Here is a 72089-nt window from a genome sequence, read left to right on the forward strand (position 1 = left end):
AATAAGCGATATACCCAGGACCGGCGCAAGGCTATTTCCCACCCCAGGCAAGTCTTAACTTCAGCGCCCCATTGGTCAATAAGTAAACAATAAAAAGGGGAATTTTTCCGCTTTTAGTAACTCAAATTGCTATTGATTAAATGTCTTTTCCATAGTAAATATCAGTTCAAACTTAAACGCAAGTCAAAACTTACACAATGCTCTTTTATTAAAAAAATTACTTTTGATTCGATATCAACTCCGCCATAACGAACGCGGAAGCATAATGCCTCTAATGAAGCTCGGTGGATTGGAGCTGCTAGCGTGGCATGGGTGGTATAGTAAGTACTTTTGGACTAGGGCCCAAGATCGTGTCTGGTACCCGATAGCTTGTTGAAAGGCCTGAGATATTTTATACATCTCATTGTGGCACTCCAACTGGCGAAGGGTTCTTTTTTTTATGAAACATTGGTCTACACCTAATTTTTCCTCGAGATGTCTTTTATTAGAGGTCCGATATTGCGCTTGTTACCGGGCTCAGTTTGTCTTTTCAACCGCTCTTGACACTAACAATTACAATGTGACACAATGTGGTTAAAATTATCGGTCACATGAATGCAATAATCTGTCTTAACTGATTTGCATGTGCAACCATCATTTTTCCACTTAAAGTTTTGTTAGACAACTGTCATTATCTAGTCTACAAACCTTTGTATTATACTTTCCAATGCATCGATTACTTTGCATGGCTGCTGAAAAAAGATAGATATGTGTAAGTTTGTTGAATGGTGGACGAGTTCATAAACCACAAGCCATGTGATGGAATTTCACTAATCGGAAAGAATGAACTTTTCTGTTAAATGCTTCCTTTAGCCTGCAGTCACGTACGACTAACACATTTGCAGGCGGTTACGATTTCTCAAAAACAGACTCTGTTTACTTGAGCGTGTGCATCCTAAAGCGAATTTTATGCCGCCCATGCTAATCAGCCTATAGCTTGTGGATAATGCAGCATTTACTAAAGGTTGAGTATGCAGATGCATCATGGAGGAACAAACTGAGTTTTTTGAGTTAAAAATAGTTGAATAGTTGGATATAGAATGCTTGAAACGTTATTTTTTGTTGAAGCTAATTAACTTTTACTCTACAAAGGGAAATGTGATGAATGTTTACCTAGAAACTTCACACCAAACGAAATCAAGGCTAAAAAATGTTGCACAAAAAAAGTTTTGAGAAAACTGTGAAATGTTTTGTAGCAATTTTCTTTGTTTGGAAATGGAGAGAGCAGAGAAGAATTATATCTTGTCAAACGGCGTTCTAACTTGCCAGAAAGTTCATGAAAGCGGGGACATTTATCATAGTTTGAGATGTCGCTCACTGCAAGTTCAGGTTTGCTTTTTAGGCTTGCAAGTATATCGGACGGCTGACTTGACCTTAGCCTGAACACGTGGTCCTCGTAGTCAGAGTAGATGTTTTGCCAGACCAGAGAAGAAAACAAAGCAAACGAACTAGTTATTTTTGTTGATACCGGTACTTTTACATTTTTGCAGTTTCAGTTTCAAAACTTTGAAACAACAGCCTTCCTTTAATTGGCTCTGGTGACAAAAGCAATAGAATTAAAAAAATGAATAAAAATGAAATAGAAATTGATAAAAATGAAGAAGCATCTCGTGCAAATTTTCTAAAAGCCACACATTTGTGAACCTTAGATTTTGTTTGTTCACTTTTGCTGTAGGACAAGCAACTCTGCGGTCACTGACATTGATCAAAGTAGAAGAACTGAAACCTGTGTTGTTGGATATTTGTTACGTTTGATAAGTTATTCTTTGAAAAATACGACGCATTTGCATTCACTTTAAACTTTAGGGTTCGTATGCTTTGCGCTTTTTTAGACTAGAAAACAATAAAAACATCGCTAAGAATGTTGCGCAGTAACAAAATATTTCAAAAATTTGAAGCCATGTTGGATCATGACAAAGGTTGTTTTTCTTTGCGTAAAGTACCAAGACATCAACATCGTGGCATGATGCAAATAAAAAAAACTGCAGCGCTGAAGAACCTCTGCAGCTACAGAGCAGGCTGAACAGCTAAGTAAACCATAGAATGATTATAGTCATATTCTCAAATGCTCGATTTGATTTCCTTGGTGAAAAAAATGCTCTCAAGCCACTTCCAAATTTTGTTTGATTGCATTGGTTGCAACTCAAATCGTTCATGTGAGAGCACTCAAAGGAACACAATCACCATGTCACTGTTTTTCTGCAGCCGATTTTATGCAGTAGCAAGAAGTGACAGAGATATTTCTGCCAATTGTTGTAGATCAATTCGCGGCATGTGAACAATCAAAGATTCGATTGTTTAGTTTGTTTTCCAATTATTTTTGTTTATTGGAAAATATTTTTCTTAATATCAATATTTTTTTGTTTATCATGACCTTTACATTGTTTCAGACATACCGATAGGTATCAAGGTGGTTCTTGTCGTATGTGCCCCTGAGCGCTGCAACGAACGCTTGACGTTGGTTCAAACCCCGAACAAAGAAGGAAAAACAATCCGGTCTAGTTGCTTACAGCCTGCAAGAATAACCAAAGGTATGCACAAAAACACGACATTACACCACTACACTATGCTAATCCACAAAATGCTGGCCATATTTTGTCAATTGAGAACTGTTAGTTAACATAAATGTTTTGTGTATAGATTGTTTCTTTGGATTTTTGCCAAAACACAACCATCAATAATAATTTCTATAACTATTTTCGTTTTCAATTCTTTCTGTTGTTATGCTAATTGTTCTTTTCCACCATATCATTGTTTGCAATCCAAAGTTAAAGTGCAATGGCAAAGTATTGTTAGTGGTGGTTAATCTTTAACCACGATCATTGCAATCCAACTTGTTTCAGACAATCGATCACCGCATATAAAAGATCGCGTCGTCCTTCGAGAACTACAGATCGCGGTCGCATCGAGCGCGGTAGAGACTCCTTTAAAAATCGCTTCAGTTCACGTACAACAATTGGAAGAGTCCTCGCTTCAGAAAGACGATCAAAACGCTTTCACAATGAAGAAAGCTTTTTCTCAGTCATTGGTAGAGGCGAGAAGTGGTGTGCTTTCTAATGGGGATACAGTACCAGAGACAGTAGGCGAAGTGATCACAAATGGAATACACTCAAACAAGCAAGAGACCTTCCTTAACGCAAAGTAAGTGAAAATCGACCAAATGTGATCAGCTTCCAATGTTTTAGAAACGCTTAATCGGTACAACTACGAATCAAGCAACAATAACTGCGCTTTGTAGAATAGTGGTTTAATATTATGTATTAAGCCGCATAAATTATAAACTTGCTATTTTGTCTTGTTTTATTTTGATTCGTTTAGCTTTTCATAGAAATGCAAACTTCCGAGATAAAGCAATAAACAAACTTCTAAAGAAGCGTGCAAGTTCATGGTCATATGGCGCTTCAAAGATATATTTTCATTTAACGACACCCAGTAGCCTACATACGGCTGTTTAAACTTAATAGGGCCACGCAACTTAACTATAAGCAGAATCTTCAAATCGCTAACTTCTTTGACCGAGGCCTAGAACAGAGGTTTAAAATCTTTACAAGCATGCAAAGTTTTCTTTTTCAATTAAGTAAAAGCAATATTACAAAAAGACAGCAACAGTTATCGACGATGGTTTTCTACTTCGGATAAATATGTTTTTAATTTGAAATTGTTTAAATCTTTGAAGCACTAGTAAGATACAAAAATTTGAGTTTTAATCACGTGGTTTCTGGCTACCCTGTCCGGATCCAAAGATGGGATTTGATACATCACCGCTGTCACAATGGCTTTGAAATTGTCTATTCTAAACTTCTACAGTCGTTCTAGACCAGTGTTTCTCAACCTTTTGTGGTTCATGACCTCTTTTAGGTGTTTAATACAGCCTGCGACCCCCTTCCTGCTATGTTTTCTAAAAATACATTTCAATAACATTTAATTTCAAAGAATTGGTGAATGTCACAACTTTTAATGCGACGGTTGACTCTGCAACTGCTTGGCCAACTTCGAAATTAGTGGTTGAGTGCTTGATAACGCCAATCTCATATCATCTTCAACTTTCCTTCGATTTCTTGCCTTCGTTTTGAAATGGACAAAAACTGAGAAAGCACTTTCGCAGAGGCATGTTGTGGTAAATGGAAATAATATTCGAAAGGCTAGTTCAGATAGTTGTGGGTATGATTTACGCATAGCACACCAGAACTGAGAGAGTGGCATTTCATGAAAAACGTCACATGCGGAAGAATCATTTTCAAGATCATAAAATTGGTCTTGTGATTCATCTAAAATATCAGAAACATCCAAAGCAGTAGAAAACGGATTTCGTACAAACGCGGTATCTCTTTCTTTAAGCTCAGAGAAATATCGTTCTACTTAAACAAACGATGATAGATTGGCCTACAACCGAGCTACGCGTTCTCTTTCGTAACGGTGCAACCAATTAGCAACTTGCTACCACTGAAAACTAATGTGATGCTGCAAAGATTTTTTTATTTTTCCGGAAATTTTTGCAATTTTTAAATTTTTTTATGAATATCTTTGCGACCCCCTTGAAATGACCTTCGCGACCCCCAGGTTGAGAAACGTTGTTCTAGACTCCAGCTAGAACGACTTTAGAACGCTCTAGAATCTAGAACGTCGAAATTTTAATTTGGAACTTTTTATTCTGCAACCAGAATTCTGTTGAGGGATTTAGTTAATAAAACAGAATTAGATAACACAAACGTAAAGGGCGTTTCGGAAGTTTTAAGTCAGTGACGGGATGGGCTAAAAAATTAAATTATTTTATGTCAAGACAAAGCGACTTGTTCAAATTTCAAAAACCGCAAACAAAGTGTTGATCATTTAATCTTGTACTGTCCATGACTTGTGGTTTACATCACAGTGCAACAATGCGGAAATATGTTTAAAGATTGGTTCAAAGTCACAAGATGAAGGCATGAAGCCGCCACGCGAAACTGTTCCTATCTGTATTAATAATGTATTTTTATTAAGATGTAATTAGCAATTAGCTACTGATGACTTGATGATATTTTTATTTTATTCAAACATATTTTTTGAATCTGGAAAAAAAGCTTGTCTAAAACTCACTGGATCGACGGCTGACGAGTAATGTGTAAGCCCAAAAGCGGCATATATTATAGATTGAGGAGTCTCCAGCTGCTTGAAAGCAAAGGAAAGATTTGGCTTTGTTTGAAATATAAAGTTACATCAGAGAACTTGTGGCGTCCACTAAAGTATGACATGAATGTTTATAGGAAACAGCCAACTCCGTTGAAAAACTTCGCTTCTTTAAAGAACTGGGAAACGTCAAAACAAACGAGAGATACTCTGCACTTGCAAGCCTGTCCGGTAGGTAACATGCTTATTTGAATATACGCAGTACTTTGTGCATATAACTAGTTCCGTCACATGCTTATATGCCTTGCATTGCTGTTCTAAGTGAGACTTGTTACTGCCCAATCGATCGATATAAAGAAAAAACTAAATCATACCCGCAAAAATGTAAACCAAACATAATAGCCTATAATAACTTAGACGGCGCAGACAAGAACATGTTCATTATTAGCCGTTTCAAGATTTTAAATTAATATTAAGTTATTGATTTTATGACAATACTAAAGTGAAATTAACTGGTCGGTGTAGGTCTACTCCATGCAGTTTGCTAGCTTCTAAAACCTGAACAAGTAGCTTTAAACAACCGTGGTTAATATTTTCTAGGTCAACACGTGTACTCCGAAACACTGCAATGGAAGTGTCATGAACCCAGCCAACATGGTGGTGGATCCAAGAACCTTCTCGAGAACAGAGGAAGAGAAGTTGGATCTGGCCAAGAACTTTATCAGTCAATACTTCAGCTCAACACAAAGGTCAGTTTAGAGTTTTTATTTTTATTATGTAGCCTGTAACGCTCCACTGAACAACAACGCGACCACTGGCTATTTATGAACATGTTTGTGCAGTGTACTATCACGAATTTGACAATAAAATGTCGATTTAGGTTGCCAGTCTTCAGTTGTTGTGACCTAACATGCATTCTTTAGTTTGTTACAAATAGACACCCAGCGATGGAAAGAGATTGATTGCTTTGTCATACAAATATGTCAAAATTTTTGTGAAATTTTTCGGTCAACCACGCTTCACGGAATATTTTGGCAACAAAAACTAACCAATTACTCAACATGATGTATTTAATGTTTCTATTTTGCGGCTGACTATCGATCGATTCAGGCGTATAGTTAGCCTACTACGCAACAGTAATTGTTGTTGTGAATCGTGACCACTCTAGTGTGATAACAGAATGTTCTGGTCCGAAGGTTTGTGATCAGCAGGATTTTCTCAAAGCGGGGGTACCATTGGAAACTTTTTTCAAATAGAAACGAAAACGAATTGAACGCCCATTTGCCAATAATAACCAATACGTCATATTGTGTAAGATCAGCCTACCATACTCAACTTGCATTGACGATAGCTTTTTAGTTTGCAAGTGTGCACTAACTAATTTACTCAGATAGATTTTGTATTAAAAACAAAGAAATGTGATATAACACTCTTGACGTTGCATATGATGTTTTACGTACACGACGTAGTTAGCTTACTCAACCCAATAAATCACTCGTATTGAGGTGGCGTACGCAGGTTTTTCTTACAGGGAGAGTGAAGCGTTCCATATAATTTAACATTTTTTTTAATAAAAGTAGCCTAATGCTACTGTATAGTCTATGCAAAGTTAAAGGGTGCCAAGGCTATCTGTTGGTGAGATATAAAATCTCACAGTCTTTACGTATATCACTGTACTTTTAGATTGAATCATTAGATACGTGGAAATGAAAAGCATGATAGTAGGCCTAAACGGATAAATAAACACTGTAATAGTTTGATTAGCAGGCAATGCCTTAAAATTAAAGCATAAATCGCATCTCTCTGTGAGAGTTTAAATATCGAATGCAATTTTTCACGGTGCTTTAACCAAAAATTATCGCTTTCTGAATATAGCCTATAGGCCAACGAAAATGTAGGCCTACCTTACAGGGCGCGTGAGCACTATCTCACCCCTCACCCTCCGAAATTTACAAGTAGGTCTCTACTTTTTAGCAAAGATGCTTAAAATGTTTTTCATACCATAAGTTGTGAATTCGAATAAAAGAAATCAGAATGACTCCACAATAACCCAGTGTTTGTTTGATGTGAAACCATTTTAATGCTAAAACAATGCTGAAAACACCTTCGTTTTCAAAGTAACTGGAAAACTATAATGCCCTACTATGAGGTATCACGCATGAAATGCTGTAAAAAAAGCAAAAACAAACTTCGTTCATCAAGAACACGTCGGCTGCATTGGAGAGCGGTGAAAGCGTTCGACACTTATCGAGATCACGTCGCCGTGTTTCCGGTAAATCACTTGGTTGAGATCTTGGAATATTGTGATGCTCATCATGTAAGACACAAGCATCATTTTCACTTAATTTACCAATGTATCAACATTCGAAAACATTCGCGCCTTGAGTGATTGGGCAAGTCTGGTAAAGGTGGTAGAAAAATGATAGCCCAAACCAAACATCTGACTGTTTCTTTACCGAAAGTACGTTGAAATTGTTTTGTGTTGTTTATGTTTTTAATAAAAAATGAAGATATTTTGCACGTGGTACAACTTTGTGGTTGTGCACATGTGCAATGCTAATGAAAGAAATCTATGAAAACTTGAAACATATGATACGTTTTCATAAACTTCAAAAATTTTGAAGTTATTTCATTACTGCTGACTTTACGTACAGGATATGGATTTGTTGCTGTTTCCTGTGTAAATGGGTCACTTATTCAACATTCATGTATTATAAAGGTTTAGTAGATAGTTTGCTTTATTGAACCACAGACAAACAAAACAAAGCAACTTTGGAGGTTTAACATGTTTTATTACAAAGAAATAGAACATAATTAAAAAAACTCAACCATTTTCGACACGTACGTGTGTCCTCATCAGGAATTACTTAAATCTGCAATATATCTTATTTTTCTTTGTAATAAAACATGTTAAACCCGCTAAAGTTGTTTTGTTTTGTTTGTCTATGATTCATCTATTATGCAAAACAAATTTGGCCAGCTAAAACAATTTTAAGTCTGCCTGGAAAAATCTGCCTATAGTCAAACGTTGCAATCCAAGTACAACCTTTCAGCTAGCATGGCCCAGTACAGGCACACCGGTCAAACGTGGCCGCTAGGCAGAGGCAGATCCACGGGAAGATCCAGAAAGCAATTTTAGAGGTGGGGGGGGGGCAACTTCAACAAAAACAATGAAGTGTAGGACTACGTTAATCCGACCTTGCCAATACATCTCGAATAAAGTTACGTTTCTGTGTTTTAGGGGGCGATGGCTTCAATCGCTCCCTCTGGATCTACCACTGCGCTCGGAGATTTATTTGACCTCTACAAAAAGGCACAAAACACAAAGTGCAATAAAATTTATTGCATTTCCTGTTTTTGTCGTTGTACTACTTTTGTATTTATTATTCACGACTCAAAAAATTGTTTTTACTTGTTTGTCTTTCTATTTGAGCTGCAGCTCCGTTCAGCGCAACTTGTGAGTTGTAGCTCGATCCTTTGTAAGTTTTCTCTAAACAGTTTTGCAAGACACCCAAATTTTCACACATTTGGTTTTTAAAAGTGAAGTGGCCAGGGTTCGTCAGAAAAAGATTGGAAGGATCTAGGTCTACCAGTCGATTCCTCCTACATCTGTGGTTACACTAATTGTGTAAAGAGGTTTTGTCTTGCGGGTTTATTGTTTTAGATTAAGGCTTTCATTAACTGACGCGAGGTTGGCATCAACATATTTGCTGATTGCAAAACTGGCCGTACGGTCTCGGGAGACCTGCAGCCGGAAAAAAAGTTTATTTTACTTTCTACATTGCTGAACGTTCTGTTACAAAAAGCTCTGCTGCTATTGTAGCACTATTACATGTTATCAGAGGTGTGTTGCTTTCATTGATTGATTGATTTGTGATATTCGTGTAAGCATCCATGGCGGTATCATGAGCCAGCCCATCAAAGGCTTCAAATCGTTTTTTCAGCTTCCAAGCATCAAGATAAAACAAACCAGATTTTCCGAGCTTTTGTGGAGTTAGTTTTTTATTTAAACTTGTTTCGACTTCAACTCATGCATTGTAAAATTTTACTGCAGTGTTCAAACAAGACCACTTCGTATTAACGTAAAATTGTTTGTTTCTCGGCAGCCGATTGTAGCAACAGTTGACAGCGATAGACACCGTGTTTCGCCCATGAGGTTGAGTGCATCAGTATCGCACCGTATTCTTGCCACAAGGGCAGGTTTTTTTTTAAGGTTTGGTTTGGGTGACCGCTAAGTAGTTTTAAGAGACCGCAAGTGTTTCATTTGAATACCAAAAAATAGCCATATTTGCTTAAGACATAGCGAGAAACAATCATTACTTTTCTACTGTAGTTGCAAGTCCAAATTTTGGGAAACCGTTAGAGAAATTTAACACCTTAAAAAAACACTGCACAAGGGTATTGTTTGTTTGTTTGCTTAGATTTCCTTTCAACTACTAATGTAAAATAAAAAAATGAGTCAAACTAAACAGTATATAAATTAGACATCGACCAATATCGTTACCACATACTCGAACTATTTCAATGAAACAAAACCACATTTTACTTTGTATGAAACTTCACGACAGTGGATCTGTTCATAAACTTGAGTCGAAACGAAACAATCATTTGAAATGTTTCTGTTCCTGATATCCGAATTGACATTTTCGCTTTTCTTGATTCTGTAGATGCGACTCCGAACCTCACAAGCTCCGCTTGATGGAGGTGGAGCAATCGATCAGGAGGACAGGAACATACGTGTTGACAGAATCCGAATTAATATTTGGAGCCAAAACCGCGTGGAGGAATGCACCGAGATGCATCGGCCGGATACAGTGGAACAAACTTCACGTACTGGAACAAACCAGATGTTTATAGATTTTGTAATGCGTGAAACCGACTGGTGTAGGTCTGTGGTGCTCGCGCATAAACAATCGGACATGTTTCATGACGATGTGATCCAATGGCGGACACAGCTGCTGTAGGTCTGATACTTAGGAAACTTTCGAATTTACATAGCCTATTAGTGTTTTAAAACAACCTTTGGACGTAGCTACTGTTTGACTAAATTCGGTATCAAGATCCCTCTCAAATCAAGCGTTGCTGTTGATGATCATGGTGAATGAATGATTTCAATGTTATTCATCGAGTATTTTGATTCCACTGCAGGTTCATGACTTTCGACACGTGACCAAAACGTCAGAGATGTTCGAAGCAATCTGCAGCCACTTACTTTACGCGACGAATAAAGGAAACATCAGGTGAGATTATGATTCAAGAACAATAATTGAGGTTATTTACTTCATTATATGACGTAGTCAAACGGACAATCTTGAGAGAGAAAAACAGTTTGGCAAAGTTTTGTTATTTTAAATTAGTCTTCAACGCATCTTTACGAGATCACGACAAAACCTTGACAAGGCAGTTGCTCTTTGCCCAATGCCACGGTTACTCTCAACTTCCACAGTTCCCATCACATAAAAGCCTCTTCCACTGCACTTTCAACAAGCAATAAATTGCCTGAAAGCAAACTGTAAAATATAATTTGCTGTTGCAACAAATCATGGAGAACATCCCTCTGGGTGTAGTATAGTTATGTAATGGCTCTTTTGAAATTTACCCTCCAAATAATTATTTCCTATTCAATTTACACTTCTACTAAATGTCCATTTTTTTCATAATTGCTTTACGTTTTGCAATAATAAACGGCTTGGATTTGTTTTATCGTGTTTCCTATTTCATGAAGCAACTACTACTTCAAATTTGAATTTACTTGTAATTCATTCGTAGCCTACTTGTATTAATCGTAATTCATGCGTGAAGCATTCGATTCTATGATATTATTGATAAATCTTGATAAGTCATTTGTAAGTTGGTATTGATAAGTCAATTATCGTTACGTTATTTGGGAGAGAGTTTCAGTTGAAAATTCTTGACAGGCTACTGCTACCCTATTGTTGCTGCCACATTAAAAATGCTGGGCGCTTTCAATCAAAATCAAACAGCATGAATTTTGGCTTTGTAGCTACCATTTTACCAACATTTTACTTTGTACCAATACGATAAATTTAAACAAAATAAGTATGAAGCATTAAAATAAAGAAATGTAAAATACGGTTGTGTTACGTAGTTTTGCACGTTTATGGTGCAGCAAAGTGAACTCAGTGCTGTGTTGTTTGTCGTATCCAGGCTTACGCCCGGTGGTTGAAGATTTAGGTTAAATGGACGGGAAGGCAAGGAAGCCAATCTTCGTGTCCACCTTCAGGCAGGCCTTTAAGTGTCCCTACCAAAGACACGGCCACATGCTCTTGAGCGGTGTCGAACAGGTGCCCTATCGAACGTCGTTCCAAGGTTCTCACCACTCGGCAATGCAGCCGACAACTCAGTGCTAAAACTCTACCACAAAATGATATCTTTCTCGGACATTGAACAAATTAATTGAAAAACCTGGTGAGGTATACACCGCTACACCGACAGCTTGGTATGCACATCAGTACAACCACAGCTTTCATTCAACATTGTATGATTATATTTTTGATTATATTACGTAATAATCGATATTTGAAGACTTTCATTTCAACGGCCTCTGAAAAGTCATATTGTTGTTGTTGGTATCATTTGATGGTGACATTGACAGTAGCCTATATATCAAAGTTTCTTGGTTGCCAGAAGCGTCATGTCCAGGCGATTCCGCAAAAATGTTGAACTCATTGAAGCAGTTGATGTTTGTACCTGATATAATATATTGCAACATGTCATGCTCGTTGTGCAAACAGAATTGATGTTTGTGCTTATGCTGGCTTGTTACCTGCCCATTGGGATTTAGCCCGCCTACCGTGTGCATTAGGAGTGTCCGAAATTGTAATCCATCTACGCTTTATGAAGTCACGAAGTTGACGGCAGAGTAGACAGAAAAGTATTGGACTTTAGCTCACCATTAATATCCCAAAGCAAATTGTACAAACTAAGTCAACCGCTTACTTCAAATTGACAGCGATGATGTTCCTTGATTGTTATGACATGTCTACCACAGCTTTCTTGCTTTTTTAATTACATTCATGTAGCAAGAAAACAGATTGATTTGTTTACTGCATTGCAAGCTTCCCTAATCAAAGTCGCTCGCATCTCTTGGGTGTGTACCACTTGTACCACTTTTGAAGCCAAAGATAATTAAATTTAGCAAAATCAATGGTTTCAAAAAAAAATAATTTATGTATTCTTATAATATAGTTTATATTTATCTGGGCCGCTGTTACATGGCAGTTGAGATTTTTAGAACGTTATTCTTCTCTTTTTTTTGTTTTGTTTGTTTGTTTATCTTTATCCTGCATTGCGGGAAAGCGGACTTGAGCGCTATGCATCGGTGTACGCCTTCCGACATACACCTGACCCACGCTGCAGCCGACGGCAATGTCTGTTTCCGGTTGTCTACTCTACTTATGACTTAAATTTGGTACTACCCATTAATCGAAATCGATCACTGGGTAGAGGCAATTATCGTAAAGTTTCTTGCCCAGAGAAACAACAGCAAGTGTGGGTGGCTGGAGTCGAACATGCAGGTTCTCGACTGCGAGCCCAACGCGCTAACTACTCGGCCACTGCTGCTGCGTGATCACGATGGTTGCTATGATGATGATGTTCGCCCTTCGTTTCCGAAGATGGCCATTGATCATGACTTGCGCTATAAACCACAACTGCCACCCAATAAACCACCACGCCATAAACCAGTAATAAATTTAATCGCATATTCACACACACTACAAAAATGTCTATGAAAAGAATTCACGAGATGGTATAACATACTTCAGGTGGAAAAATAGTTTGATTTGTTGACATGTTATAGATGGGCCTAAGGTAGGCTACTTTACACACAATCCATCAACTAGATGGAAAAATGCTGTTATCGTAACTTAGTAAAATTCCTCAGCTACTACAGACTTAACACTCGTTGCACAAACTTCGTGTAAATCTTATTGTTATTACAAGACCATATTACATAACAATAAGGCTCGACTATAACTTTCAAGACAAAGAATCACATTCAGTTGGTAGATGTGGATTCGTTACCTCGATTGGGTCACAACAAGCCGCCGGGGGTATGATACTACGTATTGGGCAATGGATTTATATTTGGCAATGGATTTAAGGTAGTAAAGTATTTGGCGACAATAAAACAGTTTGCTCTGTGAAGCGCTAAGAGCAACGTAAACATCAGCGACTTCTAAGTACTGTATCAAGTAGAAGCAGCGTATTAATGCAATTTGAAAAATCGTTTTTTCAACCTCAGATCATGCATCACCTTTTTTCCACCAAGAAACAACTTGCAAACGGAATTTCGTGTCTGGAACGCGCAACTTATCCGCTATGCTGGCTACGAACAAAAAGACGGGACAATAGTTGGAGATCCAGCAAACGCTGAGTTCACAAAGGTTGGAGTTAATAAGTTGAACTGTCGGATAAGATTCCTTCATATGTTTGAACAACAAGTTTATTTTATTGTCATGAAATTGTTTAAATCAATGCTTTGAAGTCGCTCATCGCCGGTGTTTTGAACAATCCAGGCTAGCAGACAATGTTTTTAAGCAAAAAAGTGGTATTTGAATTTAAAAAAAACGTTGAGAAAAAAAATTTTAAGAGATTTTCAATGAAGTGGTAGTTTACATTAATAAATTTATTTTCGTTTTGCTACGAAATGATGGCATGACACATCTAGTCAAATGATTCAACCGTGACCGGCTAATGTCAGACTTCTACACTAAGCATCGATTTCTCGTGATTTATCTGCTGCCGACATTTTTAATGAGTTTGTGGGAAATACTTCTTGTTTTGTCTTTTTTAAATTAAAAGTTTGTTGTTTCTGGTTTGCAAGTGTGGGCAAGACTTGAATTATTTATCAAAGACAAGATGCATAATTAATAACGACAAAATTTTGAATATTTTGTTGACATTCACACAGATTCGAAATGGTCCGAGCCCAGAGGCTCATAATAATGAATTTGTCAAACATTAAGTACCAGATTTGCAACAATTTCCTTTTTTAATAATGATCAACGAAAGTGCATGAGTTGTGTTTATTTTATTACACCGTGTAGAAAATAATCTACAACGTTACGGTTAGAATCCCATTTTGTGAATGGAAGTGAACGACTAAAACTATTATTCGCCCTTTTGCGCTGATGGGGTCCAGTTTCAACAGCGGAATGACAACAATGTATGAAGGGTATTTGGTACAAGCGCCATTGCCGCGACACTGCTTTGCAGCATCGTTAGTGGAAGTGTTTTTGGGCATTGCGCAACGTTTTGTTGGTTACATTTTAGTTTAACTGTTGCAAAAAGGAAGTGTAGAGACCTAAATATTTGTATTTTGTGGTCGACTGGTTAAAAATGCCAATTTGTCGTGTACGTCATGTCTTAGAGCGGCAAGTGGTGCATAGTAAACGATTTGATAAAAAAGCACACCTCTGCTTAACAATTTTGGCGTATAAAAACGACGATGCCGCTGCAACTGCTTGAATTTCGTGTCTGTCGTCATATTTTTAACGAGAAATCATACTTTACATTAACAAAGTATTATTGAAATAAATCATCAATTACTTATGAAAATTCTACGATTTAAAATTTCAGTATTCTGCAGTTTATTGCACAAAAATAACAATCTTGCAACACCAGAGGAATTTGTGCGCTATTTGCAGTAATACATAAATTGAATGGTGCAATGACAGGCTTGCGGTCCATCCTGACTTCTAAATGGAAGTTAAAATTTGAAATTGATAGTTTGTACGCAAATAAGTTGTGATATGATAAACTTTTTCTTTATTTCAAATTGTCACTTTATTTCGACGTATTTAGCGTTTTTCAAACGCCTGGTATGCAACTAAGACGTTAGTAGGCTATATCTTTTCATGCTACGAAAAACTGAACCATTGAAAAAAAAAGTTTTATTGGCTTTAGTAAGTCCTGCTTGTGTATTTAAATTAACGCAATTCAATTAGTCACATGGAACGTAGAACAATAATTATTATTTCTCCCCTTATTTTGAACAACCCAGTTTCTCCGCTAAATTTAGCTGAACCTGAATGAGATCAATGTAATTTTTGTTGATTTGACAGTTTTTCTTTCTTAAGATAACAACATTTTGTTCGTTATGTATCAATCCTTTGTAGATTCATCTTAATGAGGGATGATACTATTCGCGTTGAACATTAATCTTTTCTTGATTTGTAGTTATGTCAAAGTTTGGGGTGGAAAGGAAAAGAAGGAATGTTTGATTTGCTTCCTCTTGTACTTCAAGTCAACGGAGAAGATCCAGAATTGTACGAGCTGCCTGCGGATCTAGCCCTTGAGGTTAAGCTGAGGCATCCCAGGTATTTTTATGACGAAAATCTGGTTTCTGTTAAAATTGTGAGCTTATATTTTTCAACTAGAAAAATCAGCCCGTTGTTGAAGAGTATACTAATATTGTTATGTTAAATATAAAAATCGAATCACTTTCTATCACTCCAAGAAACGTAACAATAAAGGCCTTTGTGGAAGCCATCAAGATAATTTGTTTGTCAGCGTGCTCTTGTAGAACAAGAGTGACAATTAGTACAGTTTAATGCAAACAATAAAACTACATTACGCCCAGCAAAACATTACTGATCGCTGTACGCTGTTTCATGTAGAAAAACGTGCTGTGTGTATATGTGTGTTTATATAAACTACTTCAAACGTTGGCCACGGAACGTTGTGGTGTTTTCGGAAAAGCTCGTCCTGACAGCTTTCTCGCTTTGTCATGACACTATTGCAACACGTCGATGCCGTTCATGCTTTTGGAGAAATGCAAGAGACTGAACGCGACCCCTTCTGGGCATCGAGCGTTATCCTTCCATATTCGCTCAGCAGGCTAAGTCTGCTCCCCACAATTGCTAAGAGAGCATATTTAAAACATGAACTTTATCAAAAATTTTACCACGAGGTTGAGGGAGCACTTAGATTTTAATAATTAAACAAAAACTGTTATTATGTCATTATTGCATTTTTTAGCTTTTTATGGTTGCATAATTTAGCTCTTCATAAAAACTCTCCATAACAACTTTGATCATTCTTTCAAGTTAATAAATCAGCTCATTATTTGTAAAAAAATAGAATCTTTTGTCAAAGACATAAATTTCACCTGACGGCATCCAATAGTGAGCTTCGTACTGCAATGAGTAACATTTATTTGCTATCACCTGCTCAAGGGTTTTATTTTAGACCGTTCGCCGCACAGAAATACACAAATGACGGAAAAGCGTCGACATTGTATTTCATCGATGTATTTTAATGTTGTTTATTCCATCAATTGGTCTTCCATCTGCACAATCCGATAGAGTGTGCTGTTCTGGCTGAGTACAGTAGGTATTGATAAACCAATCTCATCTCTTTTCTCTAAGTTTGTACCGTTGTGGTTTGCTGAATCATTGGCCTCACTGGAAAGTGTTGAAATAACTTTTATTGTGTAAACGTCAGAAGTAGCACAGTTCGCAGGGCATTGAATGATATCAACACTTGTCAAGTGTTTGTTCGTCTTTTCATTAAAACCACACCTTGAATTCTTGAGCAAATAGCTATTGATGACCTTTCATCTTGATTAATGAAGCTTTTTATTGCAATATTTATCATTGTTTGCCACGAGTCCCCAGCATGGGCAATGGGCATTGACACTTGACTTTGGTCTGACATGTCTCCAGGAGAGTTCGAGTGTTTTGCTTAGCAGATTAAAGTCCTCCAATCCAAATTAACTTAGCACAACAAACACGGGTTTGGTGTGAAAGTGACAAACTTTCAATACTCAACTTTGACACAAGTAAATAATTTACTTTTCGTGGGCTCTCCTCACATTTGGTTGTTTGATTGGTTTAGGTTTATGGAGTTTGTTTGAAAGATCCTTTAGTTAAATATTCTTTGAAAACAGTTTATATGTTGTCGTAATCAAATTACAGTGGAAACAAAATCTAATTTAAACTTTGAAAATGTATGGTTGCAATTGAAAACATTAAGAATGGATAAGTAAGAAAATAAGTTGCTGTTGTTTGATATATCTTGAAGATGTAAATTATTTAATGTTCGTTCATAATATTGTTAATGTTTGTAGTAGTTGACACAGCTGGCTATATGTGACAGGTTTGATCGAGTTAATTCGAAATAAACATTTGTAGCCTAACTCATAGACTCTTGAAAATCTTGCACTATGAACTGATATAGTTTCATTGTTACGGAGTGACGTAACCTACGAGGGAAAACGTCATCCTTAAATCGTACATAACTTAACCCAGTTATTGATTGAATCCTATAGAAGGGATCCAAGAAGCAAAGAGGTAAATGAGTGAAATGTAAAAATATCAGTAATATTGTCTGAGACAAGCAAATTTCCATTCATTCTATTGCGGTCACCTTTCCGCTAAGAATTCTTGTATAACCGCAGAAACGATTGCCTCTGCTTTTATTGCAAACTTCCCAATGGCAATCTACCAATAAACAACAGCTGGTATCGTATTAATCAGTCTTGCCACAGAATCAAATAAGTATAGGTCAGAACAGGGCTTCAACAATTAAAAATCTAAGTTATCAATTACTCAGTACAATACCTGACGAAGAAGTATCCTTTCACAACGTACAATCCTATCTAATAAGGTGGCATAACTTCCGTTGATGTAGGCTACGTAGCAGCAGCTGTAAAAAACAAAAACATGACGCATGTTGTGACATCTCATTAATAACTTTGTTTCATGCTTTCACAGTGTAGAAAACTTGCCACACAATTTTTCTCATATTTGTTTTCAACGTATAAAGTCTGAATAATTTTTAACACTCCATCAACCTATGGATACAATACCTTTATGGTAAACCCTGCACGTAGATTGCAACTTACGATGTAAATCATATTTTTGTCGTATCCAGGCTTTCGCCAGATAGTTGAAGATTTAGACTAAGTGGATTGGAAGGCAAGGAAGTCAATCTTCGTGTCCACCTTCAGGCGCCCCTTTATGTGTCGTTTCAAAGACACAGCCACATGCACTTAAGTGATGTTGGACTAGGGATCTTACCAAGACAATAGTAGCACAATTTTAATTTCCCTGCAGATGCAACGATGGATGGGGTATAAGGCTAATCGATGGGGCTATCAAAACACATTAATCTGTCCAAATTGCAAAAAAAGCAGGCAAACTGTTGATCATTTGATGTTAGACTGTCCATGGACTGCACTACCCGGTGGTTTCAACACAGTTTACCAATGCGAAAATATATTTGAAAACTGGCTAAAAGACAACGAGCTTCAAGTGTGAAAACGTCAAATGAAACTACTACTAATACTAATGTCCCTGCAGATGAAGATTACGCAGGGTATAAACTCCTCACGCTTGGGCTATGCTTCATTATGAAATACAATTTTAATCGTGTTCTATTCAGGTATGAATGGTTTGAAGAGCTGGGCTTAAAGTGGTACGCCGTTCCAGCCGTTAGCAATATGCTTGTGGACATCGGTGGTGTGCAGTTTCCCGGATGTCCCTTTAATGGATGGTTTATGGGCACAGAGATAGGAAGAGATCTTTGTGACACCTCCCGCTACAACGTATTAGAAGTAAGCTCCTCTTAACAATATTAACAAAATATTTTAGCCTCTGTCGTTTGCGACGCCTTATCAATTAAATCAATATTTTTACCAGAAAACAATCCAATAAATGCGAGATTAACGTCATGTGTCGACTAACTCAGATTTCTTTCGAAGACTAAAGAAATGAATTCGATGCATCATAAAATTTTGTTGAAAACTTGAAGACAGATGCACTGAACGCGGCTATGATGACAGCTGGCGTGTTTTAAAGCAACAAGTATAATTTGTTAAAAACTAGATTACAGTGTTTCCCAACCCGAGTCCGCGAACTCAAATGAGTCCGCGGAAGGCTCTGGGTGAGTCCGCAAGCACATCAACTAAGATCATATATGTAAGCAATGTGTGTTTCAATGCAGCTCTGTTGTAACTCAACGGAATTGTTTGTTTAATTGCGCATATTCGCAAACTGGGCTTTTATTTCATTCGAACATCCGTTGGCTGTCACGAGGAAAAGTGTTAGAGTGAGAGTGGCTAGCCTTCGCAATGAAATCGGTGCTTTTTTAAAAGAGCAGAATCATAAACTTGCCAAGCGATTCAACGACAACGAGTGGATTGCCAAATTGCTGTTCTTATCTGATTTTTTTCAGCCATTTAAACCAGCTGAACACTACTATGCAGGGAAGAAATAAAATCTTTGTGGATGTATCGGAAGACATTGTCGCATTTAAAGGTAAAATGAAACTGTGCATGCATGGAATGAAAAGTGGGAAGATAGCTGCTTTTCCTGCTTTAAACGCATTTTTGGAAGAAGAAGAATTTGATTTGAAGAGGATCGGTGGAATCTTTCTTGAGCACCTTACTTCATTTATGTTCGAGCTAGACAGATATATTCCTTCCCACAATTTCAACAAAGACTTTAAGTGGGTGCGAAATTTCTTCGAGGTTTCAGCACTACTGGTTCATCCGGAAATAGATTGCATTGGTGAACAACTGGTTGTGCTGCAAAGTCGACAGCAGTGGAAAGAGAAATACAAAAATGTTTCTCTGACTCAATTTTGGGCCAACGTCCAAGGTCCAAGTAGCCTAATGGAAACCAATCCATCTGAACTCTGTTTGCAGGCAACAAGAGCTTCTTTGCCCTTTCCTACAAAATATCTTTGCGAACTTGTTTTTTTAGCACTAGCTATGATTAAAACTAAGTACCGCAACCAACTACAACCAGAAGACGACATCAGATGTGCCTTAACGACCATCAACCCCAATTTCCATGAACTGGTGAAGCAAGTTCAGGGACAAGGTTTCCATTGAAATTTGAGAATGTGAGCAATAAACAAATTTCGCTTTTTGTTTGTTTGTTTATCTTTATCCTGCATTGCGGGAAAGCGGACTTGAGCGCTATGCATCGGTGTACGTCTTCCGACGTACACCTGACCCACGCTGCAGCCGACTGCAATGTCTGTTTCCGGTTGTCCACTCTGCTAATGACTTAAATTTGGTACTACCCATTACTCGAAATCGATCACTGGGTAGAGGCAATTATCGTAAAGTTTCTTGCCCAGAGAAACAACAGCAGTGCGGGTGGCTGGAATCGAACACGCAGGCTCTCGACTGCGAGCCCAACGCGCTAACCACTCGGCCACTGGTGCCGACATGTGCCGACATGGTGCCGACGCTAAAACAAGTTCTTTTGTGATTGCTGTAACATGAGTCCGCAAAAGTTTGGGCTGTTGCAAAAATAGTCCGTGAATTGAAAAGGTTGGGAAACACTGAGCTAAAATAATAACTTGACATTAAAAACTTAAAATAGAAGTGCACAAATATTCTGCCAACAAACCACACCTCACGTGAACAGGCGTTTATCATTGTAATGCAATCAGCTCACGCTTCTGTCAAACCTCATATGCTTTTTTACTTTGAGACATGATTTATGTTCTAACAGACTGTAGCACTTCTTAGATACTTAACCAAACCAACCAACAATTCTGTATCCTTGCTACATCAGATTGATGTTTTAACCCAGGGGCCGGCAACCTACGCTTGTAGGCCAGATCCGGCCCGTAGCGCTTTTACAAATTATACTATAATATGGCCTGCCTATTGGTATGTGATTTTACAATCGAATGAGAGAGCAAGTACTTTTCATTAATCATTTTAGTAGGCCCACGTCTTTGATTTGCAGCGTTTCTGATTTAGTAAATAAGGATTTCAACATAAAGCGCCATTATGACACAAAAAGTAGCCCACTAATTTTTCCAAGTTTATGAGTTAAACAAGGAAAGACAAATTTAATCTTCTCAAAAATAGCTCAAAACAGTGAAGTTTTATATTTCAAAGAAAAACCAATGAATCGGACAAAAAAAACAACTTTTACTAGCTATAAGCTACAGGTAGTACAATTAACCAGAGACCGTTTATTAGTGGCGGATTTGCGAGAATATGATGGATGTTACTGAAACCATATTTCTAAAAATTCAAAAAATAAAAAAGAATCAAAAGCTGTAACCCGACGAATGGAAAAAATGTCAGAGAGCGTGGAATTAAGCTCAAAAGATTCTTGAAGATCTACAGTTCTTCTCAATGGCGGTAGATGAGAGCACCGCCACGACAGATGCAGCTTAGCTGGCAACATTTGTATGTCGAGTAAACGTTTTAATGTTATTAAAAAAAATGTTTTGCTGATTCCTATCAAGAGAACTACGATAGGAGCCGATACCTTGAGGGCATTAATGTCAACGCCTTTAAGTCATAAATCTGAGTCTGTCGAAACTGATGTTAGTAGGCTATGGCCCGCCAAGACCTTGGAAATTTGGTTTTGGCCCGCAATTAGAAAAAGGTTGCCGACCCCTGATTACCACATATACGCTGGCCATCATTTGATCAAGAATTTATTGATATGCTTACTTACAGTAATCGTTACACTTTAGTTTGTTTGATTAATAGCAGTCATGCTGAGCTGGAGTTTTATATTGTTTACAACGCCTGTTCAAATTTGCCCAGTATGTTATATTTTAAGAGCATCTTTTTGTTTTCTGGCTTCCTTGCTGTGATTGTTGGATCGATGCTTTTTGCAGAATCTAACTTTTCTCCCAATCGTCTTCAATAAAAACGAGATTGTTTCTCAACCATAGAAGCCATGACGATCGTAAATGTATTTCCTATGAACAAACTTATGAGATTTGAAAGAGCTTGTATTACTCTCAGAGCATAATATTACTTGCTTTCTCAGAAACACGTTCAGTATAAATTTAATGGTTTCAAATCCCCAGTTTACACAAAAGATGCTAATTTTATTTTTTAGAATTGCTTTGTACATTAAACAAAAACTTATCTTTTGTTTGTCAAGCAAACATGAAGACACTGATTTCATGTAATTTAGTTCAAGTTGAGATACAATTTGACTCAGATCTAATAATAAAAGATCTTCTCAATGCGTTGAAACTAAGAAATAATGCACGTTCAAAGGACTCGGCTTTCTGGCTCCATGCTTTGGTTATTTCAACTCCCAACAAAACTACAATATATTTTACCGACTTAACTACTTTTCCAACCTTGAATATGTTCATTATATTCGATCGGTACTTAAGCCGGTGTCTACAGTAGGCTACCACGAAAAATCACCAGCATTGGCGGTTGCATAGAGTGGTACAAAAGTTTGCTACGTTGAATAAATCTTACAATTAAAATAACCTGGTCATAAACTCTCAAAAAATACCTTATGTTTTGCAATTAGTGTTTTTTGACTTTGTTGCACACTTATTATTAAAAAAATCAGATGGTATCTTTAAAAAATGTAGGCTACAGTTAAGTAATAATAAATTATATTGAGGCGAGTGATTTTTATAAAACTGCATAGCGTGAATCTCCTGCTTAAAAACAACGTGATAGAGAAACATCAACACAACATTTTTTTTGAGTAACACAAGCGCGTTTAGCGCGTTTCGCAGCGTGAATGACCATATCACCAGCCAGCTAATCTGCATTTTCACATATATTTGACGTCTGCAGACGATAAATCAATGTAAAGGAAGGCTGACTTGCGGGCTGAGTTTTATAAGGTTGTCCGGACGTGATTTCACGCGATTGTGTTAGCCTGGTCTGCTACAACATGAAGCGACGCGATGTGTTGCTATCGAATGTGGAAGTTTAAATGGTAATACTTATGTAAAAAAAAACATTCAAAATATTTTCTCTATACAATTTTAATCCTTTTTAAATAACCAAGATTGAAAACGTTTGTTATAATGTTTGACGCTTGCATTTTAGCCCATAGCCAAGAAAATGGAACTCAATACATCGAATACCTCTTCCCTGTGGAAGGACAAAGCTTTGCTGGAGATGAATATTGCTGTTTTACACAGCTACCAGGTTCGTGATGCTAGTTTTAGGTCCGTCCTGTCAATGGCTGCTTCCTCAATGATCCATTGATCCAATCGCCTCATAGACGTTTCGGTTTATTGTAAATTGTGCCGTTAAGCGGACACCATTGCAAGCAACTAATCACATAATTCCCAAAATCACTTTTCAAAACTGAGTGCTAGGCAGTGGGTATACTGATTATGTTACGGATAAAATTTTGGTTGTGATACAAGGTACTGATGGTAGTGAAGCGGCGTGGAGACTGGAGATACTCTTTGCCTCATTTACGTCAATGACAACGAAACAACGGACTGCCATATTGCTCTCTAATTGTGAAAATACAAACTGTGTTGACTCAGTTAATCTTTAGAAGCACTTTGATGTGAATAATTCTAACGAGTTTACACGTCAAGAAACGTCACTAATTACGGTGTCTTCGGTTCAGTCGGACAGAGTGACGATAATGGATCATCACGTGGCGACTGAATCCTTTATGAAGCACTTGGAAAACGAAAACAAGTTACGAGGGGGGTGTCCCGGAGATTGGGTTTGGCTGACTCCTCCAATATCCGGAAGTGCCACCCCGATTTTTCACCAAGAAATACTCAACTACATTCTTAACCCGACTTGTTTCTACCAGGTGACTACAAGCGATTTCATTAATAGCGTTGTCTACTCTCTGTCTGTCTCTGTTAATCTATTTTCAGTTGTGGCACACTTGCAAAATTTGAATTCAGCTACGGCAGGCCCAACTCTTTGAAAAGGATCTACATTCAAAATGATTAAATTGTAGTCGTCTAAAGTTTCTATTTATGAACTCAGTAGTGGGATAAAGGCGAATTAGAAATCGTATTTCCGCAGTGAGGGTAGAGCAAAGCCTACACAGCTGACTTTATAAATTCTAGTTGCACACTTAAAGATTAAGTTGCATCACATGAAACGTGCCAACGAGACCCTCGGCATCCAAATCAAGACACCTTTTAGATAAACGCATTTTCTCTAAAAATACACGGTGGTTTTTTAAGTTCCCGTAGCCCTTAGAAAAAGGCTACGGGCCCATAAAATCAGCCCAAGCCTTGGTCCGAAAGTAATTCCTGAATCCTCCTGTAAACGCCACTGCCCGTACATCTGCAACACTCCCCTAAGGAGTTGCGAATAATTGTGGTATCACCTACAGAAGTTACAAAATGTTACCAAGCTGTACTCCCAATAGAAAAAACAGTAGTGATATCTGTTAGTATTTTAAGTATGGTAAAGTTTCTTCGATAAAACCTTTTGTCCTATTACAAACAAATACACGTAAAACTTTTCGTAAGGTCAAAGAGGACTCAGAATAACAAGAGCAGTTACTTGTGGAGGATTTGTTGTCTTCGTTTCATGCGTATTTTGATTAGGTCACCAAGCTGCATCTATTCTAAGAGAAAGTGACATAATGTTAAATTGGTGTGGTGTAAGTACACATATAAATATTCACTTGAATGGCTTGTTTCGTTTAATTCATTAACACATTCATCTGTTCCATCATAAAACTAATAAGGTTTCCATGATGAATAAAGAAATGAACACTTGACAAGCCCATTATACTTTCCAACATCATAATAATGAGTAGGCTAATTTTTGCTTGTGTTTGCTGTCTCTTTTGAACTACTTCAATACACACAAAGGTTTGGCCTTTGATTTGCCAAAGTTAGAAGTAGTTATAAAGTTCACTCGGCTGAAATTACAGCGTCAAAGATTGTGTCAGATAAATTAATTACAGCGTCAAAGATTGTGTCAGATAAATTAATCTACTGAATATTTGTACATTGCTCAATAAAAACTGTGTCATGGTTTATTTGCCGTAAGGTGCGCAATCTTTGGAGTAAAAACGTTCGTATTATTTCAGCCCGACCCTTGGAAGTATCACGTGTGGAAAGACGCTGATCCAATGTCTCAAGGAAGGCAAAAGAAAATAAGCTTCAAGGATCTTGCCAAGTTAGTATAAAATGTGAAGGTTTGAATTGCGCTGACGAGCTAAACTTCTGTTGTTTGTTTGTACTTTGCTTCAACAGCAATCGGTAAAATCATCCCTGGTAAACATTCTCTCTGGTGAAATCCTCCCAATAAAAACAACAACAAGCAGTGATCTTTTATAAAATAAATAATCATGTGTCCGGTGTTCAGTACTAGACCTTTTTCAGATGAAATTTGTAACTTTTTTACCTGAACGTGCAGGCTAAACTCTTAAATGGTGAAACAATTATGAAATAGCCGACAGTTCAAAAATCACCTGGTGAAACCGTTAATAAGAAATAACAAAAGAAAACGAGATAAATTGTAAATTATAGAGTCAAAAGTTTCAATCGCTTCAGCCGGGATATTTAGATGTTAGGTGTGCGAAACTGCCTGCTTTGAGGAGCCTATGGTGCATTATGAAATAGTGTTGCCAGATGTTTTTTGTCCTAAACTTTACTCTTGACCAGTTCAAAAATGAATCAATGCTTTCCACTTAACTCTAACCAAAAAGTTTCATTTCACCAACCAACATTTTCAGCTATAAAAATTTCAAATTAATCCAATGAAATTCTTCATTAAACATTTTAACAGGAAGACATCAGTTCACTTTTGGGCTGACTAATAATAGAATTTTGGGCTGAAAAAACATTTATAACATTTTTTCAGCACGCATACTCTGAGCATGGTAGTAGCTTAATTGTCATCTTGTATACTGCTAGAAATCATTGTTTTTATTCAAAACTTGCCTGAGTTAGACCTAATTATTTGCCTTAATTACTCCTATAGGCAATCACTCAAAAAGATCTTCATATTAGGACTTTGCGTTGTCTTCGAACATTCTTGCCCAACGGTTTGATTTCTTGTATGCTTGTTTGTATGTCACGTTTGAGTTGCAAGCACAGGAATTTACAAATCAAAATTTCTATTTAAAGTCATAAATTTCCATCATTTAGTCCAAAAATTTGGTTGCTCTTCTGATGAAAGTCGTATAAAAATTACTAGCCAAATTACTGTATGAAAAGCAATTGCTTTCTGCCAAAGAAAAAACGACAGGTGTTTATCTATAAAACGTGTCAAAAGACTACTTTATTTCCAGGTCCATCTTGCTTACCAAGGTTATAATGAACAAAGTGATGGAGAAACGAATCAAGGCAACAATCTTGTACGCCACAGAAACAGGAAAATCCCAGGCCTACGCTGAGCACTTGCAAGAAATCTTTAATCACGCCTTTGATGCTAAGGCAGGTTTCATAGAAAAATAACAGCAAACGTGATAACAAATATGTCATGTAGCAATGAGTGTAACTTTTAATCACTCCCTTTGTATCTTACACGGGTCACTTTGATCATCATTAAGCTCCACCAGTGCCGTAGCGTGATTCATTTGATTGGGGGGCACTCCAAAAGCACAAATATTTAACTTAATATGAAAGCTTAGCCACAGGTAATTTTTGATCCATCTACAACATTCGTGACCCGTGAACATTCGTAACATTGAAAAGCTCACTGAAAAGCTGAGTTGGTGAGTTGAAGTAAAGCGAGTGTGCCCGCTATACGTAAACCCCGTAGTCTCTACTGTACTAAGAATTAGATTAGCCCCCAGTGAAAAATAGACCAGTTAGCCTATTCAAGCAGGTGTTGCTTGGGTAGATGCAATCCCTGGATCGATATTGGCCTAGTTTTGCTTCATGCAGCCAAACTAATCAAGTAGGTATAAAGCTAAAAAAATTTCTATACTAGCTTGATTTTTTTACTTGAATTCCGTCACAAAAAATTTCTTGGCTGTAGGTAATTGCTGTTACTATCAGAACAAAAAATCATGTCTTTCTTAACCTTGATGCAAACAAAATAATTAGGTTTAATTATTTACGCTGATGAGTGATAAAAAATAATAACTCATGCAAAAAAGCCATGATGACTATAAAACGATTATAAAGTTTAGATATCCTCCTCAGTGAATGCGGTTGACGCGTTTGTACTACCGAGGATGAAAATTTTAGCAATGCAGAAGCGCATAAAAATGCTTTTTTCCGTAAAATTAGTTAAGTCTGCAGTTTGCACTAAGCAAAACAGCAATTCCTTGCTTAGCTGGCTACTAACGATCCAAACTCAAAAACACGTCATTTTTGGTAAGTCTGCGGGATAAAAAAAAAAAACCTCAAAAAGGGTACCATGAACTTTTGAACGCGGATGTCACAATTCCATCATATCAAGCCCCCTGAGATTAAGACCTACAAATAACTTTCGTATGTGCTGTATAGTGTGGTTAATCAAAAATGAGCGGATGTATGGCCAATTGATGCCAGCTGTTAATAACAATTGTCAAAGGATTATTTAATGTTGAGCTTTACTTTCTAAATCTTTAAGGTCGTTATGCTTTGAAGTGTTTATGATAATCTCATAATCTAAATGTGTCAAGTGATATTTAAATGATTTTTCATCAGGAAGTTATTGTCACTGATCTTTTTACACAAAAAGAAAATGGGCTGAGTTCCTTACAAACGGGCAGTATTTTTAATTGTAATATCCCAAGAAAAAAGTGTTGCAAAATAAAATTTCCATACTCAAAGAGCATGACTGACGAAGCAAAAATTGAAGTGAACGAGCGTTGGATGAGAAAACATAATAGCTTACCACATTGAACCTGAGAGCTTTTAACCTGCCATCCAGTTAGAGCGATCTTGATAGTTTTCGCTCTTGCTAATAATAATAAAATTGTAAAAACCATCAAAACGCAATAACGTTACAACACCATCCTCAGCTCTCAAAGTATTGTGCAATAACGTTACAACACCATCTTCAGCTCACAAAGTATTGTGCAATAACGTTACAACACCATCCTCAGCTCTCAAAGTATTGTGCAATAACGTTACAACACCATCCTCAGCTCTCAAAGTATTGTGCAATAACGTTACAACACCATCCTCAGCTCTCAAAGTATTGTGCAAAATGCCTCCCTCGACCACAGTTTGTACCATTTCCTCAAACGCAAACTGATAGAGATTTCTCACAATACAAACAAATGCCAGTTCAGGAGGTCAGCTACGCCTACAGTCAAAGTGCAAAGCACAATAAAAAAACACTGATGTAGGCCTGATTGGCAAGCTTATCGCACATGCTGTATACTGTATAGTCCTGTTACTCAACGCAACAAACAGTTTACCAGGCTCATTTTTTTAATCATAAATCGATTTCGCTATCACAGCATCGTCAGTATGATCATGTCAAGAGCAAAAATAATAATAAAAATCTTCAAAGGTTTCAAGTTTAGGTATTGTGGCAATGAATGCGCCACTATGGAAACAATTAAACAAATTATAAAATCGATGACTACGTAATTAGTAATGAAGAAACGTAACATGCAAAATCAAATAGAATAAAAAACAATTATAATAATCTTTGATCATCAATTGTCGCACATAGAGTAGACTGCTGCAATTTATACGCCTAACCCTGCGTGTCGCTAGTTTATTCTTAAAAACTAATTAGAGGTCAATTCATAGAGCTTTTGCAGAAGCAAAGTTAAATTTATATTCTTTAGAAGAAAAAAAGTTTAAGAGTTTAAAAACAAAATCACTTTCAATGGACAAGATCGATGACTCGCCCAACCTGTTTCCCCACAAAAAAAGCTTAAGTAGATTTGATCGACTTAACGTAGGAAAATATCATCTTGTGGCTTGCAACAAAAACATTCTGAGGTGAAGCTTCAGGACAAACCATTCACATTGCTAATCATATAAATAATTTCGTTACACATTACACCGCACCTTCACCCCTATAGCACTATCAGCTTCGAAACGTGATCAGCCTACTGCTGCTCCAGACTACTCCAATAAACCGACAGTAAAATAGTAATTTCTACAAAGAACTTGGACAGTTAGGGTCATCTACATACGTTTCTAAATTTGCTCATATTTTTGTCATTGCTTCTGTATCGTAACAATGCAATTGGAATAAAAAAATGAATGTTTTATTTGATAAACTAATTTACGCCTAATAAACTAATTAATTAGAATCACGCATATCATTCCATTACATTCTTGCTTTTGTGGTCAAACAGGAAACTTCTACCTCCCACTCCCCTTATCACAAATTTCAAAATGCTTTGTTGGTTTCCACTTGAAGTAAATTTAACCTGCAGTTTGAAACTAACACAATATTGATGTGGGGACAAAAGGAAATATAGCCGAGTTGGAAACCGGTTGTATAAGGACGAGTTCTACACAATCAGTTTAGCAATCGGGCACCAGAAACTGAAGAAGCAGATAGTTTTGAGTTCCTAGAGCACTGTAGACAAATTCATGAAGTTTAAGTTAGCTATATAGTCTGCATTTGTTGTTTTTATGTTTTTTTATTTCCCAAGTTCAATTTTTTCTTGATTTGTTTTTTACCTTTCAGATTGTATGCATGGAAGATTACGATATTTGGAAACTAGAGTTTGAAACCATTGTTTTGGTTGTAACAAGCACATTCGGCAACGGAGATCCTCCAGAGAACGGCGAGGTAAATCTTTCGAAATTAGGTTAATTTGAAAAAGTACCCATTAGGCTAGCTGCGATTTGAAATATACATTTACTTTTTTTCATCTGTTTTACAGATCAGAAACGTTTTTAAAACTTAAAAAACACTTTTAAATACCGATTGAAGCTCAGGGTGTTATGTAACAATTTTTTGTTTGAAATGACATCATTAATTCATCATCTATTGGGCAGGCCTGCCTCTTTGGTCCATAAAAAGTTACATATTGATCTCAAAGTATTCTGAAGATATTGAAAAAAATGAACACGATAATTTTAATCTTTTGTAAAGTGATGTTTGCTTCGATTGAGATCTGTTTCCCCGTGTAATGTAACTTTCATACAAATCATAGTTGTGGATTAAATGGTTGTATGCTTGCAATGAGCACAATTAATAATAGAAACCTTATAACATCTTTTTTACCACATCAGCTAAGTTGTCTTTACTTGCAAGATGTCTTCATTGCTGACTTTTTGTTTTAGGAATTTGCGTCAAACTTGCAAAAACTTTCCAAAGATGAAGAGTAAGTTGTTACAACTTTTTGAATTATTGTTTGTACCAAATGATGTTTACTTTTATTTTTTGAAAGCCCAATGATTCTCAAAATTGGATATCTATTTTGCTGGAGCAAAATTTTTGGGAACTGGCATGTCGCCTAGTTTTATCTGGCATTCTTGGTGAGGCTCAAGGGCAGTGATTCTCAACCTTTTTCAAGACAAGGACCAAATTTAAAATCACCATTTTATAAAGGGTCGCAACAAAAGAAAACAAGTCATAAAAGAACATATGTACTATAAAACAAGAAACACATACAGAACAATTTAATGTGAAACTTGATTTTGGCTTTGACTTTTAATAAGTTTTCTAAAATGAGGGGTAATCTTAAAAAAGTGCAGTACCGGCACTCATGCTGGTTAAAATGATGGTTCGTCAATCGGTTGTGATGTTTGATTTTAATTCCAACCATTTTGCTGAAAAGTGCTTCACATGCGTAAGTTATGTTGAATCAAATACAGCCACAGAGGCATTTTTCAGTGCATTGGCTGTCAAGTCAGGATACTTTCCCTCTGGGATTCGACTCCATTAGTGAAGTAGATGAACACATTTGAATGCTTGTGTCAGCTTCACATCTGCACATTGCAAATCTATCAGCTCCAGCTGAGTATCATTGGAGACGGTGGCTGCATCTATCGTCCTTGGAGTTGCAAATATTTTCATCAGGGGCAGGGAAGAATTGATACCTTTAATGAGACAATTAAATTCACCAATCATGTTGATAATAAGCGTATTGCACTTTCGAATGATCTGTGGACTTGGTGCTCTGGCTTAACCATAGCATGACTTAACCACCGAGTCAGCATGGAGTTGCTTAAACTGGAGTTGCTTAAAATCTACTGGAGTTGCTTAAACTTGTGATGGTTAAGCGCATTGGCACGAATCCAATTCATTGTTGATGTTACGATTTCTATCACATTTGACATCTTCGGTGACTTAATAACCGATATGTTTTTGGTGTAAAATGTAGTGGTGTCACATCATAAGGGTAAGATTATCCCCTTTAAGACACCTGTTAACGAGTCCATGAAGACTTTGATTCTTCCCTAACATGGAAGGAAACTGATCTGTTGCAACTGAACACAGCTTTGAAGGGTCCAAATGTTCTTCTAGAAGACTTTGAACAAAATTCACGAAATATATTGCTTTTTTGTATCTATGCCATGAATAGAACGCAAAGTGAGAAATTGCTCGCAAATGTTAAAGTTTGGCGTCATTCCTCTGATAAACACAGTTAATTGCTCTGAATCCTTAGTGTGGGGAAACGTTATTATGAGACATTTTTTTCTAGCACTCACCGTAATAACTAGGGCCATTTTTTCATGACCTAAAAAATTGAAAAATATGATTTTATTTTTTGAGATATATGACAATATATGACTTTATTTTTAGAGCATCAAATATATGCTAATCTCCGTAATTAATAACCCGTATGTAAGTTTTTACATGTGTTTTGAACAATAACACACTCGAACAACTAACAAAACACTTCTGTTTCACTTGAAAATCACTACAAAAATTCAAATGTCTAATGCATGTACCCAGTGGCGGCTCGTGCCATGGGGCTGCAGGGCTGCAGCCCCACCTGAAAGAAAGAGAAGAGGGAAAATATGTTTTCCTCTGTGTTTGTCCGACCCGGTTACTTTTTTTACTTAAGAATTGCTTACCGAAAATTAAAATATTAAAAGTTTTGTTTGGCAACACCGACTTTGGGCAAACTGCTCTGCAGCCCGAGATTCTGGATTTCAAGCGCTCTGATTGGCTAAAAATTATCCTTGAAGCTCCACCTCTTTTAGTATTTCACAGCAATTTTTGAATCTGTTGGAGCTGCATGGAAAGCAGCCCCGCTTAACCGAATAACTTTACAGACTTTTTAAAGTTAGTTTTTATTTCGCAGAGTAGCGATGAGCCATGAATGTAGAAGTGTTAGCTGTAGAGTTAGCGTTAGCGTATTCAACAGGTTATTATAGGAAGTGCTAGTCCAGCCTAGGGCATCTCAAAATCACTTGAACCATTGTATGCAACGGCTTGGCTAGTCAAGACTAAGCTCAATACTAGTAAAGTTTGTCTCCAAAGCAATACTGTTAGTTTTTTTTTGAAATACAGCTTAGGAATACATCGATGGATCAACATTTCAACACAGTTTGAATGCATTTTTCAACATTTAGGGTAAAAATATGCTCAGAAGGCACCAAATTTAATGCGATTTTTCAAATTTTTCTGGGGGTGACCCCCCGGACTATTTATTGCAGCCCCACTGCTCATAAACAGCACCAGCCGCCACTGCATGTACCTACCAAACCAGTAGTAAGAGTCAAAGCTCTGAGCTCGAAGAGTACCCATCTCAACATTGGCTGATCTACCGCAAGTGTTTATACTTTATAATATTCAGACTGGATTGTGTGTTGCAAAATAATGTGTCAAGATAATGTCACAATGCAAATAGACATCAAACAGCAAGCCCTAGCACTAGGCTACAGAAAATAATGAAAATGTTGCTTCCAATGCTTCGTGAAACTCAGCGTGAGAAATCTCACTGCCTCCCTCAGCCACAAATTATCAAATTTCAATGTCTACAAAAGTTATTTGAACTGCATTTACGAAGTTACAAGGTTCAATTTTTGCATTTTAAAGTAAAAATGAAAACTTATATTTTATGATCTAAAACAGAAAATATGACTTTTTATGACTTTATAACTTCTTAAATTGACCCCGTAACAACGTCGTTGTTTCAATGTTATCGGTTTGACGACTTTCATTACCACCAAAAAAATATGACTTTAATGACTTTTACTGGCCCTAGGAATAACTATGTTTGCTCACTATTTTGGGCGGTTCTTCTGAGGGCCGCAGGAAGAATGGTTGAGGATTGCAGGGCCAATGGGTCGCTGTTGAAAATCACTGCTCAAAGGACTATCTTGTAAATGAACAAGTAAGACCTATATCGATAAAAAAATTCAAGAACAGATTGACTTGAGCATATTTACTTGGTGTAAGCTATGCGTGATTCTATATTGTTATTCTACTCCAGTTTTATTGGGCAAATCAGGAAAGCTGGACAGACGTGGCCTGTGGCATTTTAAATGTTTTTAATTGCTATCTATGGCTTTGTCCAAGTTTTGAAATTGTGTGTTAGATAATTTTGTTCTGTTGACATATATCGATGTGTTTCTGCAGTGTTCCCCGTTTCAATCGCAAACGATTTGACAGCATCAATGCTTCGAAACCTCTCAGCCGGAGATTGTCAAAAGCAGACTCAATGAAAATCAACAAAACGTCGGCGGTTACTGCTGAAAGCACTGGAAGACTAGGCGATGTCAAGTGAGTGATCCTGGTTCTTCTAGTCGTTGGAACATCAGCCGATAAATATTGCCCAACAAAAATTTAAATCTTGATGAGCCCAGTCGCCGGCATTAGGCCTAAGCAGTTTAGCCTTCCATAAAAAAATGAACAATAGTATAAGTTCATTGTAGCCGGACATTGTAGTCGGACATAAGAATTACTTTGGAAAAAATTGCTTGAATTTGTCACTTTAGTGTAATACTCCCCTTGTTTAAATTAAATTTATCTCACCACGCATCTTGTAGGATCATTGATAAATTTCGAGAAAGATTTCGTAACGAATTTTTATTTTTGAACCATAGACAAACAAAACAAAGTAACCTTAGCGGGTTTAACCCTTAGAAGGTTGGGCTCCTGGAGTCTTGCTCTGTTTGGGGGGAGGGCTGTCGATTCTTCTTATGCTTTAGGAGTGATATCTCTTATTTTTTAAGGCACGGTTTCAAATTTGGGATTCACTTTGTAAAATTATTCACGCTGAGCATATCCGAAAATTAAAACTATGTGAATTTTAGAACTGCTCATATACGTTGAAATGTTGAGGTGACTTAAGACTGTAATTGTAGCATGAGTTTACACATTGTTTTTTGGTAGAATAATGAAGAACATGCATTGCAATGTTGTGGTTAAAATTTTTTTACATAATTTTACATACAGCCAATTCCCTTCACCCTGTGAGACGTGGGGGCAAATTAATTACTTTCATCCAGCTGGTGGGAAAATTTTAAACAACAGAATATGAAATATTTCAGAGGATGTGCTGAGAAATGCCTTAGGCTATATCTCTCAATTTATAGCCTTTATTCGCTCAAAAGTTTAGCTCAATAGAGGTGAATAAAAGTTAGGAAAAGTCAAGAAATCTCGTAGTCGCAGCCTCAGTGGTTTTAGAGATACAACTGTTGATACAAAAAAGTTGAATTGACAGCCCCCCAACCTTCAAAGGGTTAACATAGCCTACATTTTTCACACACAAAAAATATAACATAATTAAAATAAACTCAAACGTTTTCGACACGTAGGCTACGTGTGTCCTCATCAGCACTTAAATCTGCAATATATATAAAACGAAAATCGTAAGATAAATTTGACTTTGCACTGTAACTGTAACGACACTCCGGACTGAAAAGCACAAACTGAACAAATGATACAAGAATGATTACGAGTAAATTGTACGGCGGGGAACAGTTAACATGAGGTGTAAACTGCAAGCATTGGACAAACAATTAAAACACATACAAAAACTTTTTTTAGAATTAATTTGATTATATAATCTTAGAGGTTTAGAGATGGTAATCCAACCCATACAACCACGTTATCGGGTCCAAATCTTTATCAAACCGGGTACGGATCTGACCAGATTTTTGACAAATCTGGACAAAATAAAGTGGCTGTCTGGGAAATTTATCCGTTTCCTAAAAATTGCACGTAACTTTCAGTCGTTTCTTCATCTTCATCAGTTGAGCGCTTGCATCATTAGGATGTTATAGCTCTTCATTACTTTGTTCATGCAACCCATCATTGTCAGACTCCGCTTGCAACATGGACATTGCTTTTACATGAGAATGCATCGAGAGCATGAGATTCGTATAAAACATATATCAGCAATGGAACAGTTTCAGTTTACCCCTTCGTGATGTAAGCTACCCCCACATATTTTGACAAGTGACTAGCTTTCTTATTTATCAAGAAGTTGAATGTTCAAAATCCACATATTTTGTGAAGTGCTTGTCTAAATTTCCCCGCTTGTAAAACGCCTTGCAGCAAAAAATTACCCCAAATCGTTCTTTTGCAATTCATCTGCTGTTATTCTTTTGTGATGTCATGAAAACATAATCTGAGTACAAGTAGTGTTACAAAAATGCAGCTGGTGTCGATTTCGACACTTCTGTTGTTAGAGATATATCCTCTGATAAATAAATATTATTTTCACAATGTTCATCAACACAGTTTAAAAGTTAAGCTCATGCAATTACATGAAGCTACTGAAACTCTCATGGCGATGGGAGAACAAATAAATGCAAATTTTAGATGCGGAAAATTATAAAGCGTCGATTTCGACACCTCTGTCGTTCTAGTGATAAGAAAACTAGAGTTTTGATTTGCGATAATACAATGGATTGTCCATTCCTTTTTAGGTTTTCTGTTTTTGGTTTGGGCTCAAGAGCATACCCAAACTTTTGCGCATTTGCCCACGCAGTGGATTCGTTGCTCGGTGAAATGGGGGGTGAACGTCTGCTTGAAATTGGGGAAGGAGACGAGCTATGTGGCCAGGAGGAAAACTTCAGGAAATGGGCTCAGAACATTTTCCGGGTCAGACTCGTTGCTGTTTCTCAGTTTTACAACAATTCGTCAGAATTATTAAGTTATAGCACAGTGGTTTGCACTTGACGTTGTATTTCAGTTGTATTGTGGTATTTTACAGTTTTCAAGTTTGAACTCTGATTTAGTAAATTAGTGCCTGATCTTGAAATCTGAGATATCTTAAAGTTTTTAAACATGTTCTGTGAAGATTTCGAAACGTCTCTTAGTATAGAAATAACACTAACATTGTGAGATCCAAAAGGTCTTCAACTAAACCTTTTTTACGTTCTCATATTATTATAATGTTAAAATATTGGAATGCTTCAAGTCTAAATAGAACAGTTTTAAAAAACCAAAAATCTGATCAACGCGAATTCAATAACATTCAACTGACCTGACAGTGCGCGTGCGAAGACTTTTGTGTTGGTGTGGACGTCAACATCGACGATGCTCATGCTTTACTGTCATCTAGCGGCTACGAGAAATCAAAATATCGCGTCAACGTTCAACAGAGTGGCGCTGTGGAGTTTGATCGAGTTGCAGGTTTGGTCGGTGCTTGAAGTTTATAGGATGTCGCTTGACTTTTAAATGTCTTCAGTATATTTTTTATGACCTGCGCTGGTATGCATTAAAAGACTTAATTCCATGCCGCTGTCCACAACGTGCTGTAAAGAAAAGTTAAACAGTATCCACATGTAATGTATGATAATTTAATGATGCACTTGTTTGAGCTTTAGTGGGCACCCTTATGCTTCGTGTTTACAGTTTTGCTTCGGTTATTTTATTTCTCTTTTCTAACGTTTAGATGTAAATGTGAAATCTATACGAATATCTGAAGGAAATGAATCAATAAATCACCTCCGACTTCTGTAGTATACTTAATTTTTTCTCCATGTTGAAAAACAGCCACGAAAATTTGGGAGACTAATTTTCTGGTATCGCGTTTTTGTCTTTCCTAAACAAACTTAACCAAGTATCTCATCGCAGGTCTCGCAAAAGCACACCGCAAAAAGGTCGTTCCGTGCAAGTTCATACAACGAACTAATTTGCAAGCTGAACAATCAAAGTAACGTATTGTCCTTCAGATGTGAAGTAGATTTAACGTTGTTTTAACATAATTTCTGAAATAATTTCACATCAATAAAAACTTGCTCAAAACTCTTTCGAAAATGGTGTAACAGGAAGTTAAGGTTTTTTCAAGTGATGAAAAACAGTGACTGAATTGAATTTTAACTAAAGAGTTTTGACTTGTTTTTGTTCACAATCGTGTTTCCTTCATAGACGTTCAACAATTCTGGTGAAACTAGAAAATACCAATTCCCAGCTCCACTTTAGTCCTGGCGACCACATTGCGGTGTTTCCTCAAAATCAACCGGCGCTTGTGAAAGGTACTTGGAGATCAATATAGAAGTATTCACTTTAAAAAATAATTAGTTCAAAGTTCAAAAAGAAAGCTCTTGTGATAGCTGAAGCCATAACATATGTTAATTTCAAATCTTATTATTATTTGTTGCAAACCATTTCACACAGAGTTGTTGAAGCGAATTTATGACGCCCCTCAAGAAACAGCAGTTGTCCAACTTGAAGTGTTCAAGGAGACAAAGGGAAGATTCGGTGAGATTGCTGCCTGTGACTGTGTCTTGGTAAATTCTAATTAAGACTAAATTTGAAAACAAAATTGAGATAAGTAGTGAGCACTGAGCCTTGTACTGACTGCCAGGAAATACGTTTTATACACAAACTTATCATAGCCTTGATGTCTTTTTTACAAATCAATAAAGATTATTTTGATTTAAATGCTTGAGTGGTTGAGCATCAAATTTCTGAATCAATATGTTTATTTGAACCAGAAAAAGAATTATTGCTTTTAGTTTTGCAAGTCCCAAACGTCCATTAGCTGTTATAATGACTTGATGATCTTATTTATTTGAGATGCTGAGGATTATGATAGTATTACTTTCTCCAGGCGAATCTAAGTTTTGGGAACCGGATCAAAGGCTTCCACTAGTGTCACTGTGGACAGCTTTTTCACAATATCTGGACATCACTACTCCTCCTTCTTCGCAACTGCTTAAGCTTTTTGCCGAATGTGCTGTGAATTCAGACGACAAATCCATGCTTGAAGAGTTGAGCAAGGTAAGTAAGAATTGATTAACATGAAACTGCATTCAAGTAGCCTACACCTAATCAACGACATAAATAAAATATTTTGGAAATTTTAAAACAATTACAAACATTGTGATTAAAAATAGCAATTTGTTCTATTTGAATGAGGTATGCCGATGAGGAGACTCAAATTAGGGCAAAAGCTTCCTATTCTTCATATTGATAAGTCGCTGATCTGGTTAAAACTTTGTTTTGGTATCTTTAGATTATATTATTCATGTGCATTTGTTCCCACTACTTCAAGAGTGTTTCAAAGAAATAAATGATGTTTAGTTGTACATAAAGGTTAAATGTACACTTACATAAAGTCGTGGTGTAGCTACATGAGGCCAGTTGTAGAGGTTATTGTAAAACGTTTTGTACTTTGATTATGTAAATTTTGTTGCAAATTTAATTGTAGGGCACAGACAAGTATGAAGAGTGGAAATTCAACAAAATGCCAAACATTGTGGAAGTTCTTGATGAGTTTCCAACAGTTCAAGTTGAATCTTCACTACTTCTCAGTCAGCTCCCCTTGCTACAAGCCCGATACTATTCCATCAGTAGCTCTCCCTCCGTACACCCAGACGAGATCCACTGTACCGTCAGCGTAGTGACATACCGCACTCAAGGTGAGCAGAAGCTGATTATTTAAAGATATTGTAGAATTCTTGACATCAAACAGCATTGGAATTGCCCATTGGTCTATACTTCTATACTTCTTCTCTATACTTGGTCTATACTCCTTTGTGAACAATGGGGATTTGAGAATTGCTCTACCATTTGTGCCATCTCCTTTTCTGTGTGTCACTCAACTGTAGCTCAGAGCATCACCCACGTTCTTGCCATATCATTGAACTCGGCTAAGTCTTGTGCAGATAATTTACTTTGAGACCAGGGCAACGAGCAAGGGATGTTGCATCGTTCGCTTCAGTCCACATTCGCAACTTGCATTTCCTAAAGAATGCCCCTAGTGCTGCATCAAATTTTACATTTGTCAATGCCGGTTCTGAGATGGGTTGAGGCATCGCCAGCATTTCCATGACTCATCTTTACCAGTAGAAAGGTTGTCTGCAGGAGAAAGCTCCATATTAGTTGGTGTGGGTTCGGCTGCCAGCTTTTCTTGCTATAGTCAAACTCGGATATTCGCGGTAACCTCATCGTGACGTGGTGGATTAACTGAGACAAGGAAACTCACTTGAATTTTATCGCCTACATACTGGAGTTTGGTCATATAGTGGGTGTCTCAAATCCATGTCTTCTCAAGATTCGTCTTTTCAGCGAGTAACGCTTCTTCTGATGTTGGGAAGAGCAATTCCAAACAAAGTCTGTAGCGACGTCATGTTGATTTATTTGAGATAATCTACAATACGATTGACCTCTTTGGCCTTGCGCTACTTAATGAGAAGCAATGTACTCATGTCTTTAGCCACAAAGTTTCTCTCTAAACGTAACGAACGTAAAAAATGAACGTAACAATGTAAACGTAACAATGTAACTGAACATAAAAATGTAACTGAACGTAAAAATGTAACTGAACGTAAAAATGTAAACCGATAATTATTTTCTTCTCAAACAGGTGGGGAAGGCCCTCTGCACCATGGAGTGTGTTCCAACTTCTTGGGTAGGATCGAACCCGGTGAGGTTGTACCTTGCTTCATTAGGCAGTGAGTAGTTGTTACATAAGAGGCTCTGACCGTTTCGTGGACAATCAAGATATTTATTTGACACTCTCCACTTCCAGTGTTATACAGTAATTTGTTTTGATTATAAATTTCTGATCGTCGAAGTAATGATAAATTCATGTGATTTTATTGGAAGACCATTCGTTTGCTGATAGCAATGCAGGTCACTGCTAAAACACTAAAGCTCTAAATATTATATTTTATAACATAGAAAACACTAAAGTGTTTACACCTGATTCAAAATGTTGCTTTTAAAGAATCTAATTCTTTATTTGTAATAGAATTTTGCTGTTTTTGCAAAACTTATACATCCTGCTTCTTGTATTCAATTAAAAACAGCGCGTTTGTAAGGCAGGATTCTGGCTATGCAGCAAACACGTCACACGTCAAACACGTCACAAATGCAATTAAACAAAAATCTTTTTCAGTCACGTAACTGCCGGGTTTGTTTAATTCTCGCTCCATTATTTCTTTGCAGGGCAAGTTCTTTCCACCTACCACAAGACCAAAAATCTCCTTGCATCCTTGTGGGTCCAGGAACAGGCATCGCGCCTTTCAGGAGTTTTTGGCAGCAACGCATTCATGAAGTTAAAAAAACAGGTGTTTGTGCAGTGCTTCACTACAAGATTTTTTTTTTTTTAGATTTCTCAACTTTACTGCTGTAACATCGTAACATGTCTTTATCCACCAAAACGTAGTTTGTCAAGAAATGAGCAAATTGATTGTGATTTGTAGAAGAATATTTATGCAAATTTACTTTCAGGTAAACGGGATCGAACCATGGTCCTGCTGTTCGGTTGTCGTCATCCTCAACTGGACCACATCTATAAAGATGAAGTCGAGCGGGCCAAAAAGTTGGGAGCGATTTCGCATTCATTTACCGCCTTTTCTCGTTCTCCTGACGTTCCGAAGGTGTGGGGGATTTTGGTGTAGAAAACAAAATGCCGAAATGGTTCTCATCAGTTACTGTATAAAAGTCGATATAATTATTCATTTTTTTTTACCTGGTATTAGCATGGAGGGATGGCGCAACGGATAAGGCGTTGGCTTTCCAATCATGCAAACCTGGTTCGACTCCCTCTTAAGCTGGTTGTTGAAAACACCGCTCACCTCTACCCAAGATGTAATAAATTGGGTGGGCGTAGTTGCTGAAGGAAAGGCGGCCGAGAGAAAGGAACTGGCCACCCTACTCTCGTTAGTGCCGAAGGCTTAGTACAATGAGAACCTTATCTTCTCATACCCGACACTTGAATCAAGTATGGGACCACTTTTACCTTTTTATCAACATGGGTGGTGACAAAAGCGAAAACTGCAAATTGTCAACCTCAGCTCAATTACATGACGTTTGCCTTGAATAGCAGAATTACGTTTGTTTGAAAACTTTACCTGCCGGAAGTGTGTGCAATGTACAGAGAAGAAATGGCAGGCAAATATGTAATTAGCATTTTTGATTTTTGCAGACCTACGTTCAAGATGTTCTCCTTACAAAAATTGCAGACTTTGTGTTTGACATAGTTTACAAGCAAAAAGGTCATTTTTACGTGTGTGGTGACGTCACTATGGCTGATGACGTGAAAAACGCGTTGCAGAGCATTTTGAGAAAAAACGGAGGCTTATCTGAAAAGGAAGTGGAAGAATGGATGTTGGAAATGAGGGTGAGGTTTTAAGAACTTTTTAGTTAAGTTTTTTTTCCAATTCAGCGTGTGCCCGGACTTCCACTCTCGACAATTTCTTAATCAACTTACAAACATATTACCATGTGAATTCATATAAGCAAGGCATTAGAAAAGTTTTAAATTTTCCTAAACAAAAACGCAATGATAATTCCATACATTTTATCATCCATGTTATTTTTAGATGAATGAACGATACCACGAAGATATCTTTGGTGTCACCTTGCGAACACAAGAAGTCAATAAAAATGTCCGCTTGGTGCAGATTAGAAAGAAATCTCTGAAAGGTTAAAGGAACAAACATGGCTAACCGATCTGGACACGTCATCGTTATCGCGTTGTGTTGACGCTTTTTAAGACGTGGGTTTACACTTACTATATCGCAGCCTTTGTGTGATGTAAACCCACAATTTTCAATGCTCAGCATTGCAAAAAACAATACATCAATTTAAAAAAAATTCTCAAACTGAATAACCAGTGTCAGAGACATTATCAAGTTCATCAGAACCATAAAAATATTTTTTTGAAAGTAATCGCTTGCTGGTGTTGATGTTTCTTCTACGTTATGTTCGTGCTATTCCTTCTCGAATTGATGTAAACAATTGATAACTGCTGTGTTTCCCGATGTCCTCTGTACATACGTTGTCGTTGGTTACTTTGCTTTGTTGTTTTTTGGCACTAATTTGCCGTACTTACTTGTTTTCAGTGGGCCTACATAAAATATTTTGTGTATATTTGTTCAAAGTATCATCTAAGCACTTGTATTATAGCCCAAGATGCCAATAATGTGATTTTCAGGGATTACTAAAAGTTCGTGATTCGAAGGCGCTTTTGCGCAGAGTAGGGTGCGTTATGCAAAAGCGTTGCCAGATGTTTTTAGTTAAAACTTTGTTCGTGGTCAGCTCAAGAATAAACAAAGCTTTTTAGTTAAACTTAGCCCAAAACTTTTAAAAGCTTTGATCCAATGCCATCTTTCATTAACTCATCAACTAATTGAAAGCGTACAACAAAAAGAATTTAAATTTGGACCGTAGAAACTACAGCTTAAAAAAAATAACATATTCAACATAAAATTCAATCTTGTTAGAATTTTAAAGCTACTTGTTGGTAAATTGATTGTTTTGCGTAGCAGTAGATTATTTAACTAATCTTTACTTTCAAGCTGCAGCCCAATTTCTTTGAACGGTATTAATTTCTTAGCACTGCTACATAAAGAAACTAAATTTGTTTAATTTGACAAATTTTGAGATAGATGTAACCGAAAAGCAACGGTTTACCTCTGAACTGACCAAGAATAGAACGTTTTGCTGAAAAAGCATCTGACAACGCTAGGTACAGTATTTCATAATTCACCGTACTCTGAGCAAGCGCCTTCGCATCCTGTACTTTTAGAAATCACTGGTTTCAACTTGCAATTGCAAACATGCTTCTGGCAGTAAAATATGCATATCTGTGTTTTCCCAATGCGTAAATAGTGGAAAGTGAGTTATTCTAAATATCTCATGGAATTGCGTTATTCTTCATAAAGCAAATATAATTGTTCTTGAAACTGTGACAAAGATAAGGTTTTACAGCTTGATATTGAAACAAATTGATCTGAAGAGAGAATAATAACGTTGTTGCAGTAGGCCTATAATATAGGTACATACAATAGCTATGTCCAGTGTTTTTTTTAAGGTGTTTTGGGGGACCGAAACGGTCCCCCAAATTTCTCCAGCGGTTTCCCAAAATTTGGACTTGCAACTACAGTAGAAAAGTAATGGTTGTTTCTCGCTATGTCTTAAGCAAATATGGCTATTTTTTGGTATTTAAATGAAACACTTGCGGTCTCTTAAAACTACTTAGCGGTCACCCAAACCAAACCTTAAAAAAAAACCTGGCTATGTCTACACCGGATCAGTCAGTAGGATCTAGGAAAAATAGGAAGGCACCGTACTTTCAGTCGTCGTAACAATTTTAAGAGAAAATAAATGATTTATAAATTAATTTTCGAAAAAGCAGTGTTTGACACGGAGGGTCTGCGATGCTTGCACTTATGAAACAATGACAATTGTTTCTGATTTGGTTATGTTTTATATATGTTCAGTTTCACTGTTGTTTCTGGTTTAATATTCTTAGTTTATATGAGATCAGGTGCATAAAATCAAGATAAAAGTTATGTAGAAGGTGGATTGAAAGTTTTGTTTCCAGAGTTTCATTTCTAGCTTTAATAAATCTTCGTTTAGTTCACAATGAGGTGATAGCTTACCAAAAACTGTAAAACAGGCTAAGGTACAGATTGTATCATTTCTTGACATCTTCTTTATGACAATGTTTCGGTATAGAAAGGTATGACGCTGTGAGGTTGCGAATGTTTACAGTAGTGTTTTAATTGGTTGGAAGTTGTTCATCTTATTCATCGTCCAGATAAAGTTTTCTCCCCTCAAGTGAAGAAGAATCCTCGGACCAGATAAAGTTTTGTAAAGAAGAAGAAGAAGTGATGGTGGCTCATTTTTTCTTACGACGATTGGTTTCATTCCAATTCTTCCTTCATTCATCGTTCTTCGCATCTTCTTTGTTCAATCTGACCATGTCTGCCTCATTCTTCACCTGCTCTTCTCTTGTTCGTTTTCAGCGTTGTCATGTAAAGTAGGCCAAGAATGGACCACAAATCAAACGAACTATCAATCAACGTCGTTCAATCAATCAATGATTGGAATCGCTGACTATTTATCCGCAGATAAACGTCTTGCAAAATGATTCTTGTTTATCTAACCCTACTAAAAAAAAACTGTAATTTTATCTAAAGGCTAAGAAGAAAAGCTTAGAGAAAGTAAATTTACTTCGCACAAAATTCAACACTCACAGAACAGAAACTGTTTCTCACGCTCTACCAATCTGCAAAACATGCTTACGATGCATGTGGAGGCATTAACAGAAACGCACAGTTTTTTAAGTCGTGGTCTCTGTGTGATGTCCACATCCACACTCTACATGAATTTTACACTGACAGAACACAGAAAAAAGCCATATCGCAGATTTCATCCCGGCCACTCCCCTGCTACACAATGCGCGTTGATGTTGGGCCCAAGCAGGCCCACTTTCCTGCAAAAATATCACTAACTAAACTTGCAACAAGGGAAGTTGAAGTTGCCTATACAATTTTAATAATGGAACCAATTTTCTGAACTTGAGGAGTTCAAGGCAATGCAAAATGAATCCGAAAAGACACAGGTCAAAGTTTCCACTTCCCAGTAACTCATTATAAACAAATAGAACTTATCAATTCGATTCCGTTCAATGACAATTCAATTGTTGAATTGCAGTAAGGTGATGAGTGAAATTTTGTTTTATTAAATGGATTTGACTTTACTCAGTATGACAGCCACGTGACTACTCTGCTTCTTCAACGCGCTACTGACTTGAGCCACATAATTTCCCCATAGGGCAATTCAACATAATTGAAGAGGGCAACATTTTTTGTCAAACCGAAAACTTGCATTTGCTTGTTTTTAAGATGGGGTGAGCAGGTGCTTTTGAATCTGTTACTGGCTATATCACATACAGGCCTAACTTGTTATTGTGTTACAGGGATATAGAATTCGCTTAGGCCTATAATTCAGCACAAATCAAAAATGTACCAATGGCTCTTCTTTTCTAAACATTTAATATCTGCAACAGTCCAACAGATTTATTTGTCAAAGGCCGGGTCAAAGGCCATTTAACTTATTTCTTAAATCAGGCAACGAGCATTAGATTAAAGCAGTTAGTCGTTCTGCATGTTATTGTATAGGCAGAGGTGGGCGATGGGCATCTGTTGGCCTACTTTAAAATAGCGCTCTACACGCTACCGCTATTCGGCTAAAGTAGCGCGCGTTACCGCTACTCTTCTCATCAACAGACACAACATTTTGTGACGTTAAATTGATCTTGAAAAAGAATGATATCATTCGTTTACGCTGCCATTTCAACGTTGTTATAGGAAACACTTTGTAGGTGATATTTATTGTTACGTATCTTTCAAAAACACGAGCGTTTCAAAATGCGAATCGCTGAGTTCTTGCCGATTTGGCTTCAGCACGTCGTTTCTAATGGACAAAAGTCTCTCTACCGCAGCACTAGAAGGGATGAGGTGCGTTGTATTTAATGAACAGACTTTTTAAATCAGCACTGAAAAGCTCAATGACTTACATTTGTCTGACATGTTTTTCCGTATCGACGTTTCATGCGATGGCACCAACACACCAAAAAAATTCATTCTCGGGGTCATGATTGGTTTTGCGTCACTTTTGTCGGTATCAAAGTGACTCGATGTTTTTCGCAATAGTCGAATGATTTTTGCCATTATTCTTTCACGCATTGTAGTCATGAAAATTTCCAAAAACGAGTTATTTTTTCAATTTAGATTGGAAAGCAGCGGAAGTGCGGCTGAAAGAAATGCAGCGCCTCTCCGCTACCGCTACATTGGAAAAAGTAGCTCCGCTACTGAAGCAACTACTCAAACAAAGATATAGTGCCTCTACTGCTACAATTAACAAAAAGGTATCGGCGCTACAAAAGTAGCGCGCTACTGCCCACCTCTGATTGTAGGCTACCTGCAATGTTGACTTACATTCATCATAAACTACAATAGATGCCGAGTCTATTCTATAAATGTTATTAATGATCAGTATTATCGTTACCTAATATAGTTATTGACGAAAGACAAACAATAATGATTATTACGCTTTGCGTACAAATGACAAAGTGTATTAAAATGGTCGAAATCCCCTGTGATGGAATTCGAAATCCTTTGTGATCTGTAGGAATGAACATGAATGTAGCAGAAAAATGCGAGCAATGCATATTTGTGGTGTTGCTTCAAGTAAATCGGCGCATGCAGTAATCAAAACGTTTTTCTATCAATACACGGCCAATCGGTCATCGTACGATGCAACTCATGTTTTAACATAGAAGCTTGCAACTGTAGTTGCTGCTATAAACGACCGCATGTAGTTTATTCCTGCTTTAAACCAGTTATGATGTTTTCGAAGAAAGCAAGTTGGTTCATTGTAAATTTCGTGACTGCTTTATTGATCTTCCGAACTTAAATGATAAACAACTTTTCAAAAAATAAACTTTTTTATGATAATTATAAAAACATAATTAAACTATGAGAGGCACGATCAAACGTTTCACAAAAAAAAAATTTGATTTCCCCAAAAAAGTAAAATTTTATGACTATCAAAAAAAAATTAACCGCTAGGTGAAGATACGACACCCTGTTGTTGAATGATTTATCTATTTGTATGCTTTTGCCATATGCAGTTCATGCTTCAGGAACATTCCGAAATTGTTCAAAGTAAGTTATAAAATTTTGTTTAACTGAAATATAATGCAATATTATTCTAATAAAAGGTTTAGTTAAAGTATTTTTTTAACTTGTTCAAACTAAATTAAAAAACAAATGCAGTAATTCTTTGAGTTTTTTTTTTTTGTATTCTCAGACCAGTTCAATGAAAACAAATCTATTGGTAGACCAAAATTTTACATAGAGTCAATGTAGTTTGAGTAAAACAAATCGTTAAATAAAGAAAGGAAGAAGGCAAACCGCTTGCTTCAAATGGAGTTAAACTTTAGCTTAGAAGTGGACTCTACGAATTTTACCAACTTTGCCTTGTTTTGAGGCGAAAAATGCATTTTGTCACTTTTTAGGAACACATGACCGAATGTCCTTCTTAGATTCGTTGATAATTATAACATCAAATCGAGGATTTTGTTTAAAGTAGTTGAAAAACGTTACATTTTATGCTATCGCAGTATATTGTAAAACTATATAATATCTCTGAATTTTTTATTAATTGAACATTGGCCGAATAGTGCATTGTGGTGAAAAATAGCTGTGTGAAAATATTTTCGAAAAAGTACTAAACATCATTGGACGCTATAGAAGTGACCATGAAAGTTCAACAATACCAAAAATATGTAAGCGTATACTGTTAAGTTTATATCAAAAATGCTTGTGAAGGAAATCTGGTTTTAGCCGATTTATCCTCGAAAAAAGTTTTTAAGTCATACGCCATGAACTGGTCGGTTTTATAGATAGTTTTCAAGTCGCCAAACTTGTTTTATTGTAGATAAACTGAATTATTTTTATGTTATAATATTAATTAATTTCGTAGAATATATCGAAAAAAGTTTTACTTTTGCAATTCAGTTTAGCACTTTGTTTTTTGGATTTTTTGTTGATCCGTCCGATCCGTCCGATCCGTCTCCAGAAGTGGGTTATGTAGGTCAACAGTGCAAGCTATATGCAACGTAAAATTTTTTAGGTTTGTTGATTTTAAATCTTTATCCTTGGACTGACAAAGTTTTTGATAGGTTATTCCTGGCAGTTTTGCATAGGCTACTTACTTGTAGAGGTTTGAACCACTGACGCAGAGCCGGTTGCCGAGAGTGACAGAGTGAAGTTTCCGATAATAATTTTAAAAATGTTGTTGCCGGGGAACTATTACATCCACTTGGTGCCGCTGAATGGAAAGCAGTCCTGAAATGTGTTGCTCAAGCGCATACACCGAAAGCCGAACCAGTGCCGCTTGATCTTGATCTTACAAAGTGGGGCGCTTAACCCCTGAGCTAATGGGGCAGACGAATAACAATTTTTCAGTTTGTATAGCAATACATCAACAATGAAACTCTTTCTTATTGTGTCCATTTTTTATTTCTGTTTTTAGACCTTGGAACAAAAAAGTAAACAGAACTGCGTGATTGTTGCCACTAGAGAAGAAGCAGCCTAAGGGTGCGTGTACCACTTGTATGCTGCTTCTTGTACATTGTGCTTAGCTCTTTAAGTTGTTGACTTCTAACCTACAGTGTGTTTTTCATAACTCAAAGTGTTGACTGAAGTAATTAGTTCGGGGTGGTTAGTTGCATTTAAAATCGAAAAAGTGTGTAGCGATAAAAAGTTTGAATTCCCCTGGGTAAAGTATTGAAAAACATCGTAACTCGCAATTTTAATGCATGCTAGATTGCATGAAAGGGTCGTCGGAATATTGCCTTTAGATCGACACTGTGGTTGCATACTAGTTGTTTTAGCTCAATTGCAAAATGTTCCGATTTCATAGTTATACTTTGAGCAATTAAAAACCTACAATTAGTAGAGAGGTTGCTTTGCTGAGATATGAGCAGATGAGACCAAGATTAACACGGGACTTACCACCAGGGTTGCATTCCTGGGGGGGCTCGGGGGGGCTGAGCCCCCCGAAATATGAAAAGGCTTGATGTAGGGGGGGCTCAGGGGGGGCCCGTTCAAGCTTCCATTTTTTAGCTTTTCTGGCTGAACAACAACTTCTCGACTGAACAAGTAACACTTTAACAGCTTTCTCACAGCAGAACTGCAAAAAAACACGAACATAAGTTGATAGCAATCGCCAATTATCACTTTTGTCAGAAACTCTCCAGACTGGGAATATCAACTTCGTAGTAGCTAATCGTCATGTCAAATGGACTGTTAATTCTCTACTTCAAATAAAAAAAGCTATTCAAGAAGGAAAGTATTCGTTTAATGAAGTTGTTAACTTGAGTCCCGGAAGTACAAAAAACAACTCCTTTAAAGGCACAACATTGAACCAGTTCAAAGCTCGACGAAGAGACTACCCTTCTTTTGATCGTAATCGGTTTATTCAAGCTTTGGTTGACAACATTGGAAGCAGGATGGTGGACACCAACAATGAAAATTCTGTGAAGAGCTTGGAAATTATTGTACGAGAGTTATGGCCTGCTGCAGTCGAAGTTCCATGGCAAGAAGGGGAGCAGAGATTACGAAAAATAGAGGAGAGATTTCATGTCATCACTCCTATTTCCGATTTTTGATTGTATGTTGACAATCCTTGTCATATACCAGATACGATAAAGTTGCTCAAGAACGTAGTACTAAACATGATTGCTATAAGTTCTGCTGAAGCCGAACGTGGATTTTCACAAATGAACTTGGTCATCACACCGCTACGATCACGGCTGACCATATCACTTGTTTCAGCATTGTTGTTCATCAGCATCAATGGAGCACCTCTTCATTTATGGAATGGCACTGCAGCAACTCAGAAGTGGTTGCAGACTCATCGGTCGGCTGTGGATATTCAAGTTAAGCATTCTAAGCTGCCCACATTGAATGAACTCAGATCTCTGCAAAAACTGTTTGCTGGCTAAAATCAAGGACTGTCGTGGTGCTTATAACTTAGCCCATAAAACCAAAGACCTGGCAGACAGGCTGTTTGTTTTGTGTAATCTCGTTTGCACCAACTTGGAATATGCTTTTGCTGTAATTGGAGTTTATTAAACTGTTCGTTAATAACTAAATGAGATTTTAGTGTAACTGTCACATTGGCAGCTTATTGGTTCTTATATAGCAAATCTGCAACCACAAGCGCTCATTTCAAGAATTGCATTTCCTTACTTGCCTATTGCAGTCAATGTTTTTGCAAGTGTGCTTAGGATTGGCTCATACAAATAAGTTTACAATTGAGTTAAGAGATTGGAATTAGCTCATGCATGGCCACCTGAAGATACGGCCTGATTTGTCACATTTTGCAGAAATTTCCAGGTTTTTCTAACTTTGGGCGAACGTTTAAATAAATTTTTGTAAAAATTAGATTTTTACGCTTTCTTTATTCTTTTCCCCAGATGACACAATAGGTTTTAACATCCTCACATGTTGAAAAACAAAGAAAATTTGATTTTGTAGATTTTAGTCAGACTGTTAATTTTAAATAACAGTCTGATTTTGCGTTTTTCAACTTAATTTTTCTCATTAGCTACTGCTTCCCCAAGGCAACAAAAACGTTTTTTGTCATAAGGAAACCGTAAAAAGTATAACCATCTCAAAAAATGTCAGTCAAGCACTAGCAGTAGCTGTAATCAAAATCTGCAAAATGTGACAAATCAGGCCGCATCTCCAGGTGGCCATGGCTCATGCAAATCGAGTTTCAAGTGTAGGCCTACGCAGTAAAAAAAAGCAAAGGAGATTGCAGTGTAGCAACCAAGCCAAATTTCAAACTTATAATTTTATATCGGATTCAACCACGTTTTTACGTTTTATTGCTTCTACCTTTTTTTGTACTTCAAGCTATGTTTTAGCATGGGTTGTTTTTCGACATGATGTTCAGAAGTAAAAACAAACTGAACACTGAACAGTGTTTCCTTTTAAAAAAGGTAAACATTGTTGGCTAACCTACACCGATTACTTATACATACTTTGTCAATAAACACAGCTAAGTGTTAGAGCCCCCCCAAAAAAAATTTTAGGAATGCACCCCTGCTTACCACCATAAAAACGATGCAGATATTTTCATTGAAACAAGCAATGCACGATGCTTTTACAATATACCGTACATTGTATAACTTCCATTGTGCAAAATAACTTCTGAATAACTGTTTACTTAAACAACATTTAATTTCTTTCTCGCTCGCTTTCAATGATTATTATCCATAAGTTCACTGTTTATTTCAAGCGAGGATAGCTATGGGTTGGTTGTGTCTACCCGACATTTTGTCGCGATGGAGGCACTTATAGATGTAGAAACTAAAAAAACGTGGCATGAAAGACCGTTTAATAACCCATCAGTATTTTTTAAAACTTAAAACCTTTATAAGAGTTCTTCAAAATTTATTGTAAATGCGCTTATAAGTTTGAGCAAAAAAATTACAAAGCTCTTTGAAGCATGCAATCTAAAGCTCAATAGATAGTACTTGCATTTCCGCTCGTATATGTATAAAGTTATAAACAAACGGAAACAAACGATCGAATTTTACTCTTGAGTATTAAAAGGGGACTTCTCGAGTTGCAAATTATTGGTTTGAATGCACTGTACGTACAATGGTCATACCTCAAATTTCGATTTAATGCAAACTGATGTGCTTTCTGGTTGGTAACTTCTTTTATTTGAGTTGGTCTATTATGTCGTGTGTGGAATTTCCCGCAGACGCATTGTTATTGTAAATGCAATCATTAATGATAAGACAAACATCAGATTTATCAAGGATTGAGTGGTGAATACTTTTTAAAAACTTACATTCCGTAAAGGCTCATGAAAAAATGGCCCATAAATAAACAAAGTGATAAAATATATATTTGTTTAACATTTTTATGCATTTCGGTGCAAGATCAACTGCAATGCAAAGATGTCACGGACAATCAAATTAAAGGAGATACCGAAATAGGAGTTTCCCTAAATGAAAATAACAATGAGTCATAATTTTTCAAAGTTTATCTCAATACCCAAAAAGAGGATGAAGGTTTGATTTTGGATTAATTAGTAATTAATGGATACATTCTGTTTAGAATAAGTGCGTCATTTGTTATTTGTATATATTGGTGTATAATCTGACTTGATAGACAGCTTTGCTTTTGAGTGATCGTCGCCGCCATTAAAGAGTTAAATCAGTTTTGATCAATTATTTTGACGTTTTCACTTCTACTGAAATTTTGGGGTTTCTAAAATAATACTCTAAATTAAAATATAAATGAGTAATTTATTTATGAATGATGCAACAAAGCAAATACTGATAACTCGTGCTAGCTTGCACAGGGCCTACACTGTTGATAGGAAACTGAAAGTTGCCTATTTGATATGAAGCACGGTGGTACACAACGTAGCTTTCACAGGATCACTTTTGGGTCTTCGAAGTGAAAGTCAAAGGACTAATGTTGGATTTTGAACAGTTTGTTTGCGTAGAGAAAATATAAAAAACAATCGAACACTTCATTGTCCATTTTTTAAGTAAGGTTTTCACTGCATCAACTTTCATCTTTCATCGGCTTGCATTTTGCAACACGTAAGATTTGTAAAATTCGATACCATACCCTCTCCATACATGAAGGTTATATTGCTCGCTCAATTGCAAATATTACGTTTGAAAGCCAAGCGTTTTTTGAAATCCTATTTTAAGGCTATAACGCAGAGGTTCCGATACGTTTTGTTAACTGTAACGTATAGTGTACATTGTGTACAAACACATTAGTGTTCTGAATCTGCTTACGTGAACGCGATAAAATGTTAAGTGTACTCATTGGTAAAAGTGTTTATACAAGAAAAAAGAAAAACAGACAAACAAGCCTATAGGAAAATAATTGTTGTCTTTTTGCGTGTGAAGAAAGGGATTATTGCTTAAGATTTCTCAGAAGCCCATCCAACATGATGTTAGCAGAATCCTATTTAAGAAACACCTTGAAATCAATCAAATAAATAAGAAGTTATCAATGTGTTCTCAGGACCCGTGACAAATGATAACGGTGGAACATAACATGAGAACACGATCTGATTATAAAAAGAAATCGCATTCGTTAAGTTCTTATCGTTCTATCATCTACCTTATTGCTTGGTCATCTTTGCGACGCTGAGAGGACACCACAAAACAATTACCGTGTTTTTACAAAGGGATTAAATGCATTAGCATTTCATCAAGCCGGCCTAATGTAATATGTAACAGGTAACGAACAAACTTCTTGCAACTTATAGCCACCATGGAAGAATGTCACATATTCCTTGATGTTACTTTTTTGTTTGATGTATTGTTATAAGAAAACTAATAATGACTTCAAACCGCGCTAAATTTCAACATTGACCGACAAAAACTTGAACACCTAGTAACCAGAAAGCGTGTTAGGCATACAACAATCAAGCAATGTTTTATGTTGGTTCAAGTGAACATTTTCTTTATTTTAATTTGTTTTTTCATCTGGCAATTGAACGTGCAGCTTCAGAGTTAGGATAACAATCTTTATTACAAACTGGGAAGGTAAAAAATATATATTCATATGGGAATAATATTGAAAAATCTAAATGGGTTTTGTCTATGTAACTCTGGGTTAGATCGAAATTTGTAATTGTAAAATGTAAATCACTTCCTGTCGCCCACGAAGCTATGTGTAGACCAGATGCAGTACTTTGCAAATAAAGGTTGGACGTTACTGTTGTATGCTCTAGCGCAGTGGTTCTCAATTGCCGGTCCGTGGACCGGTGCCGGTCCGCGTCAACTTTCCTGCCGGTCCGCCAAATATATTACAATTTTATATCTCAATTGCAAAATGCAAGATGTTGAAGGCTTGTCCATTAATTTTAAAGAAATAAAACATTCAATTTTAAACTGATTTAGAATTTCAAACAGACAGCAACATACTTCTCATTAAATTGAATTGTTCATACTTCGTTTGAATTGCATATTTTTGTCGTAATTGCATTTTGGGTTGATTTTGTAAGGCCACCGGTCCGCAAAATTTGTTTTGAAACTTTACCGGTCCGCAAACTGAAAAGTTTGAGAACCACTGCTCTAGCGTCACTATTGAATTCACAAATAAAAGGCTAAGTTCAAACTTATTTCTAATGAAGTAAACACACCATAAATTATGTAGTTTAGGCATCTTCCGCTTGTTAGCACATTATTTTGTCATAATTTCTATCATGGGAATTGATAACTTTTTATTTCGACAAAGCAGATATCGACACTACCGTTGTCAGGAATTGAAAACATCCATACATGTTTGATAGAAACTATACTGTAAGTGAACTTCTATCTTCTAAAGAAAAAAAATTAACTCCTGGAGTGAATGTTGAATGCGTGCAGTGCTAGTCACACGTACTGTAGATCTGGTAAGAATCCCTGTGTTGTAGGTAAAGCGTCCGGTGGCAAACATGTTGGTTTTTAAAGTTATCTTTAAAACTCCTGAAAACATGACCTTTTGAAATACATGTGAAGTCAGTACCACAACTACAATAATTTTTTTATCCTATTCCATTTTAGCGTTGACAGTTCACAACCGCTCTTTAGTTTTACGTTTTGATGCTACATATTCGGGAAGTTCTAATATCTAGATGTATCGACATACCACTAAACGCAAACGTGATATACCAATACAAGGATACTAATCGAAAGAGTAAGTTGCAGCTTTGAAATAATATAAAATGTATGCTTTTATTCCTAAACTCTATAAATAATAAGCATCGTTTAGTTTTTATCATCTTGTGAATCTCTCCGGCCATCACGCAGTGCGTGCGTGGGATGGATATTTCACCATGTTCGTACCCAAAGAAAACGCCACGAAGATAAAATACATTTTAATAACAAAGTTGTGCAGCTGTGATGCAAACAGACCTCCTTGTCATAAATGATAGGTAAGAAATACTACCAGCGGCTATTGCAACCTTATTACGTATGAAAGCTCTATATTGTTACATCATAAAGCTCCAAACAGTTGAACATGTGGAGATAGCGTTTAGGGTTTAGGCTATTTTGAAATGTCTATAAACATTAAATTGACAAACTGAAATTAAATAATATTTTTAAGCATGACATTTTTAGTACAAAATCTCTTTACCATGCAAGGGTGTGGTCAATTGTTATCTTGCGAGAATGACTACGTGTGTGAAGCTGCGACAACTGAGATCTCTATCAGAATTTGAAGCTATATTTGCTCTCAAACTGTCGATAATTTTGTTTTTATTGATTTTTTACGCTAGCTTATCTCTGACTAATAAAAAGCATCATTGCGCAAAACTGAGACTTTCTACTTGCGCACAACTGACAGTAGCACGTGTATATACCGACCTTAGTCATTGTCAATAACCTCTATTCGGCCACAGGGGGGCGATTAATTACATCAAAGCTGACTTCACAGAAAGTGCTGGCTTAAGAAGTTGTTAGTCAATACGCTTTTATAAAATAGGTTTTTATGATCACTGTAAATTTTGCGAAGACCTGGTGGCATTGTTTTGTTTTCTGATGTTGCGCATGTGGTAGTTGCATCACTATACAAAACCATTGTTCTCAAGATAAAGCATAACAGAAAGCAATATGACGTAAGGTATAAAGCCAACTGGTGACTCAAAGCTTTATTGCAAAAACATAAATTGTACCTTTTCTTAAAATAAAGCAAAATAATTTATGGCTTATCTTACCACCATTTTGTTGCTTGATTTAACGCCGACATCAGCTTTGGTCATCAGCGGTCTACAGGAAGTCACGATATAACTTCCATTGAGGGTGTAACCAATGATTCGCTATGATATTGATGTATTGATTGCAATGCACATGTATCTCTACAACATACAACATCGCATCCTATCTCTTTAAAACATGGTAAATGGAGCTATCAAATATGGATCTACGTACTGTAATGGGGCTTGCCGATTAAGGCCAACCCAACGGTGTATGCAAAACTAAAAATGATTCTACCATTTCAACCAAACAACGCATGTAATGGCATAAACTTTTTATGGGTTCCGTAAAAGCTAGCTCAGTATCATTGAGTTTCGTGCCTACAAACTGGTGCTAAAGGCATTTTGCAAACCCCACAAAACTACGCGTTTGAAGTTCGCGAAAGAAAGTAAACAACCAGGTGAAATGGTCATCGTACCCAGGGTTAGAAGTCGTTAGTCAAAAAGCAATGACTATTTCACTATTCGATAGTGCCCAAAAAAGCAATGACTTTCGCTATCGATACTTAAAAAAAGCAATGAATAGCAATTACTAAAAACAAGTTAACAAAATTTGACTGGCCAAAAAATAAGCCCAAAAACAAACAACCCGCAAACTCAAAAAAATACGCAAACTCAAAAAAAAAACAAGCCCAAACTTGCAGGAAAACTACAAGGTTGGCAACACTGTTAACGACTCTCACTGGCATGGCTTTTCTGAAGTGTGTTGCCACAAAATTCTCCTTAATCTTTTAATGTTCGAAAACCGGAAGGGGACTAGGTCGGATAGTAATCCGAAAACCAAATCTCGTAATTCGTTTTGACGACGAAGTAAGTGAACAACAAAAGTGATTCAGCAGTTCTCCTAAATATCGATTAGTGAAAAACGAATAATGATTTCGTTACTTGCATAAAAAAGCAGTGAATAACGCGCATTCGATATTTACTTTTAAAAGGAATGGGTATGAGCATTCGATATTCAGAAAGCAACGAATAATGCTATCGAATAGTGACAACTAGTCGTTACTTCCAACCTTGATCGTACCCCACTGGAGACGTAGCAATTGCATATTATAATAATATAATCTGCATACTTAAATTACAATTTCATACATTTTCTTTCATATCAATCAATCAAAATTTTATTGGCTCGCCATTGCTGCTGAGACATAATCAAATGAAAGAAGTAAATAAACAACAGGCAATATAGCCCTTTCAAAAATATAGGCTACTTACGTTGCATACCTGAGTTTCCTTTTGTTTCAAGTTGTTTTGGGTAAATAATATAAACAGATAAAATGAAATACAAGAAATATATGATACTGTGTCTCTTAGCATTAATAGAGTTTTAAGTGCCTGATTCATAATACTTTTTATCATGAATAAAACATACAACCAGCATCCAGAGTAGCTGATCTAGAAAGATATTTTTGCAATGCACCGCTGTTCCGACAAAGCAAACATTGCTATAGAAAGAATGTATAATATAAACGTTGAGCTCAAAATAAGTAACCACTTCAAAAGAGGGGCTAGGTGCTTGGCGTGAAAACGTCGGCTTTAAATGCTTGGTTGTAGCTGGTTTGGAAAGATTGCGTTTAGTTATAAAAAGATGTATGCCCTGGTTCGTCCGGAAAAAAATGACACAGCATCTCTTTCATGGGAAGGTGGTTTACGCATATTCTTGAAAAAAAGGGACTTTCATTGCAAAAAAGATCTGACAAGAACATTATTTCCAAGTTGACTATCCTGTCAAATATTTCTTAAGCCCTAAACCACTTAAATCTGTTATTTCAATTTAAACTAGAATCGTGTCGCCGGGTGTGGGCTTCAGGATAATGACCACTGAGGACAAGGACCACAACGTTTTGTTACTTTTTTATGAAATAAGTTATCCCGATGCCTTGAAAATGCTAAGTTGATTTCTTATTTTCGGGATAGAACATGTTCTAACTTTTGAGCATCACTAATCCAATCACCCATAATTTAGTCGGCCGCCCAATCGAGACTTGGGAAAAAAAGAGCGTAGGTATATCTAGCCTAGCCAATGTTGTCCAATGAAGTACATAACATCGTCTTGCATCCAAGACCAGCTTATCGTGCTATTTCTCAGCTACTACATTTGCTTCACTGGTTGGCGTGCGAACAAGAATTATATCAGTTTTGGTAACCATGAAGTTTTATGAAAATCATATAGTTATGTAACTAATGACGTCATAAGTCATAGACCCTAAACCTGAGCCAAACTTGTTGAGCCCGGACATGGCCTTTTACTGTACGCAATGTAAGCTAATTGATGAGACGTATCGACCAGTAAATGGAGGATAAACAAATGCCGCCATCACATAAAATGGTAGATTTTATATTTTTTTTATTTGTTTGTGAATTATAACCTATTGATATCTAACCGAATGAATTTTTTTAAATGTGGTTGCACATGGTGACTTAGAGGAATTTTCAAGTGTTGTTCGACCAAAAAAATGTCGGAAACTACTTCTCTATGCTCAGGACCATGTAGTTTTTCTTTGTTGTCACTAAAAATATGAAATATCGAAAGTCTTACAAGATTATTGTTCTTTATAAAGCAGATAACAGCAATATAGACGAATTTTATCTATTTCCTGCTCTTTGTATTCAAATTGATTGCAATGTGATATTCTTCATGAACTTGTTGTGAATAATAAAGTCTATCAAAAATCAACTAAGTTTAGAGCAAGTTTTTAAATTTCGATACTTGCAACAGACGTCAGCAAATATTTATACAGTATTTCTCTTAAAAAAGTTTCGTATCAACGCTTTTAAATAGCAGCCTACTCAAGACGAAGCCATCGCACTTGTTTTGATGTTGACACTTGCAATAAACACAATCGCTGGTGTTTTGACTACTATACTTGTGTTCAAGGTCAAATCCAGTGTATCGTGTGAGCCGGTTCTTAGTAATAATATGCTGTATTAGGCCTGACCGTTTACCTGAGGTCAATATCACTTTCTTCGCTTGCTTCGTAATTTCCATGTTGCATTAATGTTTCGTTGCATTTCTGTTATGTTAAGACAAATTGTATTTCAATGCTTCTATTCTCATACTCTATCTCTTTCAACTTTTATTGTACCGATGTCTTAGTCCTTTGTTTACTACTTGGTGGCGACATCAACAGACTTGATGTAGCTTCATCGCCAAAGTTTTTTTACCGAACAGAATTATTTTGCAGAATGTTATGAATTTGATTCTGAGATCAAAGGTTAGTTATGATGGCACAAATCGAAATTGTGTAAATACATTCCAAATCTAATCCAAAGTCCAAAAAAAGAGCTAACAGCAATCAACAGATAAACTTTTCACCTTTTTGCCAAGTCTAGTGCGAATAGCATTTTGAATTTAAAAATGCCGAAACAAAGACTATTTAAACAAACTGACTTCATTTTTTAAATTTTTATGGTGTTTCTGTTCATGTTGTTTATATAGTGTTACACCATGTCTTACGTTTATGTTCACATCTGCTCGATTTTTAAGCAAAATATTGTAAGTACATTTCTCACTATATCTTTAGTGTAGAGTTGGTCACCCCCATGACCTAACCCGGAATTTATCAAGAGAGGAAGAATTAAACTTGTAATGGCATCTTTGAAAAATGTTTTTTCTTGCAAAGGTTCATTGGCTCACCTGGTGAACATTCCAATACAAGAGATAAGCTTGCTGTGCTTGTTTTAGTGAGTTTTCCAAATCTTGTCATTAGAGCAAATCTTTTTTTTAGAAACAGAAGTGGATATTTATTTCTTCAACAATTCTTATACAAAAAAATTAGTAGTTTTCATTAACAATAATTGAAGAACGATTTATACATTGTGCAGTATTGTACGCTTTGAGTTAAGTTATTAAATAATCAAGAAAATTATGCTTTTTAAATCAACCACAAAACTTAAAATTGAAAAAAGAAACTTGGATTACTCTAGACAGCAAGCATAATAGTGTTTCAGGAAGCTTTATTATTAGATTATGGGGATTTTTTTTCTCCAAATTTTCAGTAATAGGCCTATTTGTTTTACACTCAAAACTCCTAACTTCAAATGGGGCAATAGCGAGTAGGCTATACCTTGCCTTCACTTCTTACAAATTCTGTATCTTCTTTTCACTAAACCTTGGATCGTTGAAGTTTTCTTTAGCACAAAATTGAAGTCAGGGTTCCTGGGGCATCGCCTTTCAGAAAATATTCAGACAGTTTGCTTCGTTTCGGTTGATATTTGCGCCTTTTTGGCTACAATGATTCTTCTCGTAGGAAAGACAATTTTATTTTTGATCAGAAACAACTGTAGACACTGACACACCTGGCATCGTCAGTGCAGTACGTATCTGGATATGGCTGTTGTGTTAAGTTTTCAGAAAACAATGATTAAAGGTCTAAACGTCTTCTCAAACACCTTTTCTAACAAGACATCTAAATGAAGTTAACTCTGTTTACCGATTCAGCTGTGAATATTTATTGTAATTTTGAAGAATGCAGTTCAACAACGCGCTTGCTTCGCTTCATACTTCTATTTCCACCTGGAATAGTTAATTGTTAAAGTAAGTTAATTGATTTAAATGCAACGCTAATATGGTTGAGCAAAGTTTTTTCTTTTTTTTTTTCAAAATTTGCATTATTCAAATGTTTGGGGCACATACCAAATCCTTTCTCCCCCTTTACAACACATTCTCAAAAAAGATGCGTGCTTTCATGCCTTTATGGTTAGATTAATGTAATGTAATTTGAACGAGCGTGGAAATGATAAAATTTTGTAAGAAAAACTGGAAATTTTGAATTTTTTCTTCTGTTTATGTTAAAAGGTGACAGAGAGCCACATTCAATCTATTTCTGTTTGCTTCGTTGGCTTATTTGTAAAAAAGACAGGTCAGAAATAACAATACCACAGGGTTGAGCATTACAACAGTATATTTTATATATTAACATTTCACGAATAATTGTTTTGTTTAGATGAATTAAAATATTTTCCTGAAAAGGGCAGAAATTTTTGCCGAAAACGTTTGAAATTATGTATCTATTTCATTTCTGTATTAATTTTGAATTATGCAATTCAATGTTATTAAGTTGTTATCGATTGTCTGTCTATGGTTTTTAAAAAGTACCACTCTACCAAAGCTATATTTTATATATTTACAAATAGTTTAACAGTCAAACGTTTTCGGCTTAACTTAAGGCCTCATCAGGAATATGAAAGTATGTATAAAAACACAATGAATTTCAACTTCTTAAAATTTATTGCATTTTTATACATATTTTACATTTACATATTTTATATATATATCTTAAATACTAAACTTTTAGCGACAGAGCTCATTTTTAATTGTGTATCATAATTTATAATGTCATCACATTATTACCCGACAACCTCACTGCGTCACGCAAAAAAGAATACAATCTGTACCGTTTTTGAAGTCGTCGGTTTGACTCTATCCGGAATCGATCTCAGATCTACCAGCACTAAAGCCAAAGGCGGTAATTACTCGGCCACTGAGCTGGTCGAAAAATAAGACAAGAAAAATAAGACAAGAAAAATAAGACAAGAAAAATAAGACAAATAAGACATGAGCTAGTTAAATGTATCATCGACTTCCACACAAGGTTTAAAGATTGAAAATAAGAACAAAGAAATGTTTAATTTTTTAAACTGTCTTACGCACTAGAGCAGTTAAGTTTACTAATAATTTGAAAACAACAACGTTTTTTGAATAGTGCATTTGCAACATTTATTTACAAAAATCAAGAATACATAAAAATGATAAGATCGAGCATCCCGGTTTGTTGAATAGTAAAAAGCAAAACTTTATCGATTTATTGCAAATTGCTTGTAGTTTGTTTTAATTTGTACTTGGTTTGACAATTTCTCTTTTCAGTAATCACCTGTTACCCAGCGCTTGCAAAGAAGTTATGCAATTTCCGGACTCAGATTCCAGCAAACATTTCGGAGTTGTCGGAAAATTGTGTAAGCTTCATAGCCTCAGGCCAGACTATTTGATTGACAACAAATAGCAAATATTATAAAAGTTAGTAAATATCATCTAGCTTTGAATTACTTGCGTTGGCTGTGACCATGTTCTTTGGTTTTATCTTACTTATCTTTGAGAATTTTTCAGCTAATTATAGATCAATCAATCAGTAGTTTGAGTAGGAACAGGAGTTTGAAATGTACATGAAAACCTTAGCACGCCATCCCCACTCAAGTATGCGACGAGTGTCTCGCCAAACTATTTTCTTTCTTAATTATTACAAAGAATTTAAAGCTGCCGTATTCTTTACATTTTATCACTAAAAATGTCATATTTGTAGATACGAGTTACAAAATTTTATCCCTCTACAGAAGTATATTTTTCAGCTGTGTCATTGGTGATAAATGGGGGTTCATTAATTCTACTTCTAAACAACTAAACTTTTAAGCGAGTATCTATTTTTTGTGATTTTGTTATGACTTCCTTTAGTATCCTTGTTCATTCTTAACCCAATACTATTGCTTATGTAGACTACGTAAAATTATTGGGTTATTGCTATCAACGGACTGAGAATAAGAAGATACCGACGAACTAGCACATACTGTATCTGAACACACAATCAAATCACTACGAGCATATTTCAAAACAAATCTTCATCGGTCTATTATGTGTTCTTGGAGGCTAGTGTTTGATTTGATTCAGAATATGGTGTTCCGTTTTTGGCTGTAGCCTACAATCTATACGAGTTTTTGCTACCATTCTTATTTAAGCCAAGAAGCATGAGCAGCACGGTGTTTTGTGTTGCCTCATCAGTCATCATGTTCCTTCTTCGTGTTGAGGATCGGATTCAATGTGCGATTGTCCACGGTCATGTCACACAACACTTTTATAGCTTAATTTTGTCCATTTTGTGATGTTATCCAAATCAGTCTTAATCTGCGTTTGCTTCTTTTTCCTCTGTGTTAATAATCTCTGCAATGACCTTTGCTCTATTGTGTGTTCGAAATATTTCAACATTGCCTTCTTTGGACTATTTGTAACAGAATTTTGTTTGAATTAAATTTCAATAATATTGCAAGAGAGAAGGGTTGAGATTGGGTTCAATCCTCCGAAGGGGTTGAGGTGGGGCTCAATCTTCCCATTGAGTCTGATATCTGAAATTTTTATTGTTTTATTGCTTAATATTGCTTTCATATTATTATCGTATGTTTGTCTTTTTCCGGAAAACTTTGTTGTTTTTATGTGAATCAAGGTTCGGGAACAAGCATTTTTGTTGTAACACAATAATTATAGAAATTTTCTGCAACGGTAGCCTACAAAACAAAAACATAAAACTTGCACAGCTGGCATCGAACTTATTGAACTATTTGCCTGCTGTAAACAATTTTTTATCTTCCATTTCGAAACCATAGCAATTTGATTTCGTTTTACGCTCCAAACAAATATGAAATGTACGAGCAATGAAGAAACTGCCGTGAAGTGCAAAGATCGCAGGGATGGGTACAAAGTGCTCGGTGATGATGTATGAACTAGTTTCGTTAAGTTGTGTTTCTAGCAATATGCACCATAAACTTGTCACCAACATCCTTTGCATTTTTTTCAGGCTAAACTTTTCATGCAAAAATAATGTAAAAGGCAATATAACGCAAGAGAACAACTGCACGCCCAGCAAGCTGATGCAAGAGAGAGGCCCAATTACGGATCCATAGGATGCACTGCCAAATAATTATAGATTCAAGACAAATGTACGACTAGTCCAATTGATGTCAATGTCTAAAAATTCCTTTCACAGATTTATTTCAAATATTGTTGATTTGCAGCAATTTGATCACCTCTCAGCAAAATCAATTAAACTTTATTTTAAACAAGATAATAACATGTCATTACAATTCAATTTAAGCTTGTGTCTGACTATTGGAGCATTTGTTCGAGAACCAATGAGTAGGTTATGCTGGCTAGAATTAACTATGTTAAAACTATGATAAGGTCGTTAGTGCCAAACAACGCTTGCTCACAACTAATTTAACTATAACTACAAGTGGATATTTTCTAATAATATTTTGTACAACCAGGGCTGAGAAGTCGGAGTCGGTTGAATATTGGCGTGTTAATAAAACGGCCGACTCAGATTCTGACTTGACAAAAAATGATGAACAATAGTTTTTTTGTATGGGTGTATCAAACTGACCTACCGTATCAACTCATCCGCCATTTTTCCCTTACCAAGTAAATTTGTACATTTCAAGGTGGGGGGGGGGGGGGGGGGTGGGGTGGGTTGGACGGAAATTTCAAAATGTTTTTCCAGAGGTCTTAGAATGTACTGTTGTATCCTAAAATTAGGATTAAAGTTGAAATTAAAATTACTCACCCCTGGTTATAAACATCCTATGTGAACGGTGTTGTTGCAACTCAAAGTGATTACAGACCCATCTATAAGCTGCGGACAGTAAGGGTAAACTTTAATGGACAATATTAAATGAACACAGAGCTGTTCAGCAATTGTTCAACTGTTGAATGTTGCCTAAGGCCACAACATATACCCAAGTGTGCTAAACTTTTATTGGTATCAGCACCAATTTAGAACACATAATTATTGTAACCTAGCCTACTTGTGGCTGGTAGGCTACCAAGTTGTTACCCGTCAAAATCAAGCGACAGTCTCTCTGTCACGATGTCACAATAATGACAGACTACTGACTGGTGTGAGTATATTTACAAGACTAAGTACTTATCTTTGTATTCTTGCTACTTATACGTAGTTAGTCCCCTATGATATTATTCGATGTTGGCAAACTCTCTAAATGAAATGGTAGAAGCCACTCCTGCAACAGCAATTATATGAGTTAACTCTCCCGACCAGACCTTGCTGAATTGTTAAGCTACCCTGACATTGCAGAAGCGGTGTTGCGTATTGCAACTATGTCAAATTTGAACTTATCACTTATCTTATTTCAACCTGAAGCACGTAAACATGTTTGCATGTTGTCGCTGTTACCTTTTTCTGATCCTCTGCTATGTCTGGTTACGTTACTGTATGTGTTATTTTTCGCTGTGATGGTCAGAAATAAAAATAAAACTAAACTTGCTGATTATGATCGGTTTTACATGGCGAGACAAAAAAATTCCTTGATAGATTCGAAATCAAACAAAATTACCGGATATTGTAATAACTATCCAAAGACTAAAATTGTCATGAACAGATCATACAGCAAGATATCACGACAAAAGACGGATTAACAAATTAATAAATCGGACACCTTGAAAAAACAAACATAAACGAGGAAATCCAAAAATGAGATGGAGAGACTACATTAACAAAGAATGAGGAACAACAAACTGGTACGCACGATCGACTGGATTGACAAGAAAAAGGGAAGGGTTTCGCTCAGCAGTGGGCTACCACAGGCTGAAAATGATGATGATGATAAAACTAGCTCCCCTAACCTAATATAAACAAAACTGACCTTACTTTTCATCATAACTCAGTGTTGCCAGATGGGAAACTTGTCCCAAATTTGAACAGCAGTAAATCTAGACAAAAATAGGAGATTCATAAAGGTTTCAACATACACAAAATTGAAATAAAACAGACATTGGAAAATTTTAGATCCAAACGAGCCAACGCAGCTTGGTTGCGGACTTGGAAGGATTGCCTTTCACAAAACTGTGATAGTATTTTTTGCCTTGTTTCAGTCCATTCATATGTGTGTTGCAACCCAATTATAGTTTTCAAGGTGCACATTTTGCATTTACCTAAACGCGTCAAATAAAAAAGTGGATGTCTGTAAAAGTTGGATTTACAAAGCTTGGTTTAAAATGAAAGTTTAGTTTGAAATATCTTTTAAACGACCACAGAAAGATTCCAATGATTCTTATGTTGGCGAGGTTTTGTACAGTTTCATGTAATGTTGTTTTAGCTAATTTTTCAGTAAAGTTTCAAACAATCACTCTGAGGTGGATCTACCTTCTTTTATTGTGTACAAGGCGCATTTCCCGTTTTCTCTATTAACACTTGATAGAATTAATTTAATTATTAACTGTAGTTGGATAAGCATTAAGCAATGTGCTTATATTAGAATATCGTATTTTTTTTAGTTTTGAGGAGCACGTACAAAATGTCTACCCCGTGCACAGCTGAAAACCAAGCATTGTCCAATGTTGTTAGTTACTTTAATGAAATGCCATTGAGTGAGCAAAGCGAGCGAGAAATATTTCATATTACCTCGTTGTTTTGAGAGAGAACGCGTGACCAAGTTCCTTATCTGAATCCGCTACTGAACTTGAGGAAATATCAAGGTTATCTGGAACAAGAACTTATGATTGTGTGGATGTTGAGGTTTCAGAAAGGAAGAGTGAATGGTAATGTTTGGATTGAAAACCTGGCAAAAATTGTCGTTTGAAAGTGCAAAGACCTACGCTTGGGATCTACACGAAGATTTTGATAAACAAATATCAGAAAAATAAGATGGACCTTTGTTTCATGAAATTAATTGGAACTTGCCGAAAAGGCTTTTAGAAACGGTTTATGATGAAAAAGCGTTGCGGATGACATCCAATTGCATTAAGAGAAGTTATGAAGCGCTGTGGGGAAACTAACTTGGTGGCGTCTGGGGACATTGCTTTTACGTGCCATTCGTGCAAAAAAAAAAATCAAAAAAAATACATTAACTACGAAACTTATTTTAAGGTGAAAGGTTGTCCATTTAAGTGGGGTGGGATCAGTGGCTCCGAGAGGGGGGGGAAGTCGGGCCGGTTTCCCCCCTAGCAAAACATTGTAAAGGAAAAACGAGTAGTTTTTTGTTTTTGCACTTTTGAGGGGGGCCCATTTTTAGTACTAAAGTAAAAATGTACCAACTAAATAATCAACAAATTCTTAAATGAAGTGCGTAGTTCCAAGTATTTCTCAATCATTGTAAATGTCACTCTCGATGCTTCTCATCAAGAACAAATCATTTTCGTGTTAAGGTAGGCGATGTTGAACAGCTTCAAGACGTAAAATCTGAAGCTGAAATGATTTCTGTATCACTGAACGGTTTCGATTGTACTGATAGTTTCAACTTGAAAACTGGCGCTGTGTTAGCTAAGCGGGAACTATTTTTGCTTGACAACTGAACCTTAACTTCAAAATCTGCGTTGGCCAGGCTTAGGATGTTGTATCCAACATAAGTTATCTGTGAAAGTTAAAGGTATCAGTCCAAGCACGATTAAAGAAAGTAAATCCTGTATATTTTTTGTTTATGGATCATCATCATCATCAGTCATTATCTCCGCCTGCATCAGATTGCGCATCAACATGGGTTATTTGCTTCCAAGAGTGACGATTTTGAGCCAGCTCGCCCAGTGTCGCCAAGTTGAGTCCGGTCCATGATTGGATGTTGTCTTGCCATCGTTTTGGTTGTCTGCCACGTTTTCTTTTTCCTTCTGTGCAAACTTTGTTGATTCCGAATCGTGATCTTTTAATGTGGCCGAACAGTTTTAAAACTTTTGATTTTATTAACTTATTGCTGGAATTTGATGTAATTTTGTCATAGTTAAAAGATCTTCTGTTTTCGTGTGGTCAAGTAGCCTTTTGTTGGTCATGCTTCTCATGATGTGATTTGGAAGGTAGTGAGTTTTTTCTTTATTTGAGTTTTTTGTTTCTGGATGTTGTTGCTTAAATCTAGTTGGAATTCATAATGTTGCCTACAGACAGCGTTGTTCAAATGTCTTATCCTTTTTGGAGTAATTGATTATCTGTAAGCTTGTTGTGGCATCTTTAAAGTTATAGATCAGTCACAGAAAAATTTCTGAAAAATCTAAAGAAAGCTGTCCTATCATCTCGCAAAGAAAATTGACTTCGAGAATGTAATCAAGGCGGGGTGCAGTCAAAACCCAATGCTTTACATTACCCTTTTGCAATTGGAGCTCTAAAGACGTTTCTTAAATGCATCAAGTTAGAACCAACAAGAGCTTGATCGGAAGCTGAGTCAATGCTAAAGTAGCCTACAACTAGCAGTTTTAAATTTGTGACTGTTTTGCATTATGTGGATTACGTCCTAAACAAGATTCACTGATGAATTTAATGAAATTAAAGGAAGATGTAATCTAAGTAAGAAAAAGCTGAGAAGAGTAGGCTACTACTCGCAAGCTAAAGTTGCAGTGGCAATTATAAATTTAAAAGAAAATGATTTTCTTTTCCTGAGGACAGAACGCTTTTATAACTCCACTTAAGTAGCTGAATCATTCGAAGGAAATGTATTCTACCGTACATTGCAAAGGATTCGATCGTTGTAGGAATTGACAAATGCATCAACAAACTTAAACATATCGTCGATGAGTTTGAAGTTCCATGAAAATTTCATCGTATGTCTGTTGTGCAGTTGCGGGCATGTGGGACAAATTTAAACCATTTGTAGGCTACAACAATGACATTTTTCAAGACATTTCGGATGAGTTGGTACTTTTGACAGAAATTAGTCACACAGCAAACTTCAGCTGCAAACCAGAACGAACCACCCCATAATCTCTACACATGGAATGATTGATTGCAACTTTCGAAAGGTTTTTCCAAATAATTTTGTTATGATTTTTTTTTGTGTTCCGGTAGCTACCTCCAACGGTTGTGCTTTGAGAACGTGGTTTCAGCAATTACTGAAATTTGTAAAGAATTGTTTGCGCTCCAGTAGGTCTATGACTCAAAACCGATTGAAAAGCCTAACTAGGCATGTTGTGCATCAATTCAGACGTCGCAATATTTTATCATTTGATGCTTTGATCCGTAACTTTGCATAGCAAAAAGTCCAGAAAGGGTTGAATTAAATCAGGGATGTCCAAAGTCCGGCCCGCGGACCAACTCCGGCCCACGAAACGTTTTTGTATGGCCGCGCCTGTTGTAGGCTACAATGTGTTATTTTTGGCCTGCAGACACACAAAAATCATACAAATTCAACTTTCAGTTTTCAGAAAAATTATTGTGGCTGTTGGCCCGCGAACACTTATTATCAAGACTGGCTCGCGTGGGAAAAAGTTTGGACACTCCTGAATTAAATGCTTGGTTGAACTATTTTCGTTGCCTGTCGGCCTATTGTGTGCTTACAAAGCTTTCTAGACAAAATAGTTTGCCTCAATGGCATTTTTGCTGCAAGTGTAATCCAGTGATTATATATTGATGATTTTTACATTGAACGAAAGGAAAGTAGGCTAATTTCAGCTTAACACGAACATGCAATGCAATATTTGCTAAAAAATATTATGGGGCCCATTTTTCGTGTTGTTTTCCGACCAGTGCTGATTTCTCTCGGAGGCCCTGGGTGGGATACCAACAATGTTCGCTGTTCTATAGTGATAAGTCAGGTAGTGCTGAAGCCAGAAAGATCGCTCCTTCTCAACAAAGCGAGAAAAATTGTAGGCTAGAGAAAAATGGATATAGATTTGAAAACGGTGAAAAAAAGGCGCTAATATCCCAAGTGGGGTTGAATGCTTTTTGTCTGGGGTGAGCCCGCTAAAACGTAGACCAAATGATGAATGGATAGACCGCAAGAAATGGAGAAGACAAGCAGTTGGAAAGTGATAAGCGCAAGTAACATGTAGCTTGCTGAATGTCACGTTTTGCACATTTATCGATTTCTAGTCGCTTTGTATGAGTCTCTACAACTAGATAAAACAGTCTACACAGATCACCATGTCAGCTTTCATATGATAATAATTTCTTTGACTTTATGTTTGTTTGCTTTTTCATTAGACCACTTTAACTCCTAAGAAAATCGCACTAAGAAGTGTCACAATTTAGCTCAGTCTGCATTCCAATTAACCCCGATTCCGAGTTAGAAGGAACACATCATAAAAGTTTAAAATGAATTATGAGCAGAAAAGTTCTTGGAAATAAGCTATTATTTTTTTCTGAGAAGTGGTTTACCTTTTTTGGTTTGAATTTGATGTTGACGCGAGTTTATTGAAACCAAATTATTGTTCCAAGTTTTTTGGCGATTTAAATAAAATAAATCACAATCAATGAAAATGTATAACCTACAACTAATTTCACCTTTGCAAAATTGTTAGGAGCATTGTGGTTCAATTACGGGCCCGCGGGACATACACAGCCTGTAAAAAATAATTTTGGTCTGCCATCGACTGCTATCGCAAAAAAAAAGTAATACAAAATTGTTACGTAGGCTACCTTGCAAACTGTCACCTTTCAAATACTTTCCTTCTGAGTTAATGAACTTTTGAATTCGACCTTGTTCTACTGATACACTCAGAAAATGCCTGTTTAAAGTACTTTTGCTCCTTTGTGACTAAAACCTTTTGAAATGGAGAAATGAATTGCTTATACTCTAATCTTCTGCCTGGGAAAAGGCTAAAAATCTGTCAGCTTTAAATGTAGGAAATACAAAGAGTGGTCGATAACTGATTTTTTACAAAGTTGCCATGGTGAACTCTCATCTTTCCATGCCCAAATAATGCGGTAAGATAGTCCGTAGCAATTTCTTGTCTAGGCTAAGTTCATCCGCTAACGTTAGCACAGTCTAAGTGACATGACTTCTCACCAACTGTTTCATTTTGACGGCTTATTCATCAAAACTTTTGCATCATGCGAACACTCGTGTCCTAACTATAGGCCATCGTCATATATCACAATATTTCTCTGTAAAAATATCAATTACATTTATTGCCCCATTCTTGTGTTGTCAACATTCCTGCGTAACACTCAACTGATGAACTGCAAAGAAGTGCGTCAAAAGTGAAATTCTGACGAGGGTAACATTGTGACGATGGTCACCAACACTTGGTTGCCAAAAAGGTTTTAACAATAGAAAGAAAGGCCTTGGTTGAAATATATTACAACATAAATGTACCAAGAAGTTGTGCAGTTTGTGCTGCACAGTGAACAAGTGGCTTGTCGGCTGGCGTCGATTGACGAGCATTGCAGGAAGCAGCTTCGTTCTTTGTTTGCCGCACATAATATATTACAGTATTAATTCTCATCATCATCATTAAGTTCCTTCAACTCGTCGAGGGTTGGAGGCAATGAGACGCCAAGTTTTTCTGTTGTAAGATTTTTCTACTGCAGTTTTGTAGTTAAGTCTTGACCAGTCTTCAATATCATTAGTCCAAATTCTTGGTGGTCTGCCCCTATTTCTTTTGCCGTTCATTTTTCCTTCTTGTAGTTGTCTTTGAATAGAATTATTGCGAATCATGTGGCCAAAATATTTCAATTTTCTTGATTTAATTGTTTGTAGAACTTCCATGTTGGTTTGTATTCTGGATAGTACATCTTAGTAGAGTAACGTATAACATCGAGTACATCGAGTAACGTAGTCCATATATAGCATTTTGCAATTCGTTTTCGAGTGTTGATGTTAATTTTACGTGTTGTTAATGTCTTTTTCATTTTTTCGAAGTTGTTTCTTGCTATTTCTATTCGTCTCAATATTTCTGTATCGCATCTGCCATTTTCAGTTATTGTGTGTCCCAGATAGGTAAAGCTTTATTAATTCTACAGCTGTTCAAAACAAAAATATTTGGAAAATTAGTAAAAAGCAAAAGATTTTTTCTCATAGCACATAAACACTATTTAGACGTTTTATAAGTAAATTTCATTGAGACAAATTTCAATATATTTTGACATACAAAACTTCTTCGAATGAATTGTGAGCAACTGAAACGAGCCTTGGTGTACTTTTGATGACATAAAAAATCCCTGAAAAAACAATCTTCATTGACTTTAATATGGACCTTATTTATGATTTAAACTCCCTAGAGGCATGGTTCATTTTCATGAAAAAACACGACCAGAAACGTTTCGCACTGCTTCATGGGTATTGACCTTGCCCGAGTATGATATCTGTTAGTCGGTGACATCTAAACTTGAACATCGACATTTAGGAGCAACGCAGCGAAGTGAGTATAAATCGATATAGTGATATTTAGTTTGCAATCAGATGTATTATAATGTGGTTTAGCATTTGTTTCGTTGGGCAAGGTCGACAACTTGATTCATTTCGGAAACAAACTGGCGAAATTATAGCGAATGTTCCAGAAGCATATCGCTGTTTCGCATCTAGTTGATATAAAAATTGAAGCGTCTTTATTTTTCGTCTATTCTAAAAGAACATAAATTTCATATCATGACCTACAATTCCACTTCTCTACGTGCTTAGCTATATACGAATTGGTACCAGGCAATCAAACAACGATAAAAGACTTTAATAAACGGGTCTGATCTTCAACGATTCTTGTAGCTCTCGCTAAAGGTCATCTCCATGTCGAGGTGCTTCAGTTTCCAAGGAATTGCTTGTTAGAAGCTACGTCACTGTCGCTTCTTTAATGTCATCGCTAACCAACCCTGGGGTGATGTCAATGACGATGGTGCTTTGTGAAGCAGTTCATCAGATATTGCTTGATTAATTTTACATACCGTGCTTCGAAAATGGAGATAAAATGAGGTAGCTTTAGATGGACATTTGTGAAATCCATAGATAACTTTAATCTGATAGATCAAAAATTTTTATCCAGAAAAGATTTATGGTTTACATACGTATATGTTGTCACTTCTTGTAAATTCATGTTGACAAATGCACCACCTACGAAACGTTCGTGTAATTCATTACTTTTACAACTGCCACATCCTGCGATCAGCCGTCATATTTGCAACTCAAATCAGCAATTTAATGTATTTGTTTTGTCTGCAAGAAAGCACAGGCACGATGTAAAAGCATAAGCATAGTACAGTAACATGCAACATAACCACACTACAATAGAAAATAACTGACTATGTATGTTATTACAACACAGAAATATGTCCCTAAATATAGTCAAGTTACCCCACCACACAACATGGACCGGCCCTAATGTAAAGATTCTTAAGATACAGCAACGACTTTCAATTCAGATGTTGAAGTGTAAAGAGAAGTTGAAAGAGACAATTAAAAATTA

At 36.5% G+C, this 72089-nt stretch overlaps 1 protein-coding gene across 1 annotated transcript; it reads left to right on the top strand.

Annotated features, from left to right (window-relative positions):
• The first annotated feature begins 2451 nt into the window (after positions 1–2451).
• On the top strand, positions 2452–42722 carry LOC145772835 (nitric oxide synthase 1-like). The gene is made up of 28 exons (XM_082584718.1): positions 2452–2570; positions 2883–3180; positions 5283–5376; positions 5746–5894; positions 9813–9975; positions 10294–10385; positions 13412–13553; positions 15349–15488; positions 18556–18727; positions 22964–23065; positions 23502–23696; positions 24942–25030; positions 26148–26292; positions 29450–29554; positions 30052–30092; positions 33302–33445; positions 35599–35773; positions 36166–36307; positions 36752–36830; positions 37046–37152; positions 37295–37378; positions 37731–37900; positions 38331–38541; positions 39489–39576; positions 40073–40194; positions 40358–40506; positions 41055–41249; positions 41452–42722. The coding sequence occupies exons 2-28, from the start codon at positions 3041–3043 to the stop codon at positions 41557–41559; spliced, it is 3543 nt and encodes a 1180-aa protein (XP_082440844.1). The 5' UTR covers positions 2452–2570; positions 2883–3040; the 3' UTR covers positions 41560–42722.
• The last annotated feature ends 29367 nt before the right edge of the window (positions 42723–72089 follow it).

Source organism: Aplidium turbinatum, chromosome 6 (genome assembly GCF_918807975.1).
Source record: "Aplidium turbinatum chromosome 6, kaAplTurb1.1, whole genome shotgun sequence".
Classification (NCBI taxonomy): Eukaryota; Metazoa; Chordata; class Ascidiacea; order Aplousobranchia; family Polyclinidae; genus Aplidium; species Aplidium turbinatum.

What these genes read in the sequence shown, in the direction of transcription:
- LOC145772835 (XM_082584718.1), top strand. Translation starts at nt 3,041, where the DNA reads ATGAAGAAAGCTTTTTCTCAGTCATTGGTAGAGGCGAGAAGTGGTGTG. An exon ending in TCAACCGGCGCTTGTGAAAG is followed by an intron (nt 37,153 to 37,294) that starts GTACTTGGAGAT and finishes CATTTCACACAG; the next exon opens with AGTTGTTGAAGCGAATTTAT. An exon ending in TCATGAAGTTAAAAAAACAG is followed by an intron (nt 40,195 to 40,357) that starts GTGTTTGTGCAG and finishes ATTTACTTTCAG; the next exon opens with GTAAACGGGATCGAACCATG.